The 67254-nt window shown below is 36.0% G+C and overlaps 4 protein-coding genes across 5 annotated transcripts; 1 reads left to right on the forward strand and 3 right to left on the reverse strand.

Moving 5' to 3' along the window:
- Positions 1-11367: 11367 nt before the first annotated feature.
- On the reverse strand, positions 11368-13668 carry LOC108981332 (pentatricopeptide repeat-containing protein At3g48250, chloroplastic-like). Its single transcript, XM_018952447.2, has one exon. It carries the CDS (start codon positions 13582-13584, stop codon positions 11701-11703), a length of 1884 nt encoding a protein of 627 aa, XP_018807992.2. The 5' UTR covers positions 13585-13668; the 3' UTR covers positions 11368-11700.
- A 32859-nt stretch (positions 13669-46527) lies between these two features.
- Positions 46528-50584, forward strand: LOC108984283 (protein DEHYDRATION-INDUCED 19 homolog 6-like). The gene is made up of 5 exons (XM_018956187.2): positions 46528-46717; positions 48035-48177; positions 48452-48529; positions 48624-48838; positions 50034-50584. Exons 1-5 carry the CDS (start codon positions 46648-46650, stop codon positions 50134-50136), a joined length of 609 nt encoding a protein of 202 aa, XP_018811732.1. The 5' UTR covers positions 46528-46647; the 3' UTR covers positions 50137-50584.
- Positions 50585-52658: 2074 nt separating this feature from the next.
- Positions 52659-54571, reverse strand: LOC108984280 (elongation factor Tu, chloroplastic). The gene has a single exon (XM_018956181.2). It carries the CDS (start codon positions 54421-54423, stop codon positions 52954-52956), a length of 1470 nt encoding a protein of 489 aa, XP_018811726.1. The 5' UTR covers positions 54424-54571; the 3' UTR covers positions 52659-52953.
- Positions 54572-56700: 2129 nt separating this feature from the next.
- LOC108984281 (probable serine/threonine-protein kinase WNK3) lies at positions 56701-60631 on the reverse strand. Of its 2 annotated transcripts, none has more exons than XM_035694269.1 (8): positions 60480-60631; positions 60189-60226; positions 59810-60037; positions 59570-59721; positions 59243-59400; positions 58736-58919; positions 58525-58662; positions 56701-58412 (listed from the first exon to the last, which is right to left on the reverse strand). In XM_035694269.1, exons 1-8 carry the CDS (start codon positions 60564-60566, stop codon positions 57565-57567), a joined length of 1833 nt encoding a protein of 610 aa, XP_035550162.1. In that variant the 5' UTR covers positions 60567-60631; the 3' UTR covers positions 56701-57564. The 2 variants fall into 2 exon arrangements, with proteins under 2 accessions (XP_035550162.1, XP_035550161.1); XM_035694268.1 differs by having other exon boundaries at positions 59498-59721.
- Between the last annotated feature and the right edge of the window lie 6623 nt (positions 60632-67254).

Genomic DNA, 67254 nt, shown 5'->3' on the forward strand with positions numbered 1-67254 from the left:
ATCAGTACTACTACTAACAATGAAGAACAGGTACATGACGACAATAATATTGGATCTCGTCCCAAGAATCATGGCCCCAAGAACCAAACTACTCCAGCAGTACGGCTTGTAGAGAAGGTTGAAGTCCCTGAAGTACTTCATGAAGAGACCACTCTTGAGCAGGAAGCTGATGGCTACCTGGAGAAGAAGCACAAGGGCTTTCTTTGCAAGTGGAAATCCTACAAAGATTATTATTAGGGTTGGAAGGAAGTCGTGTTGGCTGTGGTTGATTGGCAGGCAAAACTACTCTAAGTATATAGTGTTACGTACCAACATGCACGCATGCTTTTTAAATAATATGCCTGTCTTTAATGTCACCAAACTTTCTTCTGTTGTTGCCTGATCAGTTGCTTCTTTATAATAAACGAATTAAAGGAAAAAAAATACAAAGGTTATCTATTTTTCTTGGTATTTATGAGCTTGATTATACTCCTTAGAAATTGTTTTGCAAGAGCTGTGGGACAAACACAAACAGTACACATTTGCATTAAACAAACTGCGGTAGCAATAAAAGAGAGCCGAAAAATTAGAAGTTCATGACCCCGCAGCTAGAGAGATGTAGATAAAATAAGCACAGATATGCTTCAGTCATGGCACTCTTCCTACATGTATGGATACATTTTGCATCAATCTGTTCCAAGCTAGAGAGGTATAGGTATTGATCGTGTAGGGCGGCATCTCTTGGCTGCATGCAGATAATTCGGTCAATTCTGTGCATGTTTTTTTTTTTTTTTTTTTTTGAGCTATAGGTATAGTGTTTGTTGATAAACACAGAAGGAAAACAGAGTAGGTTTTGAGAGAAACTTCAATCTACAACATGAAGATTGATTCTAAATGTTCCACTCATTCATTTCTCATTAATTTGATATATATGCTTACATTGAGACTAACAACATCTTTAAATCGGAAAGACAACTTCCAAGATTAGCTAATAATAGTAAAGACTAAACTTAGACTTAATATGAAGAGTTTTCTAGAAAATAACATCACATTAAACCAACTTCAATAGTGTTTTTGTTTGTTTTTTCACCTTGGTTTTTGTTGGGTGGTCTTGAACCTCTCTCAACGTCAAAAACTGGCTTAAAGGATAAGGTTTCCCCTCACACTTAAATGGATTACCAGTCCCTTACACAACTGATGTGAGACAATCCCAACGTCGTGAATCTCCCCCTCACACATCGGGCTTTGGATCGAAGCAGCAACAACCTGTATCTCTCGTAGACTATTGGGTCTGAGACAGTTGTTAAATTTTTCTCTAATACCAATAGTGGGTGGTCTTTAACCTCTCTTAATCCCAAAAGTTAGCTTAAGGGATGAGGTTTTTCCTCACTTATAAACTCATGGCTACAAGCCCCTTACACAACCGATATAGTACAATCCCAACAATTTTGACATTTCTTTCTCGTAATATTACTCTATCAATATAAGTGAGGGTGATCAGCAAATACTGACTGTCCTCTTTCAAATTAAAAAATGAAAAGATTTCGCAACACTATATATATTGCTCGTAAATATGCATTAGGATTTGATGCTACCCGTCAACACAACGATTGAATATCATGAGCTAACTGAATTGCGATTTAGTATATGCATACAACACTAAGACGATATAGGCTATTAGGCAATGCTTGGTGGAGTGAATATTTATATGACACCAAATCAAATTTCATTTGTAAACTACTACTCTTGGATCTTGCTTTTCCCTTATTTTGGGTTTATTTTTCAAAATACAGGCTAGTTTACGTGGAGAGCAAACTGGAACCTATCCTCCATGTTAGTCTCACATGAATAGTGTTGAGTACTGTAGAGTCTATTTCACACCGCTTGAGATGAGTCTTTAGCCGCTCAAGCAAAGACATCACAGAGACTTCGCTCAAGACCTGATCAAAAGTGAGCTCAAGCGAATTTAAGTCAGAGAGTTCGCTCGACACTCGCTCAACATACCGCTAGAGTGGAATAGAAGTTAGAGAGTTTGCTTGTGAGTCGCTCGACATATGGCTCGAGTAATTGCAGGAAACAAGTTCGCTCAATGCGCGCTTGACATGCCGCTCGAGCGAACATCATTATTATTGAAATTTTAGGGTTTTATGTCATTTACACTATATATATAATATGTTTTGTCACTGTGGGTGTACAGTGTGTGCACAGTAGACTCCCAACATTATATTGTGATTTCTTAAGGAATAAAAATCTTCTGCAACTCCCGTGGATGTAGCCAATTTGTCGAATCACGTAAATCTTATGTTGTGTGATTGTTCTTTTCGCATTTACTTTCAATCTTTTGTCATCGTTTTCACAACAATTGGTATCAAGAGCCAATGTTCGAGTTTGAGAAAAAATGATGGCTGGAGAAGAAGTGAAGGTATTTGAGATAGAGAAGTTTGATGGCACAGATTATGGTTATTGGAGGATGTAGATAGAGGACTTCCTCAATGGGAAGAGACTCCATCTTCCATTGTTGGGGAAGAAGCCGGATAGCATGGCAGTTGCTGATTGGAACCTGTTAGATCGATAGGTTCTGGGAGTTATTCGGATAATCCTGTCGAGATCCGTTGCACATAACGTCATCAATGAGAAGACGACTGCGGATCTCATAGCGGCTTTATCAAGTATGTATGAAAAGTCATCAGCAAATAACAAGATACACTTGATGAAAAATTTATTCAATTTGAAGATGGCAGACGGTACGTCTGTTGCATAACATCTAAATGATTTTAATACTATCACAAATCAATTATCATCTGTTGAAATTTAGTTTGATGATGAGAAATGTGCATTGATATTATTGGCCTCACTGTCAAATAGTTGGGAAGGGAATGGCTGTCAGTAATTTTGTTGGGAAAACTAAACTAAAATATGATAATATACGTGATTTGATTTTGGCTGAGGAGGTGGGCAGGAAGGAGTCAGGCGAGACCTCGAGTTCGAGTTCAGTACTGAATGTTGATTCTCGAGAGAGATAGCAAGACAGGAACTCAAACAGGGGCATATCAAAATTAAAGAACATGGGCAAAGCAAGTTAAGGCTTGAGCAGCAGGCAACTTGCTAGAACTGTGGCAAGGCTGGTCACATAAAGAAGAAATGCAGAAATCTGAAGAAGACATAGAATAGTGCTAATGTTGTAACTGAAGAAGTACAGGATGTACTATTGCTTGCAGTTCATAGTCCAGTTGATGACTGGATACTGGATTCAGGGGCATCTTTCCACACATCTTCCCATCGGGAGATAATGGAGAACTATGTTGCTGGTGATTTTGGGAAGGTCTACCTGGCTGATGGAGAGGCATTGAACTTGGTGAAAATGGGAGACATTGATATTGCACTCCCTATCAAGAACAAGTGGACCTTCCAAAAGGTCAGACACATTCCTGAGTTGAAGAAGAACCTCATCTCTATTGGGCAGCTTGATGATTGTGGCCATTTAGTAGTGTTCTTAAATAGCACTTGGAAGGTCAGTAAAGGGGCATTGGTACTGGCTCGGGGTAAGAAAATTGGTGCTCTATATATGACTACTGGTTTGAATAATATTGTTGCTACTACCGTTGCAGAGAGCACAACAGATTTGTAGCCTTGTAGGCTTGGCCATATGAGTCAGAAATGCATGAAAGAACTACTGTCTAAAGGCAGGCTACTAAAACTGAAGTCAGTTGATCTTAGTATGTGTGAGAGTTGTATTTTAGGGAAGCATAAAACGATCAGTTTCTTGATGAGTGGCAGAACACTGAAAAAAGGAAAGCTGGATCTTGTGCACACAGACGTGTGGGGACCTTCTCCAATGGCATCTCTTGAAGGTTCTCGGTACTATGTCACGTTCATTGATGACCATAACAGGAAGGTAAGAGTTTATTTTTTGAAGCATAAATCTGATATATTTAATGTGTTCAAAAATTGGAAAGCCCTGGTTGAGACAGAGACAAACTTAAATTTGAAATGCTTGAGGTTTGACATTGGTGGAGAATATATTGATGGAGGGTTCAAGGAGTATTGCACAGCTCACGGTATCAAAATGGAGAAGATCAATCCTAGGACACCACAACAAAATGGAGTTGCTGAACGTATGAACATAACCATTAATGAGCGTACTAGAAGTATGAGGCTGCATGCTGGATTACCACCTACTTTCTGGGCAGACGCAGTCAGCACTGTCGTCTACCTGATAAACAAAGGGTTATCAGTTCCGTTAGATTGTGAACTATTTGAGAAAGCTTGGAGAGGGAAAGAGGTCAAATTTTCTCACCTTAAAACTTTTGGTTGTCTTCTTTATGTTCTTGTTGATTCTAATGCTCATAGTAAGCTGAAGGCAAAGTCAAAGAAATGCTATTTCATTGGCTATGGAGATGAAGCATTTGGCTATCGTTTCTAGGATGAGCAGGGTCAGAAGATCATAAGGAGCAGGAATGTGATATTCAATGAGAAGATTATGTACAAGGACAAGTCCAGCACAGTTGCTAAAGTAGTTCCTCAGGAGTCTGAGTTTGTGAGACCAGAGGCCTCAATGCAGTGCAGAGATGTGAGTGACGGAGAGAGTGTGTCTAGTGCATCCATTCCTATTATTCCGCAGTAAGATCCAAAGCCGTCCACACCTGCAACTGCAGTTCGCAGGTCAGTTAGGACTATTCGTCCCTCACTACATGTCTCACCTACTTTGAATTATATTTTGTTGACAGTTGGTGGAAAACTGCATAGTTACTAGAAAACTTTGCAAGATGAAAATTCTAGCAAGTGAGAGTTGGCCATGAAAGATGAGATGGATTCCTTGTTGGGGAATTAGACATGGGAGTAGATAGAACTTCCATCAAAGAAGAAGGCATTGCAGAACAAGTGGGTGTACTGGGTGAAGACTGAGCATGATGACAATAAGAGGTATAAGGCTAGACTTGTTGTAAAAGGCGTTCAGCAGAAACAAGGTATTGATTACTCTGAGATCTTTTCTCCTATGGTGAAGATCACAACCATCAAGTTAGTGCTAACTATGATTGCTACTGAAGATTTATTTTTTGAGCAGTTAGATATCAAAACGGTTTTCCTTCATGTAGACGTAGAGGAAGATATCTACATGCATCAACCTAAGGGGTTTGTAGTACAGGAAAAGGAATGATCAGTTTGTAGACTGAATAAGAGCTTGTATGGCCTGAAACAAGCTCCTAGACAGTGGTACAAGAAGTTTGACAGTATGTGCAGTGCATGGTACATCAGATGTTAGGCAGATCACTACTGTTATGTCAGGCATTTTGACAATTCCTACATTATTTTATTGTTGTATGTGGATGACATGCTTATTGCAAGGGCTAGTATTAATGAGATCAATAATCTGAAGAAGCAGATGTCAAAGCACTTTGCAATGAAGGATTTGGGAGCTGCAAAACTAATCTTTGGCATGAGAATTGTCAGAGACAGAGTGAAAGGCACATTGAGATTCTCGTAGGTTGAGTATGTGAAAAAGGTACTCAGCAGGTTCAATATAGACCAGGCCAAACTAGTAGGCACACCCTTGGGTAGTCACTTCAGACTCAGTAAGGATCAATCACCAAAGTCAGGGGAGGAACAAGACTACATGAGTAAGGTTTCTTATGCCTCAGCTATTGGTTAACTTATGTATGTTATGGTTAGCACAAGACCAGATATTGCCCATGTAGTGGGAGTTCTGAGCAGATACATGAGTAACTAAGGAAAACAACATTGGGAAGCTGTGAAATGAAATCTGAGGTACTTAAAAGGCTCATCAGAAACGTGTTTGTGATTCTCAAGAGAGAGCTTAGAGGTGCAAGGCTATGCTGATGCTGGTTTAGCTGGAGATACTAATATTAGAAAGAGTAACACAGGTTTTGTTTACACTTTGGGTGGTACCACCGTGTCATGGGGTTCTAATTTGCAGAAAACAGTTTCTTTGTCTACTACAGAAGCTAAGTATATTACAGTGTCAGAAGCATCAAAAGAAATAACTTGGTTACAAGGCTTCTTGGAGGAATTGGGTAAAAAGAATTAGAAGGACACTCTCTATAGTGATAGTCAGAGTGCTATATTCCTTGCCAAGAATCCAGCATTTCATTTCATGACCAAGCACATTCAGATCAGGTATCACCTTTTACGATCATTACTAGATGATAGACAGTTGTTACTTGAGAAAATTTGTGGAAGTAAGAACCCTGCTGATATGTTGACAAATGGTGTTACACTTGAGAGCAGGGGCAGTGAGTTTTAAAGGTGGAGGATATCATGTTTGAGGTAGGGGTGATACAGTGGGTGTACAAGTAGGAGAATTGTTGAGTACTGTGGAGTCTGGTCCACACTGATCAAGCGGATTCTTTAGCCACTTGAGCGGAGACGTCACAAAGACTTTGCTAAAGACCTAATTGATAGTGAGCTCGAGCGGATGCAAGTCAGAGAGTTTGCTCGACACTCGCTCAACATACCGCTCGAGTGGAATTGAAGTCAGAGAGTTCGCTCGTGAGCCGCTCGACACATGGCTCGAACAATTGCGGGAAATAGGTTCACTCGATGTGCGCTTGACACACCGCTCTAACGAACATCGCTATTATTGAGATTTTAGGGTTTTCCACTGTTTACACTATATATATGATATGTTCTGTTGCACAGTAGTCGCCAAATATTGTATTGTGATTCCTTAAGTAATAAAAATCCTCTGCAGCTCTCGTGAACGTAGGCAATTTGTCGAACCATGTAAATCTTATATCGTGTGATTGTTTAATTGTTCTTTTCGTATTTACTTTCAATCTTTTGCCATCGTTTTCACAACAAATAGTGCAGTGAACGACTGTCGTCGATTGTATTCTTCAGCAATCTCTATGGAATATTCAGCAACAGAGATTGAGCATGATGTCATGTGGGTGCTGTTATCTTTGTCAATCAAATTCAAGAAGGAGATGTTAGTGCAGGGGGATCGATCTTAATTCCAGGAGTCAGGACCATTCTACAAAAGTGATGGAGATGGGAATATTATTTGTACCCTTTTTCCAAAACCCACTGAGACCTCTTTACATGAGAATCCTACGTACAACAATGCAATCCACTAGGAGAAGAATCTTTTCTAGTTGCAAAGATAAATTTGTGAAGTAAATTTAGCAACATCCATCTTAAATTAATTTATTTAAAATCTAAAACTGTATAACAAATTCTCTGAAATAAAATCTCAGATGAATTCATGATATGGTTCTTTTGTCTAAATAACTACACAAGAGATCATGCACTAGTACCATTCTTGCCTTGGCTAGTACAGACTCTAAGCTAAATCCACCCGCATAGATCATTGGACTCGATCGATCTTTAGAGTCATCTGAAAAGTGAGTATTAATATTAATTGAGCAATTCTACATATATATATATATACAACCGTAAATACGTAAATACTGCGTAATCACTTAGAAAAAAAGTTGAGTCCACTATTAAAAAATTAATTCTTTTTCATGTGAGTCTATGTTTTATTCATTTTTTTCAAAATTATTACGTGACGGTTGCACAATTTATAATTGCAAATATCTTTTCTCATATTAATTAGAGCGATTGCAACAATATTTTCTTCTTTAAGAGTTAAAATTTTAAATTTACTTTATAAATCAAATCATGTCATGTCATATCAAAAGTGTAGAATGTGTAACCTCCATATATATTGACTTGCAAATAGAAATTTTCTTAAGAATCAGCAACCAACTCAATAAACGGAGTAATGATAAGCATGGTAGATTTTCCTTTAGGTATTAAAGGGCCGGCACAATAGTTGCCATCTTTACGTGTTATGACAATATTGTGTAGCCCAACAATTAATCTAAAAGAGTAATGTTAGATACAAATTTAAGGCATGCAAGTCTCGTGTATGGTTATTTTGATTAAAAAAAAAAAAAAATTGCAACCCATCATAAAAAGGTAGACTTTTAAGGTTGATTGCACTTAAAAAAAAAAAAAAAAAAACCCTTGCACGAGACTCGCACCCAGCTTTGAAGCTTGCACAAATTATTTTCCTTGGCCAAAATAAACTAAAAGTGAACTATTCTTAAGAATGAATATGCAATCACATAAAAACTCACACAAGATACCACTGTAGCTATTAATCGCAGGTTTTCTACCCGGAAAATTAAACTAAATGTCAAATTTGAATTTGCTCCTGATACGGATCTTTGTCCAACATGATCACAAATCTATCATTTCTGAAGTTGATTCAAAGTTGAAACCATATTACTGCTATCATAATTTTGACAGACATACTGAATATTGACTGATCCTATATTTCAATGAAGGACCAAATAATTAAAGCCCTCTTTTGCACTTCATGCGTACGTGTTGTGTTCTTAATCACTCAATTGGAGATCATACAGAATTTGCACACTAGTCCCGATCGATCCTATATTGCGTGTTTCCTTTATGCTGTGTTATGTGAAGTTGTCAACTTGCATCTGTATTGGGTGTATGTTAATGGTAAAAAGTTGCACAACATGTCGAAACGGGAAAAAAAGTCATTTATGGGCCTTTAAAGCAGTTCAAGACTAGATGAGACTGTTCGGAGTCCACGATAGTGGTCCAGAGCCGTGGTATGGTGCTCGTGTGTACATCCATAACAATTAATAGAAATTAAATACAAGAAATATAAATAGAGATGGTGGGACATAGATTTACATGGTTCAGTACAGAACCTATGTCACGGATCGTATGTAGGGTAAATCTAATATAATATAATTATTTTATAATCTCTCATTTGTTTTTATACAATGAAATCAGATACCTCTTTTCTAGATAAGATCATATTTTGGAGTTCTTGTTCTAAGGTTGAAGGTGACCACTCATGTATTCTCGTTCGTTCCCTTAGCTGTCTAGAAGTCACTATTAAAATATTTAATTTTTTATTTAATTTAATTTTTTTATTTAATAGTTAAAAAAGTCACTATTAATATATTAGTATTTTTTTATTTTTAGAAATATTTAAACATGTTTAAAAAATATTTAAAATAAAAATAAAAAATATATATAATTTACATTAAGGACATACCAAATAGATAAATTAAAAGAGCATAATAGCACTACCCACTTTAGAAAATGCTAATCAAACCGACGGACGGATGCAATATTTCGTGTCGTCTTTTTTTTTTTTTTTTTTTTTTTAATGTTAAAAACAAAAAGGACAAAATGAACTTATCGATGAATGGATACCATAGCACTATCCAACTTTTTCCCTTCCTATCACAGTTTTCTGTACCAATTCATGACAAGTACATGAACCGAATACAATTTTAGAATAAATTTTAGAATAAATATAGATAAAAATTATTATTGAAAACATCCATTTCAAATCTTTTAACTCTTCAGAGAATCCGTTCATCTTTTAATATTTTATCCCATCTTGAAACGGGACGCCAGGTTGTAAATGTTTTACTAAGGCCTCATTTAGATAGTGAGATCATGAGATGAAATGAGATGATTTTATATGAAAATTAAAAATTAAATAAAATATTATTTTTTAATATTATTATTGTTTAGAGATTTGAAAAAATTATATTATTTATTATATTATATATAAGAATTTGAAAAAATTGTAACGATGAGATGAGATGAAATTTAACTTTTTTTGTATCCAAATAAAACCTAAGTGATGGATCAGTTGAAACCATCGCCAAAAAACAATCTTCATTTGTTCGAAAATTTCAAACAATGTGAGGTCAATGTGAGGAGGTATTGATCCTTTTTTTAGTTCTTTCTTCTTATTCTGAAATTAATGTAAGATACATTATTTCATGTAAGCTGTTCTTTTCTCCAATCTAGCTAGGATTGGAGGGAGACTTGGAGTGACATAAACTGTTAATATTCTAATGTTTTTGTCAAGATCGTGTGAGATAATGCTCTAGTAGTTATGAAATGATTGATATGATAATTTGGCTCTGATACCATAATATAATATAATTTAAAGAAAGAGTTTGCTACAAATTAATTTTCATAAGTTAAGGTAAGAGAAAAATTATATTTCCAAACGAACAATATAATTAATGTAGGGTGGGTGCAAGCTGTGACCACCCGCTATTCAATCCTAATTCACATCGACTCGTAAGTAAACAAACTCTTCCTAAAATTATTTATAAAATGCAATTTCAACTTATAATTAGTTAATATGGAATTTAACACAAAGTGGCCCCGTTTGGATAGTGAAATGAGATGATTTCAGATAAAAGTTTAAAGTTGAATAAAATATTGTTAGAATATTATTTTTAATATTATTATTATTTTAAAATTTGAAAATGTTAAATTGCTATTTTATTTTGTGTGAAAATTTAAAAAAATTATAATAATGATATGAGATGAGATCAAACCGTTTCTGTATCTAAATAGGACTCAATTAATGTGAGAGATTTATTTTTCCTTTTCCATGTGGGATTGAGGCATTACATGAAGTGAGATGCTGATAAAAATTTAGCTCATTTTAACCGATGTTAATATTAATTCTTCCCATAACTTGAGGATTAATATCAACTTAGGGCTCGTATGGATTCAGAGACTGTTTCATTTTATCACATCTCATCTAATTTCATTATTACCAATTTTTTCAAATTCTCACACAAAATATAATAAACAATTCAACTTTTTCAAATCTTAATTCTATTTTTTCAAATCTCAAAATAATAATAATATTAAAAAATAATATTCTAATAATATTTTATTCAACTTTCAACTTTTATCTAAAACCATCTAATCGTCCAAACCAGGCCTTAGACTTTTGCATCTCGCCATTAATTTGCTCCCTGGAAAAGGGATATGGTGCTTGTGCGACTCTTTTATTTGCAATTTTTTCTTTTTCTCAATTACCCTATGGTTGATCCAACTTACTCCTATTTTCTCGCATCTGTTTCGCATAATGGATGCCCCATATGTCATGGCTATCAATGATTTTTTCTGCGCTTTGTTATGCCTAAAGTTTTCTGGAGCTCTAGATTACTTCCACACCACCCATAAAAAAAACAATCTGCCATCTTTCCGGAGCTTCCCCTTTGGTTTTCTTTGCAGGCCCTATTGATGTCCTTTTATCACTTCAAAAAATAGCAATGACTCTCTTCAATATAGATTTTTATTTTATTATCTCCAGTCACACTTGTTGATGTGGTACCATTTGAACTGATTGTTCATTTAAGTGGTTAACATATAACCAATTAAAATGTGTCGCAACAGCAAGTGTAATTGAAGATGATAAAATCTAGAATGAAAGAACAACATTTATCTCAACTAAATGTTTTGAAAGTTCACTCAGAGGGAACATGGGGGGGTATGTAGAATGGAACATCTGGATGTTCAAGATACTCAAGATTGCAAAGCACATGCACATGCACACGCATAAGAGAAGGGTTTCAGCCTTTATCCATGGATTTAACATACTAATTTCAAGAGTAAGTGCACAAATGCTTGCTATTTTGGAGGCAAAACAAGAGAAAAAGTACTCAAACCGTACAATTTTACTGGTCATGGTATTAACTTTTATGAACCACCCACCAGAAACTCAGAACTACAAAAAGGAATTTAGTTAAGAACCTAGTCCAGAAAATCTTCATCTAAGAATGATGTCAGTTCTCTTATGCAATGAGTAGGAATAAATAACTCCCTACATTGCGTTGAACAACTTTGATTGTAAGAGAGAACTTACGATTGGGCACACTCCTCATGGTATAAGGGTCATGAAGTCGCATTGCCGTTCCCTGTGGAACCAAAAAGTTCGGTGATTTCACCATGCATTCGAATATGATGAGGGCACTTGAAGAGGAGATCCTTGGCCTCAGAGTGTCTCCCTTCTTGGAAGAATGATTTGAAAACATGAAGGTAAGCAGAAGAGGATGGATATTCCTTCACACTCAATGCCTTAAAATATTCCATGGCATTTTCCACAGTCCCAAACTTTGAGATATATTGGACAAACGGTTCTGGGAAAGGTGAGTAATTTTGCTTCTTCATCAAATGAAGCAGGTTCAGTGCTTCTTCAAGTTTCCTTACACTAAGAAGCTTTTCGATCATATTTTTATATGTAGCTTGCCAAGGTCGTACACGTGACTTATTCACCATCCCCACAAGCCATTTGTATGCGCCATCTATTCTCGTCTGAGTAAGGAAACCATTTAATATGACATCCAACAGATCAGCATCGACATCAATGTTCTTCTCTATCATCTTTGCCAAACACATTAGTGCCTTTTCAACTTCATTGGCTGCACAGAGTCCTTGAATCAAAATGGTCCAAGTCTTAATATCGGGAAGGCATCCTTGTGCTTCCATCTCATCCAGCACCTTACAAGCTTTTTCAAACCTACTTGTCTTACAAAGTCCGAAAACCACCTGGCTGTATGTAATGTTATCAGGTGGATACCCTGCATTTCTCATAACCTTCATAACATTTTCTGCCTCATCAAACCTCCCTGCATTTGTCAACGACCTATGAATCCCATCGTAAACGGCTTTGGAGAGAGTATGCCCCGTTGACTCATAATTCTTCGCAACTCTAAACACCAAGTCCAAATTTGGGTTATCCCCAGCTGATATGCTTCTCAAAAGCATGCCGCAGTCCTGAACGGAGGGCTTAAATGGACCATCCATCATAAACTCGTAAAGCTTCACCGCATCCTCCATCATCTTGTTTTTCTGAAACAGCCTTGAGATCTTTATGTAAGTGTTAAAATCCATGTCATGACCCACATCCTTCATCTCCTCAACAACACTCCAAAACAGCTCAATTGAATCTTCCCTACCAAGAACCCTAGCAATAGCATTATAAGACATTGTGTTGTGTTCATAACCATTACACTGGCCTGCCCAATGAAAAAATTTCAAAGCTTTCGAAGGGTAATTACGAAGTTCCTTCAATATACGTATCATAAAGTTATTGCATAAAAAAATTTTGAGCTCCCCCAATTCAAGTTCAACCTCATCACTCCACTCTGACTCCAAAACAATATGAACCACCTTCTTCACAAAATTCTCCCTGGCATTCTCTACACGCATACTATTATAAAAATGGCTCAAAGCCGCTGCATCACCAGGCATCTTAGCCTTCTTTAACTGCCCCAAAATTCTCAAATAGGTGTCCTTATCGACATAAAACCCGTGCTCTTTCATTTTCCTTAGTGTGATCCAAAACTGCTTCATTGACCGTTTGTTTACCAAAATCCTAAGCATTAAGCTATACACCGAATAACTGGGTCTAAACCCAGTTTTCTCACAGACCCAGTTGAAAAAACCCGCGGCCTTTTCTGGGTCTTTATCGAGTTTTTTCTTCAAAACGTAAATAACTGTTTCGTGTGTCAGCGGTTGATTCAATTTTTCTAACTCGCGTTCGAACTCATCAGACCAATCGTTTGCCAGTAGGTGGTCCACGACCGTATTTGGTTTCGACGAGAAGAACAGCTTTTGATGGGTACAGAGGAAGAGGGAACTATAAAAAGATGGATGGGAAATAGAGCGATAGAAGTGAATCACCTGACTGGCGACAGGCCGAGTTGCGGGAGACCCTATGGAGAGGAGCGAGCTAAGAAGTCTGAGTGATGTAAGGCTTGCCTTTGCTCGGTTCATGGCGGCTCATGTTTCAAGCTTACGTTCTACAGAGAAGAAAAGCTTCGAACGTCGATTGGAGTGATTCCTCCAGTGTTCGAAAGCTCTGGAGTCTGGATACTACGAAAATGTCCGGTTTTAATTGGATAGACCCGGGTCCAAATTTGCAAAACTAGTCTAAAAGAGCATGTTTGGTTACATAATTTCGGAAAATAGTTTTTTATTTTTATTCCCAAACATAATGCATCTACGGTATAAAAATTCTTAGAATACTCAAAAAAAAAAAAAAAACAACAGTCACTTGGATTAGGGCTACCACGGTGATGGATCCTTTTGCTCGATTGCTTCGAGGTAGTCACCCTCCAAGTACAAGATCAAGAATGAGAGAGAGAGATGATTGTACTAAATCCTAAAGTTGGCCTCCATTCCAACTCATGGATGCTTTTATACTGTGTAATCAAAATGTAAGTCAAAATGGTTGCATATCACAATTCATATTTACAGTTCAAGCTTATTTCTTCAAAACGACAACACCCTACCTCTTAACCAAACGATGTTGTTCTACTTATGTACAACACACCCACATAAAATATACTAATAAAACGATAATGTATCACATTTCACTAACTAACTAAACTGCCATCCATGATCTTGACTTCATAAGCTCTGCGACTCTTCTCCACACAACCTCTACTTCTATCATCAACCTCCACCACATAGCATTGCAGCTTAGACACACTTCTTTCAACCCATAACATACCCTCCCCCTTTAGGAGACGTTTGGATTCGAAGATGATTTGAGATGAGCTGAGATGAGCTGAGATGGATTGTGAATAGTAATGAGATGAGTTGTGAATAGTAGTGAGATTTATGAGTTAAAGTTGCTAAATAGTAGTGAGATGAGTTGAGATGAGTTGAGATGAGTTGAGATGAGCTGAGATGAGTTGAGATGAGCTGAGATCACTTACGAATCCAAACGAATCCCTACTTCTGCGCAAGGTGAGGAAACCTGTCACAAAGCTGCCAATAAGACTCCCAAGTAGCATCTTCTACTCCAGCTCCTTTCCACTAAATCAAGACCACCACAACTCTATTATTAAGCTTTCTACTTCTGCGTTGTAAAATACAATTAGGTTCTGGTACTAACTCTCCTTGTAAATTGACTAGTGGCAATGTTGATAAGGGAAGAATGTTGGCCCACTTTTTTCTTCAAACAAGAGACATGGAAGACTGGATGGAGGGAAGAATGTTGAGGCAATTCAAGCTTGTAAGCCACCTAGCCAATCCTCTTTATGATATGGAATGACCCATAGAACCTAGGAGACAATTTCAAGTTTCCCCTAACTACCAAGGACTATTGTTTGTATGGTTGCAACCTGAGAAATACCCAATCAACAACCTCGAACTCCCTTTCAGTTCTACTCTTGTCAGCCTGATGCTTCATTCTTTCCAGAGCAGCACCCAAATTAAGCTTCAATGTAGACAATATCTCCCCCCTGGTCCTTAGCACCTCATATACTGCTTGATTAACAGTTAAACTAGGAATATATGATTGGAGTTTAGTTGGGAATCTGCCATAAACCACTTCATAGGGAGTGAGTTTTGTAAAGGTGTGAAAGGTGGTGTTATACCACCACTCAGCTAAGGTTAACCAGTCAAACCATGAACTTGGCTTGTCTCCTGTAAAACTCCTCATAAAATGTTCCAAACATTTGTTAACTGCCTTGGTTTAACCATCACTCTAAGGATGGTATGCATATGAATAAGAGAGAGTTACTCCTTGTAGCCTGAATAACTCTTTTCCAAATAAATTAGTGAAAGTAGCCCCTCTATCCAAATAAATATTGATACCACTTTTGCTACTGTGAAGGGGTGTTTTAAGGCCATAAAATGTGAATACTTAGACTATCTATCCACAATAACCATAACAACATAATACCCTTTTGAAAGATATTTTGGGGCACAAGTAATGGTTGTAGTAACCAATAGGATGTATGTTCTCTACCTTATTCCTTTGACATACTTCACATTCTTTAATATAATTCTTCACTTCCCGCTTCAAGCCAGGCCAATAAAAATCATGTCTAGCCCTCTGTAGCGACTTGTGAAAGCCAGAATGTCCAACAGATGGACTAGCATGTATGAAATTCAACACTATAAGCTTAAACTCAAGACAGTTTGGTATATAAATCGTCCATTTTCTAAACATAAATCCATGCTTAAGAGAAAAGGAAGAGGTGGAAGGAGAGCCTTCCTTCAATAGTAACAATTGTTGCTGAGCCAACACATCTGCTACATAAGCATGCTTCCATTCTTCTAACCAAACTAGGGTAGCATATGAAATAGCAGACAATGAAGCTGAATCTTCTGGAGAGTCCCTTCGAGACAAAGCATCTACAAACTTGTTCTCAATATCCTTTTTATATTCAATGGAAAATTCATAGTCCAATAGCTTTGAAATCCATTTTTGTTTTACTATTGTACTCACATTTTGCTCCAACAATTACTTTAGACTAAGGTGGTCAGTTCTAATGACAAAAGCAGACCCCAACAAATAAGACCTCCACTTTTTTAAAGCCAACACTATAGTTAATAATTCTTTCTCGTAAGTAGAAAGTAGCAAATTCTTACCCTTGAGAGCTTGGCTAAGAAAAGCCAATGATTTCTGATTCTACTTCAATACATCTCCTATCTCCACTTCACAAGCATCACATTCAATCACAAACTTTTGAGTAAAATCTGGCAAGGCTAGAATTGGAGGACTAATAACAGCCTTCGGCAACTATTCAAATGCTACAATGGTTGCCTCTGACCATTGAAAAACATCCATCTTTAGTAAAGCAGTAAGTAGAGTAGCTATTTGGTCATAGTCACGAATGAACTTTATATAATATCCTGTCAATCCCAAAAAACCCCTCAAAACCTTAAGAGTTTTTGAAACTGGCCAGTTTACCATAGAATTTAACTTCTTGGGTCATCCCTCACACCCTCTTTAGAAATCAAATGACCCAAATACTCTATCTTTTGACATGCAAAGTGACACTTGGACTTTTTGGCAAACACTGATTCTTCTATAAGATCTCCCAAACAGTGGACAAATGTAGCAAATTGGACTTGAGCTCCTTGTTGTAAACGAGAATATCTTCAAAGAACACGATTACAAATTGCCTCAAGAATGGTTTAAAAACATCATTCATAAGAGCTTGAAATGTTGAAGGAGCATTAGTGAGTCCAAATGGCATAAAAATGAACTCATAATGTCCCTCATGTGTTCTAAATGTTGTTTTATGCTCATCCTCGGCCCTCATTCTAATCTGATGATATCCAGATCTCAAATCTAATTTAGAAAAGACAGTAGAGCCAAATAGCTCATCTAGCAGCTCATCAACAACTGGTATAGGATACTTATATTTAATTGTGGCTTCGATAGTCCATACACATTCGAAGAACCATCTGACTTTCTTACTAGCAGAATAGGATAAGAGAATAGTGACTGACTTGGCCTTATGACACTAGACTTCAACAATTCAACAACAATCTTTTCAATCTCTATCTTCTGGTAATAAGGATATCTATATGGTCTTAAACTCACAGGGAGTGCCTCATTCTTCAACACAATCTGATGGTCTCGAGACCTATGAGGAGGAAGGCCTTTAGGCTCATAAAAAATGCCACTAAACTTCTGCAACAGCTCAGTGACTTCACCACAAGGAGTAGGTTGATCCTGAGTGTTTTCCATTGTCATCAATTGTAACCATAACCCTTTAAATCCCACCTTAGAAATGGTAGAGATTTCCTTATCATCAATCAACTCAATGGTAGAAGATATGATAACCTTAAGACATACAACCTTGCCTTCATAACAGAACTCCATTTGAAGTTCAGTAAAATTCCACAATACAGATCCTAGTGACAAGAGCCACTGAATTCCCATCAACACATCACACCCACCCAATGTAAGTGCAAAAAAATCAACAATAAACTTAGTGCCTTGCATTTGTACCTCCACTGAAGTAGCTCTACCCATACTATTCAAATCTTCTCCATTAGCAACCCTAATTTGAATGAGCTGATCTTTCTGCACAACCAAACCACATTTAGTAACAACTAAAGTACCCTCAAAAGTGTGGTTACTACCAGTATCGATTAAAATCATCACTTTTTGTTTTTTAATTTGGCCAACAACCCTCATTGTCACAGGACTTGGAGTGCCAATAATAGCATGCAAAGAGATAGAAGCAACATCCCTATACTCTTCAGATTCTCCATTTAATTCAACTTTATATTGATCCCCCCCCTGGCACGCGATTCATTCCATTTAATTCAACTTTATATTGATCCTTCCCCCCCCCCCCCTCTTCATTAATAGGGACATCCATATTTTCTAACAAATAACAATAGTGCTACAAGTAACCGTCGGGCATAACCGTTGGAGAATCGGTTAAAAAAACAGCCGATATAATTTAAAAAAAAAACAGACGAAATGAGAGGGAAGGAGAGAAGAATTTGGATTTCAATAGTGCAATAGAAAACCAAAAAGGCTACTCTGCGTCATCGTCTTCTCTGGGTCTCTTTGTTCATGAATCATGGTATCTACTCAACCAGTTTGACAAAGAAGAAGGTATTTGAAGTTGCTAAAGCCCCACCCAAGGCTTGCTTTCCTCCTTCCACGTTCGAAAAGTAGTTCTCCATCTCTGTCTCTCTCTCAAGCCCAAATGAGATTCCTTTTTTATTTTTGTTTTCTATTCTCTATTTAAAACCCTGGATAAATTATGTACTTATCCTCTAAAATATTTTTAGGGGAATATTTTTTATGTGTTTGGTTTGCAATCCACTTTAGAGAAAACATTTGTATTGAGGAATGTGATTGTGAAGGATTGTCTATCTCTGCTTTAAAACCAAAACAGAGGAAAATAAAAATGGGTATTAACGAACCCAGAATAATAGCTTTTAAATACAACCAAATTAATTATTTATTTATAAAATTATTATTCATTTGTGTCTTTTCTGCAGTCATTAAGAACTTGAGAGAAACATTTAGAGTATTTGAATCGATAAACACTGGACAAAGTTTAATAATAGCAAATAAATAAATAAATAATGATAGAACTTTTAAAAGAACCTTGACTACTTTCTTTTCAGATTATGAGATATTTCTTTGAAATTTGTGTTTTTTTCAAAGCTTTGGAAGGTAGATTTTTTATGGTGCTTGGGGAAGATGATGGAACTTCTGTGCTTGGGGAGCATTTTTGTTTGAAAGTTAGAAATGAGAAGACTGAAGACCTTGAGAAGAAGATGAAGGAACGTTGAACCGTTTTGGAAAAAAATGAAACGATACCATTTTATTTAATGCCACATGGGACATGGTTATCCAACGGTTTCCCCAGCCAGTTACATCCAGCATTTCCCTTGGCTTAACACACTTGTGGCCTTGATGCCACTTGTCATCACAAAAGTAACACAAGCCATTTTTTCTTTCTTGCATTTGAGCCTCAGACACCTTTTGATAAGGTAACTTAGCAGTCGGCAATGTTTTGGGCGTACCCAATATAGAACCTCCTAAAGATTGACTACTAAAATCCATAGAATTACCCTTTCAGGACCTCCTAGTAGTCCAAATATATTGTTCTTGGATATTTGCTAGACCAAATGCATCATTTAATGTAGTAGGATTCATCATCCTCACTGGCAACCTAACATTATCTTTCAGGCCACTCAAAAAGCAACTCAATTTATTTCTCTCAGATATGCCTTTGATTCTATTAGAAAGTAATTCAAATTCTGATTTATAGGAAGTAACATAACTAACCTGCTTCAAACGTGTCAATGTTTCCATTGGAGCATCGTATGTTGATGAACCAAAACGTACTTGCACAGCCTATGTAAACTCCTCCCAAGAATGAAAAGTACCAGCTTCACTCGCATCTTGAAACCAAATTAAAGCTTCCTTATCCATATGAAATGATGCTAACGATATTCTCTATCCAGGAGGCACCTGATGATATAAGAAATACTGATTAGCTCTGTAAATCTATGCCGAAGGATTCTTTCCCAAAAATCTTGGAAAGTCTAGTTTAATTCCCTTAGCAAATTATATGTCACCCATATCACCATGTCCTTCACCATTTACTTCATGAAAATCACCATTTCTACCAACTTGTTGACTTTCTTGATGATTTCTCACATTCTGTCCATTACCCTCAGACCCATTACAAGAAATTCTCGAAATATGTTGCAAGAGTTCTGAGAACCTCTTATCTTGATTCTCCCTTTCCAGTTTAGCAGCTTCTTGTTGCTAAAGTAGAATTGTAATGGTTTCTTCAATCTGTTTCTGCTGCCTTTCTTGTTGTTGCCTAACGTGATTCACTAAATCCACGATCAATGCATAAGATTGAGTACCTTTCACCATTGCTACGGACTACTGATACCAACTGTGATGGGCCTTTCTGCTACACTACAGGTTGACTGCTTCGAGGTAGTCACCCTCCAAGAACAAGATCAAGAATTAGAGAGACAGAGTTAGTGAGACAGAGAGAGGATTGCGCTAAATTCCAAAGTTGGCCTCCATTCCAACTCGTGGATGCTTTTATACTGTGTAATCAAAATGTAAGCCAAAATGGCTGTGTATCACAATTCATATTTACAGTTCAAGCTTATTTCTTTAAAACGACAACACTCTACCTCTCAACCAAACGATGTCATTCTACATATGTACAACACACCCATATAAAACTAGACTAATAAAATGACAACATATCACATTTCACTAACTAACTAAACTGCCATCTATGATCTCGACTTCGTAAGCTCTGCAACTCTTCTCCACACAACCTCCACTTCTGTCATCAACCTCCACCACATAGTATTGCAGCCCAGACACACTTCTTTCAGCCCATAATAACCACCTAGCTAGCGACTGAGCACTGTATGTTGTTGATCAAACAAAACCAGCTCTTCCCCAAAAGCTTTAAATCAGTATTGCATTGCCTTTGCCATTGGTAGTTGTACACAATTTTTGGCAACCAATAACTAACAGGCTAGGTAATCCACCTCCTAGAGCATGCAGGTTGTCACGAGGCACCCCATCTCAGATCCTTGCTATGTCAGTCGCTTTTAACTCGTTATTGTCTGGCTTCCTAATTAAGTTGATTTATTTTTTTGATTTTTTCTTATATTATTTGTTCAGTGACTTTCAAGTTTCAACTTTATATATGTGCCCAATCACAACCCATCGCCTTACATGTAGGGGTAGAATCGGGCGGTCCGGATCGGAAAAACTGACCAGACCGGACCGGGAGTGGTTCCGGTCCGAAATTCAAAGGACCGAATGAATTCGGTCTGGTCCATGGTCCGGTGGTTTTTCAGACTGGACCGGACTGAATTAAATATATATATATATATAATTTAATAATTTATATATATTAAGTATATAATTTTCATTTGACTAATTAACCTAATCCTATCACTAACTCATCATTAAGTAATTATTAACTAATACTAATATTTATAATTTTATAGTAATACTAATATTTATAATTTTATAGTAATACTAAATTACTAATATTTATACTAATACAAGTCTAATATTAATAGTCTAGACTCTACTTCTAGACTCTAATATGGTATTAAAAAAAATATATACTAATAATATATTAGTAATAGTCTAATATAGACTAAGACTATAGTTAATAGTTATAGTTATAGTAATATAGTTATAACTTATACTAAATCACTATAACTAATATTAGTATATTACTAACATATAGCTATACTATATTACTAATAGTCTAGTACTAATACTATTAATCTATTATATAGTTATAACTTATATTAATCATGATTGATAATAACTAATCACTATAAGTCTATAGTATTAATGTATTATTATATAATATATAGTATTAGTATCACTATATCATTATAATATATATATATATATTATGTACACACACTATAAGTCTATATAGTATTAGTATACTAATAGACTCTAATATGGTATTAAAACAATATATACTAATAGTCTAATACTAATACTATTAATCTATTATATAGTTATAACTTATATTAATCATGATTGATAATAACTAATCACTATAAGTTTATAGTATTAATGTATTATTATATAATATATAGTATTAGTATCACTATATCATTATAATATATATATATATTATATACACACACTATAAGTCTATATAGTATTAGTATACTAATAGACTATAATATGGTATTAAAAATATATATACTAATAGTCTAATACTAATACTATTAATCTATTATATAGTTATAACTTTTTTTTTTTTTAGAACAGTCGGAAATCACATGTCTAATAGTGACCCCGTCCCAATTTTATTAATAAGCCCTCACTTATGGCGGAGGAATACCGTAGTTACAATCAAAGACTAAACCCAACCAACAAACGTAATGCAATGAACAACCAAAAATAATCCTATAAAGGAGTCACAACAAAACAAGACTTTAGAAGAGACCACAAAAAAAAAAAAAAAAACTACCGATATCAAAGAAACTCACCGACATCTTAATGATGGAATACCAGACAAATCCAAATGCAATAAACCTCTAAGGACCCGAGGCAAAATAGAATTATTAGTGAAGGTCAAATCGAAGCCATTTGCACCCTCTTTTGTCAACCAATCCGCCATCTTATTTCCTTCTCGTAACACGTGTTGAAACCGACAAGTAATGACTTGAGCCAAGCTAACAATTTCTTTCCAATAATCCTCCAGGTACCAAATCCCACATCTCCCCATATTCCACCAAGAGATAATCACCAAAGAATCAACCTCTACAATCACATTCAGAATATGGAAAGATCTGCAAAGTCACAAACCAGTTAGGAGCGCTAATAACTCTGCTTTATTATTTGTGCCATGACCAATAGGAGATGCGAAAGCCTGCATAAGCCGACCCTGCTCATTTCGAATAACTCCACCAATACCACTAGCACCCGGGTTCCCAAGACTACTACCATATGTATTCAATTTAACCCACCCTGAAGGTGGTTTATGCCACTTGACTAATTTGCATCGCCTTACCTTTAATGGGACCGGTTGAATCTATAAGGCCTCAAGAATCATGGCATCATAACGGGATAAACTATGAGGATTTTCAACTCTCTGACAAAGAGTACCAATCCAAATACAAATGGATTTAATGACCGCATCTTGAGCTTCCACTTTGCCCTCCATTCGAGCTAGACAACACCTTCTCCAAATTCTCCAAGTAATGATGACAGGTAATAAACCAATAATAATACCTACCTGAGAATTAGTCTGAGCATGCCTGAACCAAGAGGAGACATGCAACTTCCAGTTACTACCAACCGGAAGTCCAAAAAGGTTACCGAAAAAGGACCATATCTGTTTTGGAAAATCTCCCTCAATGAGAACATGATTAATGTCTTCATAATGCCCTGCAATACAACAATCACATTTGGAAACAATAGGAATGCCAACACGACGCAGTCTGTCATCAACACTCAAAGCCCTATGCCAAACCTTCCAAAAATGAATAGACATTTTTAGAGGAACATTTTTATGCCAAATCCAAGAATGCCAATCCAATCTTGAACCTCTGACTCGAATACAATGCCAAGCAGATTTGGTAGAAAACATACCTGTCTCAGATGGAGTCCAAACTAGAACATCTTTTCCCGAATTTTGCCCAGATAAAGAGGCAACAATATCATCCACATTCTCTAATCCGACCAAATTCTCTAGGAGATTAACATCCCAATTATCAGATAACCAACACTCTTTAATTTTTAGCAAAGGGTGACCCACAATCGGCCTTTCATTGCACAAAGGACCATTGTCTCTCCATTTATCATACCAGAAAAAAAATGTCACCATCTTTAACTCTCCATTTAGTATTATTCAAAATCAAAAGAACACAACGAGCAACCATTCTCCAAAATCTGGAGCCTTTATCAACATCAATAAGTAACCATGGTTTCGAATCCACATATTTAGCCTTAAAAAAATTTGCCCAGAGAGAGTTACCTTGAAAAAGATTCCAAGCTAACCTCATATGCAGAGATGTCTGATTGTCCATGAAATGCCTCAACCCCAGCCCGCCTTCCGTCACAGGACTACAAATAGTTTTCCAAGCCACCCATTTTTTTTATCTTTCCCATTAGATTCACCCCAAAAGAAAGAACTCATCAGCTGATGGATCTTATTAATTACTGCTTGAGGGACCTGTAAAACAGCAAAAAGGTGAAGGGTCATACTAGAAATGACATGACGTAATAAAATCAATTTCCCTCCAGAAGATAGCAGCCGCATTTTCCAACCACTTAATTTTTGTCTCACTTTATCGATCATGCATTCAAGGTCTAAAATTTTCAGACGCCCCAAAATAATGGGAACTCCAAGGTATCGAAAAGGGAAATGCCCTTCCACAAAACCTGTACTCCGAAGAAGACGACGCTTGCGAGTAGAAGAGATTTTATTTCGAACAATATAGGGTGGACTTTTGTTTATTAATGGCCTGACCCGACCTTCTTTCATATTGATTCAAGATACTTTGGAGCACCCGGACCGATCTTTGACTTCCATTAGAAAAAATAACCACATTATCAGCATACATTAAATGAGAAATAATAGGCGTACCTCGGGCCTGATGAAAATGCCCAAATCTATTCTCAACCACACTACGGTGGATCAACCTGGAAAGAATTTCCTGCTGAATAATAAACAAATAGGGAGATAAAGGATCACCTTGTCGAAGACCACTGCCACCCGGAAAAAAGCCTTTTGTTGTCCCATTCATCATAACCGAATACCATGGGCTAGATATACAGAAAAAAACCAGATCACAAAATTGGGCCGAGAATCCAAAACTCTTCATAACCCTTATCAAGAAATTCCAATTAACACGATCATATGCTTTTGCCATGTCTACTTTCAACATAATATTGCCACCGTGATTACTTTTGTTGATGGAGTGAACCATTTCCTGCGTAAGACTAACGTTCTCATAGATACTTCGACCCGGGATAAAAGCGCCTTGTTCCAACGAAACCAATTTTGGCAACAGACTAGTCAAACGATTCACAATTATTTTAGAGCAAATTTTATAAAAAACAGAGCAAAGACTAATAGGCCGGAACTTATCAAAACCTGTTGGAGCATCCACCTTTGGAATAAGAACCAAATAAGAAGCCGTAAAAAATTTTGAAAGATACATGGAAACAAAGAACTCTGACATAGCATTCCCCACATCATTTTTAACCACCTCCCAACAGCTTTTATAGAACCCAGAGCCAAAACCATCAGGACTAGGAGCACTATTAATAGAAATAGAAGATAAAGCATCAAATACCTCTTCCAAGGAAGGCGCACGAACCAAAGAGGCATTCTCCTCCCCAGAGATAACCGGATCAATAAGCCCCTCAAGGTTTGGATTCTCAACTGGCGACACCCCCTGAAAGAAGTTTGAAAAATAATCAACCGCCCCTTGATGTATAGACTCTGGAGACGTATAAACCACCTCATTTGAACGCATCTCAAGAACCCTCTTTCGCCTTTTATTAGCTAAACAAGCATGAAAAAATTTTGAATTCCAATCCCCATCCACTTTCCATTTTAGCTTGGCCATTTGAGACAATCTAATTTCTTCCCGATGCCTCCAAATTGCTAAATCCGAAATAGCCCCCTGAAGCTTTTGATCAATATCTTCTTCCCAATGTAATTGAAGCTTTAATTCAAGCTCCTCGACCCTTTCCTCAAAGGTAACAATATGACGCACTGTATGCCCAAAAACCCTTTTGTTCCAAGCACGCAAATCAACTTTAGTCTGTTTAAGCTTCATAATAAGATTTTGAATGGCTAAACCACCCGATCGAGATTCCCAAGCTTGTCGAACACAATCCAGAAAATTTTGATGTTCCACCCACATCTGTTGGAACCTAGAAGGGGCAGGGCCATAGGAAAACAGATATTGCTTGAACTCAATACACATAGGAGAATGATCCGAAGTAGATCTTGACAAATAAGAACAAATAGCATTAGGAAAATCCGAAAGAAAAGATACATCAATCAAAACACAATCCAGCCGTGCCCAAGAGCGAGCAAGACCATGCTGCCCATTACACCAAGAGAAGGCACTTCCCTTTGAAGCCATTTCAATCAAACCCCCCTGCTGAATCCAATTATTAAAATCCTTCATGGCTCCAAGAAGTCTTGGCCTACCCCCACATCTTTCGGAATCATTCCGAATGATGTTGAAGTCCCCCACATACATGCACGATTGTAAGCCCATAGACTGAGCACAAAGTTCATCCCACAATCTGCATCTATCAGCTCTTGTACACTTAGCATATATCACATTTAATAAAAATTTCTCAACACCATCACCCACTCTAAGAGAAATATATTGTTCACCCATACGAAACAAATTTACCGACATTGAGCCATCCCAAAAAATCCATATTTTTCCCCCTTCAACCTCATTAGAAATAAAATTATCAAAATGTAAAGATTGAGCTAATCTCCTAGCAACTTCCAGATTTTGAAAAGGTTCCAAAAGAGCTACTATTTTCGGTTTCAACTTTTCAGTCAATTTTTTTAGTCTATCCTTTGAAGTCCCAACTCCCCTAATGTTCCATACAAAAATTGATTCAATCATTGAGGAAGGTTAGGAACTCGGGCAAGAACCCAAGAAGAACTTCTCATCTTAACAAAACTTTTTTTCTTGTATTTTCTTTTACCTTCAATGGCCTCAGACTCCGTCATATAATCTTTCTCCTGCAAAAATACTTGAGGTTGTAATTCTAACTCTGGCTCAGAAGCAACATCCTCCAAACTCAGACTATCTTCCGCACAGTCTTCTACCAGAACCTCCGCATCCTCCTCCTGGTTTTCACTGCATCCCTCCATAGCAACAAAAACTGATTCTTTTTGGGGGCCCATTTGTCCTGATGTACCTTGTTCTTCATGTCCCGTAGATAGTAGCACCATATTTTCCGTAACAACTATTACATTGTCATTCACCTTTTCAACCTCATTCTCAATCAACACCTTCTCAACCTCAGTTTCAATCAATACCTGCTCTATGATCGACGGATCAGACCCAGCTGCACTTGGGTCCAGCTCTACTGCACTTGGCACCACGTCGACAGTCTTCCCAATCACGACTGCACCCGAAATCTCCCCCTCAGGCTCACCACCATTAATCTCCCCATTCACTGTCTCAGTGCACTTCTGGTCCCCACAGTCAGATATCGGATCATTCTCTACCAACGGAACTGTGACTTGCCCTTCAGTATATGCCCCAAACGCACCCATATCAGACCCTTCTTTCCTGTCGACACGAACCTTGCCCAACTTTCCACCCTTCTCAGCACGGCATGTGGATTTATTGTGTCCTTGCATCCGGCACTTACAGCAGTAGGCAGGGAGCGTCTCATAGACCACTTGCTGTTTCCTACTCGAAGGCAGAAGTGCGATAAAGGCTCTTTAGCCGCGTCAACCTCCACACACAACCTTGTACCATCCGTTCTCGTGGCACACCGAGTCAGATTATCCCGCCGAATAAAGGTCCCAATAGGGGCCATGAGAATGGTAAAAAACGCTTCACTATAAAAGTTTGGGGGAAGGCCTGGGAGAGAAAGCCATACCGGAACACGAGAGGGCTCATCATCCTCTGTGAATTCTGGTGTCCAACGAAACACTCGATAAAAGCTTCCATTGATCTCGCAAACGTCCCTCGACAGTGCTTTCGTGAAATTAGCTTCGTTAGCCATGCGTACAAATACGTTACGCGGCCTGCGCAAGGAAGAGACAACCGGGGTGGTTGAGAGACCCCAGCGATTGTGTATGAAACAGCGGACAACATCCAACGAGGGCCGTTGCTTTAGGAACTTGAGGACCATCGAGAAGCGGAAGGGCTCGGCAGACTTGATAATCTCTTCACGCGAGAACTGGAAGTAAACCTCCCCATCAAGGACTTTCGGAAGGCGAGGCAACAGCATCATCTCTGGAATGGGCTGGGGGACGGCAGCCACCAGTTCAGCGAAGGAGGTTCGACCAGTGGCTCCATCTACGGCTGCCATGTAGCCAGCCATTGAAGGCTACGCAGAAAAATGAGCAGTAACCCTAATCCTCGCTTAGAGAGAACAAGGGCAAAACCGGAATCGTTTCTTCTTAAATGAAAGACCTTTTAATTGTTATAGTTATAACTTATATTAATCATGATTGATAATAACTAATCACTATAAGTCTATAGTATTAATGTATTATTATATAATATATAGTATTAGTATCACTATATCATTATAATATATATATATATATATTATATACACACACTATAAGTCTATATAGTATTAGTATACTAATAGACTCTAATATGATATTAAAAAAATATATACTAGTAGTCTAATACTAATACTATTAATCTATTATATAGTTATAACTTATATTAATCATGATTGATGATAACTAATCGCTATAAGTCTATAGTATTAATGTATTATTATATAGTATATAGTATTAGTATCACTATATCATTATAATATAAATATATATATATATATATATATTATACACACACTATAAGTCTATATAGTATTAGTATACTAATAGACTCTAATATGATATTAAAAAAAAATATACTAACCACTTATATTAATCATAATTGATAATAACTAATCACTATAAGTCTATAGTATTAAATTATTAATGTATTATTAAAATTAATGTATAAGTCTATAGTATTATTAATATTAATGTATTAAATTATTAATGAGGGGGAGATACGGAATCATGGATACCTCATCTGTCAACTGCCAAAAAGCCAAAACGGTGTCGTTTACTATAAAATAGGACCAAAACGGCACCGTTTAAGTCCAGGAGCGGCAGGATTTTGAAACTGAGTTGCGTGAAACAGCGTTGTTTCACGCAACTCAATTTTTTTTAATAAACCGTCTGTTGAAACAGCGCTGTTTGGGTCCAATTTCAATCCAAACGACGCCATTTCAACATTAGTTTCCCTTCCCCCACCCCCCTCAGCGCCCTCACTTTCCCAGTCCGCCCCCACTCTCCCCCGAAAGGCTATTTTGCGATTCGAAAAAACCCTAGCCGTCTCATCCCCCCCTCCTCCAGCCCCTCGGTCGCCTCCCTCCGTCGAGTATTTTGGTACTCTCTCTCTGTCTCTAGTATTTAATCTTCGCGTATTTTGATGGTGTTGAGTCTTGACTCTCATTGGATGTTGATTTTGATTTTTTTCGCCGGACGCCAATTGTCAATTTGTCATGACCCAGTGTAATTCGGTGACTCTTGACTCTTGTTGTGAACTTGTTTCATGTGTGGCAAAAAAGGGATTTACAGAAAACTTACGGGTCATTCGGTTAGGGACTCCGACATTCTTTTTTTTTTTTTGGTTGAAGCACAATTTTTTTTTTTTTTTGTTGGTCGAAGCACAATAGTAGACTGGTAGTATTGTGTGATTTTTGGCACTCTTGCATTTTAGGCATTCTTGGAATGAATATGAGCATATATATGTATGTGTGTGTGTATATATATATATATAATTTGTATATATATATTATATATAGTTGAGAATCTGAGATGCATATAATTTGTAGAAAAATATAACTCATGTATATATATATATATTATATATAGTTGAGAATCTGATATGCATATAATTTTTTGAAAAATATAACTCATATATATATATATATTATATAGTTGAGAATATGAGATGCATTAATTTGTAGACAAATATAACTCATATATATATATATATTATATATAGTTGAGAATCTGAGATGCATTAATTTGTAGAAAAATATAACTCATATATATATATATACATACATATATTTGCTCATATATATTATATAATATATTATATATATATATATATAGTTGAGAATCTGAGATGCATTACTTTGTAGAAAAATATAACTTATATATATATACATACATATATATGCTCATATATATTATATAGTTGAGATGCACGAATTTACAAGGCTTTAACACTATATATTAATGCTTGTTTTCTAATTCTTTTGTTCTTTTGTTCTTTTGTCTTTTTGTCTTGTTTGTCCTAACTCCATTTTATAGATGGAGTCTTCTACAAATGATGTGCAAGAGTTAAGACCAAACATACCTCCACCCCCACCCCCACCCCCACCCCCACCCAATGTAAGTGATCAATCAGTTGGTGGGTCACAAAGAGGTAGAGTTAGGTCTTTTGTTTGGGATCACTTTACAAAAATTCCAAAATGTGATCCAAGTAAACCTAGGGCTGCATGTAATTATTGTGGTGCTTCGTATGCATGTGATACGAAAACCAATGGTATGAAAAACATGAAATATCACATTGAGCACCAATGTAAGAAATGTCCGTTTAAGAAGATGGATAAATCTCAGACGACTCTAGGTTAGAAGGTGGAGGGAGGAAGTGGTAGTGGTAGTGGGGGACTTGTGCCTATTGCATTTAGTGTTAAGGCTTGCCGACAAACCTTAGCAGAGATGATTATTCTTGATGAGTTGCCCTTTAGGCATACTGAAGGGGGGGTTCCAGGAAGTTTATACTTGTGGTTTGCCCTAAGTGGGTAGAGATTTCATCCCGTATGACAGTTGCCAAGGATTACTTTAATTTGTTTTTAAAAGAAAAACAAAAGTTGAGAAATGATCTTCGAGGGCAGCGAGTTTCTCTCACCAAGGACACATGGACATCCGTGCAAAACTTAAACTATATTTGTCTCACAGCACACTTTATTGATGATGGTTGGAAGTTAAACAAGAGGATTCTTTCCTTTTGTTTGGTTGAAAATCACAAGGGTGATACTCTTGGTAAAGGCATAGAGATGTGTTTGCATGATTGGGGGTGACCAAAATACTTGCACTCACACTTGATAATGCAAGTTCTAATAATGGAGCTGTTTCTTATTTGAAAAAAAAAACAAAGTATAGGAAAGACACGATATTGGAACATGAATTCTTTCATGTTCGATGTTGTGCCCACATTTTGAACTTAATTGTTCGTGATGGGTTAAAAGAATATGATGAGTCTATTGCGAAGGTGAGAGGTGTTGTGAAGTATGTTAAATCCTCCCCTCAATTGTGGAGTACATATCAGAAATGTGTGGGGTTGGAAGATATTTAATCTAAAAGTCAAGTTTGCCTAGATGTACCGACTAGGTGAAACTCCACCTATCTTATGTTGGAGAGGGTTTCAAAATTTAAAAGGGCTTTTGATCGGTTGGAAGAAGAAGATCCGTGCTTCCTTAGTAGTATTAGAGATGATGATGACGACGATGTCGATGATGAAAATGTAGACCATGTGGTGAATACGAGAAAGTCAAAGAAGTTAGGGCCTCCCAATGCATCCGATTGGGCGAAGGTACAGTTATTTGTGAGGTTCCTTGCATTATTTTATGATACAACTTTAAAATTCTCGGGGGGTGAATATGTAACTTGTAATATTTTTTTCCCGGAGTTGGTTTTTATTAAAGCTGCCATTAATATAGAGTGTGAAGAACGAAACCCCGTGGTGGGATTGATGGCCACAAATATGAAAAGAAAGTTTGACAAGTATTGGGAGAATTTGGAAAATCAAAATATGTTGCTCTATGTTGGTGTTCTTCTTGATCCTCGCTACAAGATACGATATCTTGATTTTCGGTTGGGAAAAATGTATGTACATGATCATGCAAAAAAACTTGATTTTAGTTGGAATGTGAAAAATGCATTTATCTGCATATATGAAGCATACATGGAAAATGAAGAAGGGCATTCTCCTCAGCGCACAAGTTTCCAACATGAAGATGTAACTCTTTCAGCTGACAATGTGGCTAGTAGAAAGGCAAAAATGATGGCTGAATTTAAGCAACAGTTGCAATCAAAAGATAATTTGGAAAGTAAGTCAGAGGTTGATAGATATCTAGCTGAAAGATGTGAGGATGAAGATGATAGTTTTGACCTTCTAATTTGGTGGAAGGTGAATTCAGTTAGATATCGCGTACTTTCAAAGGTTGCACGTGATGTTCTTGTAATGCCGGTATCTACTGTGGCTTCTGAATCTACATTTAGCACTGCGGGTCGTGTACTTAACCCTTTTCGAAGTAGTTTAAATCCAATGAGTGTTAAGGGTCTCATATGTGCACAAAACTGGCTTTGTTCTTCTTATACTCCAATAAGCCTTAGGACTTTAATGGATGAAGTTGAGGAATTTGAGAAGCAGCTGGATATGGGTATGTAATAAAATTACCTTTGATATCTTTTGCGGTTTATTTTGTTTTATCTTCTACGTTATGTAACTTTATTTAATTTGTTTTGTTTTAAATTTTTATGGATAGAATTTATTGGGGACCTGAACTTTGCTGATTCTGTGGAGGGGTTAAATTCAATGCCTACTTGTCCTATACCCAATGATGATTAAAGACTAAAGATGTGAGAAGATTATAATCTCTAAATTCTATTGACGTTATTGATTATGCTAGTTTGGATGTAGCAGCTAGAATTTTGGTCCCTACTTGATACTTCTTTTTTCTTTTTTTGTCGCAGCCCTACTTGATATACTGCAGCGTCTTAATTTCAGACAGAAATATAGGTCAGTCCTGACTCCTGAGTAACTGAGTTGAAGATTAGTAAGCTGGATGTAGCAGCTAGAATTTTTGTCCCGTTATATATCAAGTGCTTAAGTTGTTAAGTTTTGGATTATAATTTGTAATTTGTAATAACTTTTGTATTATTATTATTATTTTTTTGTTTTTTATATAGATTAGTTTTTTTTGTCATTGTACTTTTCAAAATCAAGTTTTTTTAATAGTTTTAGTTTAAAAAATGTACGAAATTTGAAATGTGCCGAAAAAAATTGAAATTGAGTAAAAAAAAAAAATCAGATGTAGATGGGCTTAATGGCCCATTTTAGGCATGTCCAGACCGACTGGACCTACCCTGGACCGGACCGGACCTATATGTGACTCGGTCCGGTCCAGGGTAGAGAAATCTTGGACCGAATAGGTCCGGTCCGGTCCACAAAATGGCCCAAGATCAGACCGGACCGGACTGAGATCACCCCTACTTACATGCGCTCCACGAGGAGTTTTCTAATGTTCAGCTCCACCTCCCCCACGAAGCATCGCCTCATTTTGACTGGTGATTGCTTTTGGCCACATGCCTCTGCAGAGTTTGCCATCCCTTTTTACCAAGAGCTTCATGCTAGTTTTTCAGAGTTATTTTATTTTTCTATTTTTAAGGATACGAGACTCTAATTTTATTGAAATACTAATTTATGATGGAGGAATACCATGGAAACAACCATCAATCCAATAAATATACATAGAGAAAATATACTTACAACCGTGAATTGCGTAACCGTCGCGTAATCACTTTGAAAAAAATGAATAAAACATAGGATTCACATGAAAAAAATTAATTTTTTAATAGTAAACCTCACTCTTTTTCAAAACGATTACACGGCGGTTATGCACTTCACGATTGTATATAGAATTACTCATATACATATATGAAAATTCAAAGCCTATTACTTACAACGTATCACTAGCAATCCTATCATATCCTGTCGTATATCCCTTGACACCTTCTTTGGTAAGGAAATCAACAACTTGGTTTGTCTCTCTATAAATGTGTTGAACTACTAGGTTCAAGTTCTTTGTAGAATAAACAATTTTCTCTCTGTCCTCTTGCACAACCCAATGTACATCACTCTCTCCCTTCCCCCAGTTAATTACCAACAACTAGGAATTAGTTTCAACCGCAACATTAGACTGCTGTAGCATAATACAAATCCGCAGACCATCAATCAGTGCCTTTGTCTCAGCCATTGTGTTGGTGCAGCCACTTAATTTCCATAATAAGCCATAGATCCACCCAAGAGTCCCCTTATCGAGTCACGAACCACCCCTCCACTACCACATTCACCAGGATTCCCTAAACTATACTCATCAATATTTAACTTGACATGCTGAACCAAATGGTGGGATGGACCATCTCAAAATCTTAGTTTTTAGTGTTTTCAAATCCAATACAGTAAGTCCCATTCTAAACAATATAGCCTCATTAGTTTTGCTTACCTTTTTGCAAGTAGAGTACACTTTCACCATTTTTTGAGATAATATGCTTTTGATCTTAAAACAAACCACATTGATAGGTACTTTTGATTTTCCTTCCATATGAGGTTTACATCTTCGAGTTCATAGATACCAACTTATTATAGATGAAATTAACCATGTAACAATTCCGAGTTGAGAGACAGCTTTGCATTTTCAAGAGTTATTTATATAATTGTATGCTCCATTTATATCTAAAAACGCAGGCCGAAAGGAGATAGTACTTAAAGATCGTCCTATATATGAACAATTGCATGCACATCCTAGTATTTAATGGGTTTTCCTTTGACTGACACAATCGTCTTCATGATGGTTTTTTTCTCGACTTGCAAGTTGAGAAATCACGAGATCTCCCATTTTATTTTTATTTTACTGCATGCTGAAATATTTAATATTTGTTTTGGGTATTTGTTAGTTAATATAATTTTAATTCAAATACTTTTCAATTAGACAAGACGCACTCATGTACTTGTTTATTTTATTAATGCTCATAATTTTTTTTTAAAAAAAAAAGGTATTGCTTGTTGACTTGGGTGCATGTCCGACCACACTGAAGGTAGGAGTAGTAGTAGTACCCCACAACGAACAAGAAAAAGGCAAAGGTGCTGTCTCTTTCATGGGCCGGCAAAGACCTTCTTTACTACTACCTCTTTAGACTTTACTTGCCGATCGATCGGACACCAGAATACAGAGAGACCTTCGACACGACCCCCACTCAAACTCCAAAAGCCTGACCCCACCTTATTCCCTTCATTCTATCTCTTCCACGCCAAGTTTCCTCTATCCATCCCTTGATAAAAAAGTCATCCACCTCCCACCGTTTTTCACGGGCGTGGAGGGCAGCTCTTCTCCACCTTTTCCGGGTGGTCCTCTTGTGGGGACTCACTGATCATAAAGAGTACTACGTACTGCATATACATGATATGCAGAGAGTACTGAATACATGATACACAGAGAGAAGAAAAAAAAAAGAGATTTGAAGGCAATGCTAGCACAATCGTCTTTGATATTATGAACAGTGTATGTGATAATGGTTCCAACGATCAGTTGGATTACAGCTTGTGTGGATTATTCATCTAGCTAGAGTTGAGAGAAAGGATTGTCTCATGCATAAAATTAAAGCCTCTTTTGGTTAAACAATTAACAAAATAGATGTGATGTTTTGTTAAAAATTAAATAAAATATTATTATAATATTTTATTTTTATTTTTTTATTTGAAAAAGTTAAATTATTTATTATATTTTATGTATTAATTTAAAAAAAATGATAATAATTATATGAGACCAGATAATATTTTTAGTTGTGTTTTGGAGGTTTGAAAACTCGTTTTCAGAAGTATATATGTTCTGTAGCAGAAACCGACCAAAACATAACTAAAAAAAAAAGAAAAAAGAGAAGGAGCCGAAACAAATTCAAACACGACTTGGATTACAAAAAGATCTTTTTTGAACGGGTGGCTTCAAAAGAAGGCCTAGTTTCTTAGGGCAACATGTATGCATGGCGCATGCGTTGCCTTCAAAACATTTTAACTGCGCAGTACACTTACAACACGGCCTTCCACTGTCCATTTCATCCCTCCCTTTCCTTTTCATGCGGAACGTGCCGTTCCTGTGCATTAAAGAGAAATTAAAGTATGCATGCGGGAATATAAGGTTAGGGTCCCTAGGCAGTACTGCATGTGTGCGTGCACCACAATACTTCAGCTGCCTGCAATAAATCTTCTGAATCCTACACACACACACACATTTATATATGTATATGCATGTCTATGAGCTTGGGAATGTCTTTCCTTCCCTCTCTCACTAGCAGAGTTACTACGAAAGCAATTTTCCTCTTCCATTATCATCTCGTTAGTCCAAGATGCAGAAGCAGATCATCAGGCTGCTCTTCCATTTCACATCAGATGGATGGTTTTTTGGAGGAGCTGCAGCCATGCCATGAATTCACAGATCCGTCCAAGCCAAGAATGTTGAAATGAAGTTCACGCTAGCGAGGGGAATCAAGCGCTCTCGGTCCGAATTCACCAATTTATCCGTTTTCTTTTCATTAATTTTCTTTGCCTATGAATCTACAAAGTTATCAGGTTGCTGTGTAATGAAAACTAGCTATCATCTTTTAGTGTAGTATCTATATGAATAGTGAGAGTGTTCTTCTTTTATGCTTGGCCATTAATTAGTAGCATATCGATTGAAGCGAATAATGGCAGTACTATTGTTGTATTAGAGAGCAAAAATATGTAAGAAACGCGTGCATGAGATTGATGTGATAATATATATTTTCATGTTATACGCAAATGCTGCATTGCTCAGATTTATTGAGTACTACTCCATCTATTTTCATGATCAGCAACTGATCGATCATCCATTCCGCTGGCAACTGTCTCCTATATATGATCTCTCTGTTAGTCTGTTGAATGAGTTGGGAATCCAACTCAAATAACTGATCAAATGCATGATGATAATAGTGAATGGCTCTATTTTTGCCTTCAATTATTGAAAGGTTTCATGCATAGAGCCACTATGTGGCAATGTGGTTTTAACTGATCTTAATATGAATGGCTACTTAAGTGTTCTTAATTTTCATGCATTCCCCACAAAGCCTAGCTGCATGCACTTTCAGTGCGAAATGAATCTATGATATGATAGAAAAGAGGTGGTCGAGTTGAAATGTCTTACCAAACACGCATATCAAGCAAAACCTCGTAAACTAGTACTGATACTAAAATGTAAAGTGGCGTTCTAAACAGCTGTAAAAGGAAAGCTGGGGTGTTGAGCTTTGCTTTTAAATTATTTGGGACGCCATAGAAACATGAGTAAATTATGCTCTATTTTAGGTGAGAATGGGGAGATAATTCGTATGTGCTCAACCAAAAGCAAATGGAAAATCACTTCAGGGATTATTTTAATTAGGCCCTTTATTTTTAAGTAATTATTTTTAAAAACAGTTTACGTGCAATTGAAGTAATATATTCTTGATCTAGCATGCAGTACTGCTCACCATAGCTATGGCTATGGAGGCAGGCGTATGTGCATACACATGTGTATGTTTAAGATTGACCACATGATGATATCACACACTTCGTTTACACCAAACACTCAAATTGATAGGATTTTAAAGAGAGATTCTAGCTGTGAAGTTTATTATATTCAATTCTAATTAGTATGGAAGTATTCTTTGTTTTTTTCCTCTTGGGTTATGATCTTTAATCGCATGAGAAGTTTAGGTTGACTATATATGGGTAATTAATGTACTTGTCGTGCCTAGCTTATACGGATCCTTAGGTTGATTCCACCTATGAGATTTTGTTATGCTCAAAGCATGGCATAATTTTTCTGGCAATAATAATTCATGATCTCTTTCCTTTTTTCCATTAACTTCATGCTAGCCATTGATTAAGGTGGCAATTTGGGGCACAGGCTCCAAAAAATATGGCTGGGATCGATCTGTCTTTTTGGGTGCATCTCCACAGTAAGATTTATGTATGTGTATATATATATATATATATATATATATATATGGCAGAAAGTCAATGACTGATATATATCCTAGCTAGCTGTTTTGAGTACCTTATCATTGTAATTTGTTAAATGATATCATCACGTTTCCTCCCACATTTCAAGCCTTAGCATATTATATAGTTAATCTAAGCTCGTAAAAGGTGAAATTAAAGCACGATTTGATCTGTCAGTCTGAATGATCTCTTTCTGCTAAAGTACTTTGACTATTGATGCAGAAGAGGGAACAATATTTCCATAGTGGCCGATCGATGGAAAAGGGCTGTGTACTAAAATACTGACATGATCGAGAAACGTCCTAAAGTTCCTGATTTATTTGTTATTTTGAGTGGCTTTTGTCCATCAGTATCTAACAAAAGGATTGCAGTGTTATTTGTAGATTTCATTTACACAGGAAACTGTGCTCACTTTTTTTTCTCTTTTTTGTCTCATCAGCTCTTAAACGGTTTGAAACTGGTTTGATGTTCATGATAATCAAGCTGGTTGTTCTAATAGTACTTACCGTGTTTTGTCTCTTTACAATGCATACAAAGTAATGTGAAAGAACGGCTAAAAGTTACCACGAAGTGTACGTAAACACTCTTTTCCCTTCATTTTTAAGAGAATGCCGGGGTAAGACAGATTGTGGCCAGGATGGTAATCCAAATCCAAACACTTTGAGACTACTGTAGCGAGGCCTACAATTACTGCCTGACCTTGTCTGCGCCATCTTTTAAGCTCTATTCCAAAGGAAATACCTGTAGTACTGCACTGTATGCAGCATGTGCCCGGTCACTGTATGAAACTGGGAAAGTGATAGATCAGGCCCATCTGGCCAGCCTGAACTTAGGTGGAACTTTGTGCTTATGATAGATGTACATGGCACTCATGCACAGTGCTGCATGGACCAAAAATTTAGAAGACTCCGGCTTTAGGGGATTATTTTCGGCAGAAAAATTCCCGATCAAGATATTGGGCTGTGTTTACTATATAGCTCTCCGCGACTGCTAAAAAAAAATATCTTACGAACATCTATATATTGCTAGCAGTAGTACTGTACCGTTTTGAATTCTAATACAAGCCGCCCGTTTGAAATTTGAATTGAACTGAAATCAACTCAGTTCAGTCTAATTTTAAATTGAGTCTAATATCTAAATGTATAACTCTCAAATTACTAAACTCGTCTCAACTCAAAACTATTGAGTACTGTGGAGTCTAATCCATATTGCTCGAGCGGAAGCAAGCCAGAGAGTTAGTTCAAAACTGCTTGACAGTGAGCTCGAGTAGATGCAAGTCAGAGAGTTCGCTCAATACAGCTCAACATACCTCTTGAGCGGAGGAAAGTCAGAGAGTTCGCTTCAAGAGCCGCTCGACACATAGCTGAATCAATAACGAGAAACGAGGTTCCCTCGATGCGAGCTCGACATGTCGCTTAAGCAAATATCGCTATTATTGAAATTTTAGGGTTTCCGCCGCTCGAAGTATAAATACATATTATTTTGACTTGTGGCAGTAGAGTGTGTGAACAGTAGTTGCCCCAAAGTGTATTGTGATTCCTCAAGTAATAAAAATCCTCTGCAGCTCTCGTGGACGTAGGCAATTTATCGAATCACATAAATCTTGTGTCATGTGTGATTTTTTGATTTTTTGATTATTCTTTTCGTGTTTACTTTTATTTAGTGTCATCATTTTTCACAACAATTGGTATCAAGAACCAAGGTTTGAGTTTGAGGAAAAACGATGGCTGAAGAAGAAGTGACGGTATCAGGGATTGAGAAGTTTAATGGCATCGATTATAGATACTGGAGGATGCAAATAGAGGACTACCTCTATGGGAAGAGACTCCATCTTCCATTGTTAGGGAAGAAGCTGACATCATGGCAGTTGCTGATTGGAACCCGTTAGATCGACAAGTTTTGGGGGTTATTCGGCTAACTCTGTCGAGATCCGTTACACACAACGTCATCAAGGAGAAGAAGACTGCAGATCTCATAGCGGATTTGTCAGGTATGTATGAAAAGCCGTCAGAGAATAACAAGGTACACTTGATGAAAAAGTTATTCAATTTGAAAATGGCAGATGGTACGTCTGTTGCACAACATCTAAATGATTTTAATACTATCACAAATCAATTGTCATCTGTTGAAATTGAGTTTGATGATGAGACACGTTCATTGATACTATTGGTCTCACTGCCAAATAGTTAGGAAGCCATGAGAATGGCTGTCAGTAATTATGCTGGTTAATTAAAGTTGAAATATGATGATATTCGTGATTTGATTTTGGCTAAAGAGGTGCGCAGGAGGGATTCAGGCGAGACCTCTAGTTCAAGTTCAGCACTAAATGTTGATTCTTGGAGAGATCACAAGACAAGAACTCAAACAGAGACAAATCAAAATCAAAGAACAAGGGCAAGAGAAAGTCAAGGCCTAGACAACAGGCAACTTGCTGGAATTGTGGCAAAGTTGGTCACATAAAGAAGAATTATAGAAACCCTAAAAAGACGGAGAATGATAGTGCTAATGTGGTAACTAGAGAAGTAGTGGATGCACTATTACTTGCAGTACATAGTCCAATTGATGACTAGATACTGGATTTAGAGGCTTCCTTCCACACATCTTTCCATCAAGAGATAACGCATAACTATGTTGCAGGTGATTTTGAAAAAGTGTACCTGACTGATGGAGAGATTTTGAACATGATGAGAATGAGAGACATTAATATTGCACTCCCTGACAAAAACATATGGACCTTGCAGAAGGTCAGACACATTCCTAAGTTGAAGAAGAACCTCATCTCTGTTGGGCAGCTTGATGATTGTGGTCATTCAGTAGTTTTCTCAGATAACACCTGGAAGGTCACTAAAGGGACATTGATACTGGCTCGGGATAAAAAAATCGGCACTCTCAATATGACTACTGGTTTGAATAATAATATTCCTAATACCGTTGCAGAGAGCACAACAGGTTTGTGGCATTGTAAGCTTAGCCATATGAGTCAGAAGGGCATGAAAGAACTACTATCTAGAGGCAAGTTATCATAACTAAATTCAGTTGATCTCAGTATGTGTGAGAGTTGCATTATGGGGAAAGAAGAGAATGTTAGTTTCTTGAAAAGTGTCAGAACACTAAAGACAAGAAAACTAACATTTTTTATGACCACAACAGGAATGTATGAGTTTATTTTTTAAAGCATAAATCTAATGTATTTAATGTGTTTAAAATTTGGAAGGTCATGGTTGAGATAAAGACAAACTTGAAGCTGAAATGCTTGAGATCTGATAATGATGGTGAGTTCAAGGAGTACTGTGCAAATCTAAGTATCAAAATGGATAAGATCATTCCTGAGACACCACAGCAAAATCGAGTTGCTGAACGTATAAACAGAACCATAAATAATGGTGTTAGAAGCATGAGGCTGCACGCTGGATTACCACTTACTTTCTAGGCAGACGCAGTCAACACTACCGTCTACTTGATAAACAGAGGAGCCGCTCAACACATGGCTTGAGCAGTGACTGGAAACCGCTCGATGCGCTCTCGACACACCGCTTGAGCGAACATTGCTATTATTGAAATTTTAGAGTTTCTGCCGCTTGGAGTATAAATACATATTGTTTTGACTTGTGGCAATAGAGTGCGTGAACAGTAGTCGCCCCAAAATGTATTGTGATTCGTCAAGTAATAAAAATCCTTTACAACTCCCGTGGACGTAGCTAATTTGCCGAACCACGTAAATCTTGCATTGTATATGATTGTTTGATTGTTCTTTTCGTGTTTGCTTTCATTTAGTGTCATTGTTTTTTACAATAAAAACATTTTTACACGTGGGACTCAATCTTTTTCAACTCAACATCTCTTTACACACAGGATACACCTCTTTACACGCAAGATCGACAATCTTTTTCAACTTTTCATAAATATATCTAAATTTATCTTAGGTGTGCCCCACAAAACTCACTATACCATCTCAATTCACTACTATTTATAAAAAAAATCAATTTATTTCAACTCAACTCAACTCAACATCCAACTGCGCGTATACGTACAGAAATGAAACTTGTCCCATTTACTCTTGGAATGAGCTGGCCTGGCTTAAGGGCTCCAGTTTTCTTTCTGACAGTAGTCGTATATTGTCTGTCATGAACTATCATGTAATCCTTCGGATTAATGGTAAATCTTAAGACAGGGTAAGCCCTCTCGTTCAAATGAAGCCCAAGAGGCAAGAACTCACCATATCGATTTCCCCTTAATGGGGTTTTTTGATACAGCCCATTGCCTCTATTGTTCATTTATTTTTCTTTCCATTGTCTTTGCTTCTGCAGCATTCTTCTGTTTTCATTTTCCTTTGTTTATTAGCCAAAATTAAAGTTCATTAATTTGTTTACCACACTAAAACATGTCACATCTTTAATAATAATATATATTTTTTTAGTTACGTCAAGTGGTCTGAACTTTGTAGTCCTGGGTACTATAATTTTCTTACTTCTTTAAAGGGAATGCCCCCACCACAGTCTTGATTCTTTTGCTCTGATGCCACCTTTATATAGGTGTAATGCACCGCCCATCCTTCACATTCCATGGAAATGTCACTCGAGTCTTTACCATCATTGACAATAGATCAACCTTATGTCCAAAGGGCAACCTCATGGCTATGACTCAGCTATGACTGGTTAGGTTGTCTTTATATGAGACTTTTATCACTTTCTATGAGACTTTATTCTTTTTCTTTTTCCTTGTCACTCAAGTAATATATATACTTCCCCAGCAATGACTTGTAGACCAAGAGTCCTTGCAAAAAATTGCCCAAAACATGGGAGATGCTATGAACAGATTGTTTAGAAAGATGATGAAAGTTGCAGAAAGTAAATTTTAGTTCCTGATCTGATTTATTATAGCAGCTTGGAAATGGTGATCAGGGTTTATAAATCAGAAATTGACAATTACTACAAGTTTCAGAAAGTAAATATTAATCCATTCTGCTGTATTTTAGCTTGCAAATTAAGTTTGGTCAGAGTTTAAAAACCTGAATTAATTGAAGGGGATCAGCAAAATGGGTAAAGTTCTGAAGAATCTATTTCAGTTTGGCCTAGTTAGGTATTGATTAATTATATAATTAAGAGAGCATGTGGAGTTGGAATGCCATCCTCATTCCTTAAAGTTGAGACTATTATAATAATCCCATGATGACATGATTTGCTTATAAAAATGAAAGCAAAAGGCTTGTGAGTAAGCACTTGCCTTTACATGTGTGTATGTGTGTGTGTGTGTATATATATATATATACTAGCAGTGTATGTACGTGCGATGCACGTTTGCCCTGTATTAGGTTATTCTAAAATATAAACATCTAGTGTAGAATAAGAGAATTTAATGATAAGGTCTATGAAGATAATATAATTAATTGTTTAAGTAAATTATAATTGTTTAAAGTCTCTGATAATAGATTTAGACAGACTATATGTTTAAGCAAGTCAGGAAAGTGAATATTACATAATTATTTTTTTGGTTACTGAAAGTAGAGTCTAAAACGACTAAATATTACATAATTGTTTCTTTTGCTACTGAAATGATTTTAGTTAATTAAAAATATTATGAGATTTAAATTATATTAAAAACTCTAATTATTTACATGATTTTAATTTTTTAAAATATTTAATAAAATTCTTTCATTTATTTTACTGTTTAGAACTGTTTATTACTGTAATTGTTTATTATTGTTCACGAGTAATGTTCAGTACTGTTTATTATTATATCACATACTATAGCACTGTTAATTACTATTTATACTGGTTAGTAGTATTTATTATAAAAAAATCTTCACTGCTTTCTAACACTCTACACTCCATATTATTTTTAATTTTTATTATTTTTTTATCAAATATTTATTATATGTATAATAAATAGAAAATTTGAAATAATTTAAAAAGAATAAACTCACAAAAAAGTTTTAAAAAAAATATTAAAAATTTAAGAAATTCAAAAAAATATAAAATGTAAAATGTGATAGAAGTTGTGTAGTAAAATTCATTTATTATTGTGGTACTGTTTATTATTGTTGTATATAGCCGAGATAATTTATCATTGAATATTCACAAAATTATTATTTTATTTTATTTTTCAAGCATCTTTTAGAGTATAAGTTTATATACAATATTATTTTTAATAAGTACGTACTCTATTTTATCAAAATATTTAATTTAAATTTCAATTTTTGAAATTTTTAATATTTCAATAATTGATTCTATATAATTATATAGGTAAAACTATAAATATCGATATAAGTATTTACATATAGAAATAGATTTGTTGATAAAGTTTTCCTATATAAAAATTCTATATGTAGCCACTTTTATGTTTTATTTGTACATTTTATTAATGTAATTGACTGTGTTACAATTTTTAATATAATTTTTGCTGTTAGTTATATTATCTTTAACACATAAGATTTAAATTTTAAAATTTTATTTTTAAAATTAAATTATGTCATATAAATAATATATAATGTAAAAAAGAATAAACTCACAAAAAAATTTTAAAAAAAATATTAAAAATTCAAAAAATTCAAAAAAATATAAAATGTAAAATTTGATAGAAGTTGTGTAGTAAAATTCATTTATTATTGTGGTACTGTTGATTATTGTTGTATATAGCCGAGATAATTTATCATTGAATATTCACAAAATTATTATTTTATTTTATTTTTCAAGCATCTTTTAGAGTATAAGTTTATATACAATCTTATTTTTAATAAGTACGTACTTTATTTTATCAAAATCTTTAATTTAAATTTAAATTTTTAAAATTTTTAATATTTCAATAATTGATTCTGTATAATTATATAAGTAAAACTATAAATATTGATATAAGTATTTACATATAGAAATAGATTTGTTGATAAAGTTTTCCTATATAAAAATTCTATATGTAGCCACTTTTATGTTTTATTTGTACATTTTATTAATGTAATTGACTGTGTTACAATTTTTAATATTATTTTTGCTGCTAGTTATATTTTCTTGAATACATAAGATTTAAATTTTAAAAATTTATTTTTTAAATTAAATTATGTCATATAAATAATATATAATGTAAAAACCTTCAAATAATTTTTAAACTAATTCGAAATTATAATTTGAAACAGTTCAAAGTTCATGCAGAATAAATATTGAATAAATGACATTAAATAATTGACTTAAAAAATTCTAAAATCAATGAAGCAAAATAAATTATTTCAGTTATTAATTTACAGTATGAAATTAAGAAGTTAAAGGATCCATACTTTTGATACTTTTATGAGCAGCTTGTTGTTGGGATATCTTGTTTCCACTTTCAACTTCACGGAGTTCAACCTATGTAGAAAATTCAACAATATAATATTACAGTAAAAACAAAAGTATATTTGTAAAGGAAAGAAAAAAAAAATTATTATTATTGAACATTAAATTGTAGGACATATAAATACTTAATAAACGTATTCATCACAATTATTTTTTCTTAAACTCTCTCTCTCTCGTAGGCGATTCCGCAGCACGGTGGTTCTCCTCCAGCGCTGCCCGGCGCCGCCGAGTCCCGGCTATCGTCACGGCCAACGTCGGCGTGTTCTCCTCACGCCGGCGAGCATCCCTGGCAGTTTCAATCTTCCCCACGCGCAGCCATGGTCTCCTCCGTGGAAGGAGAACCGAAATGGGTCTCTTTGATTTTTTTGAGTTTCCGCCGCCGTACGTCGACACCGACGGTCACGACCACGACGGAGGAGTCCCCCTCAAGGCGGCGACCATCCCAGCCGCCTTCGAAGTGGGCCACGCGCAGCCCTCCGTCTCCCCCACGGAGACCGAACGGAAATGGGTTTCACCCATTTGTTTCACGTTACGCCGCCGTACGTGGCCACCGAACCTCACGACCACCACCGACGAGTCCCCTTCAAGGCGCCGACCATGGCACCCACCTTCGGAATCCCCCACGCGCAGCCTCCGTGTCCCTCACCGAAACCCACACGGAGAAAGAAGAAAAAAATATGCGAGAATTGTTCTGTAAATTTGAAGTGTTCTGTAAATTTGAGATGAAAGTGTGGAGATCAGATATCTCATCTCTTATATGTAAAGATTAGATATTTATTTTATGTTTATCTGTATGTAACGATTAAAATCGGAACTGAGGGACTGAACGAAGAAGATTAGATATGTATGTAACGTTTATCTGGAAATTGGAACTGAACGAAGAAGAAAAACAAGACTAAAATCGGAACTGAGAAAAGTAACTGAGAAAAAGGCTGCTACTATTCATTACTGTTCATGTTTTATACACGCTTTTAAGATATAGGGTGATATATATATGTGTATGTGTGTATAGATGTTTTTGTTTTTTTTTTTACTTTCAATATTTGGGAATTAACTAGAAATGCACTTGAGTTTAAATTAAAATCCAAAAAGAAGGTAGAATATATGAAAGGAATAATTATAATTTTATTTTGTGCTATACTTGCATTTGTTGTTTGCTTGCCATCAAAATTATATTGTAGAAAATTTCAGATTTTTCTATCAGTAGTCTTCTTTTTTTTTTTTTTTAATCTGTAATACCCAATAATTCAGATTTTTCTGAAATTAGAAGACATGATCAATGTGTGAATCTTTCTTTATTTTAGTTTGAATCCCTTTTAGGTTTTTCTTTATTATCTTCTACTTTCTATTCATTTTCATGTTAAAGATCAGGTAAAACCCTTCTTCTGGTATTTTGTTGTATATTAAAAATAGATAAATATGTATTATATTTAGAAAACTACTTTAGTCACAAAAGAATTTCATAAATTAACAAACTAATATAATTTGATGTGGTACGTTATATTATAAATATATTTTTATTGTAAAGTAGATCTGGCATATCCTATTAAGCTATGTCAATTTGTAGATTTATTTTATGAGATCTTCTCGTGATTACAACACTTTTCATATATTTAATATATTGATAAAAAATCTCTCCATGAAATTTTTTTTTATAATACATATATATATGTATGTATAATAGTGATATATAGTGATATACGTATATAGTGATATATATAATTTTATTTGTATTATACATAAAATTATATTTATAATTTTTTATTCTTTGTTTGGGAACATAGTCATCTAATTGAACCCTTCTCATGAGTTATTCCCAATTAATAAGCAAATTCTTTTTTGGTAAAGAAATATTAAATAGCAGAAAGAAATCATATTTTTAGTATAATTATAGATTTTTCTTCCACCATGTATTATTTTATACCTATCCACGTGTCAACCATCGGTCAACTTTCTTTTTTGTGTGTCACGCAGAGAGAGAGAGAGAGAGAGAAAGAGAGGCTATATGATGCAAACACCACTCGAGGTCCGCAGCCACCAAACTGACGAGGACTGTAACAAGGGAAGAAAGGGAAAAGCTCTCTCTGTTCCACCGAGGTCTCTAACTGATACTTCTTACCGGTAAACGGTGAACGCCATGGACGTTGACTTCAGGGGTTTCTCTGTCAAGCATTTTTCTACTGTCCAAGCTGCGCGCATTGACACTGGTTTATTTCTTTCTTCTATCACTTTTAATGATTTTGCGTATGTTGTGCTTGAAAAAGTTTTCGACCTTTGTGTGTTCTGTTTTCTTTTTTCTTGGAGGTGAAAGGTCTTTCTAAGTTTTTGGGTTCAATCTTGTCTGTTGGGTTGCAGAATTTTGTGGATGTTAGCAAAGTTGTACTTTTTACCAAAGCAGTGGCCTACGTGAGAGACTGAGAGTTGTCAGGGACTGAGCTTAGAATATTTTGGATAATTTAACGAGTAAAAATATATATCTTTAGGTTTTGGGTCATGATTTAGTGGAAAAAAGAGAGGAAAATAACGGTTTTCTGCAGATGCCAATTTTTTTTTCCCTGAAATCCTTCCCGTAAAGAAAGAATCCGATCATATTCTTATGTTATTAACTTCAAATATGATTCTAATGAAGAGGTTATGGTTGATTTATCCATCGGTGACCGTTATATGTTTGTGCTTGTAAGGCTACAAGGCTAAATGCATGAGATATTGTTCTCAGATACTAAGGCTAGAAGAATCTCAATACTTTCTGTTTATACGTTGTTACAACTTATTTTGTTGGTTTTGCCGAGTGACTATATAGGACCTTGACTCAGAGGCTTTGATTAATTACGGTGGATGAAAGTTATATTAGGTTGGAGGCTAGTTATTCCCTTTAATTGAGTAGTATTCAAATTTCCTTGAGGATGAACGCAGTGGAAAGGATCCAAAGTGAAAAGCACGAATGGAGGATCTGAACATGGATTTTTCAATACTTCATGGGTTCGTGGATCAACTGAGAATGACAGTGCTGATGTCGAAGAGCCAAGAAAATCATTCATCTAATCCTAGTATTCTGGTTCCAACATATTTGATATGAGAGCAAAACTCTATATGTTTTGGAGACAAATAGATTTTATAAGCACAGGGGAGTGAATTGTAGAAGGATAGATGGTTGCTTCTTTACCCCCGCAGGATAGAGTAATAATGTTTAGAGATACTAAGCACATGCAAGGTTTTCCTTGCGATATTAATCAGTTATCAGGAGGGAGATAAGTTGTGCCTACCCCAAGAAAGTCTAGATCATGAAGAATAAGCCAACAGTGTCCGTTCTCGCTATCTCTGTTTTTTTCCTCCATATTCATTTTCTGTTGATTTGTTTATGTTACTCTTGCACCCATTCCTCAACTTATGATTATGATTTTGTGGAATCATGGGCCTTTTTTTCTTTAGATATATTTCTGTAGTTCTCACCACAATGGACATTGGTGCTAGATGGGTTAATATTGTGTCTGACAAATCCTTTTCTTGTCCCCCATCCCAAACAGATAGTCACTTATTATTCGACGATTCAGATGTGGAGGATGATGCAAGAGCTTGTTTTCCATGTCCCTTTTGTTATGTAGACATTGAGTTATCTGTGCTCTGTAGCCATTTGCAAGAAGATCACTGCTTTGACTTGAAAAATGCAGTAAGTGCTTTTCTTTATCATTATTTTATTATATGTGCACTCAGTCCAATACCTGGTTCAGCCTCCAATTAATGAAGTTGAAAATTGCTATAGTTCCTTGATTCAATGCATGTTATGGTTCATCCTGCTTTTTTTTTTTTTAAAAAAAAAAAAGGAAGTAAAGCTGTTCAGCAAAAACAACAACGGGAAGAGTAAACTACGGAAAAAATGTTTCTGGATATAACAAAATTGTGTGGTTTCATTTAATTTTGTTTTAAATGATTGAGTATCTCAGGTTTGTCCTCTGTGTGCGGCAAATCTTGGGAAAGATGTGATTGGGCATTTTATAGTGCAGCATGCAAGCTCACTAATGGTATGAAATGTCATGTTATTGTTTTAGCATACAATCTCTTTAAAGCATATATCATGCTTTGTATTTACCAGAATATATTTCCTTTGCTTCGCAGCGGAGGAGAAAATCTGAGAAATCTGGCTTCTGGACTGGTAATGCAGCAGTTCTTGGCAAAATTCTTCCGACTGGTGGTCTGGGAGACAAACATGATTCTGCACCTGATCCAGTCCTTGCATTGTTTATCAACAGTAGGCCTTTGTTCGACCCTCAAAGTATCCAGCAAGATGAATGTCTCAGAGATGAAGCCTCTGATGCTTCTGATTTGAAAAGGTACATTTGCATTAGAACCAAAAATTCTATAAAAGAGAATAAAAATCACACAGTAAATTTAGTGCTTGTAGTTATTTAAGAGATGTTAGATGTGATAGGAAATCTTTTTCAAATGAATAACAAGATGGGAAGCTTATCTCGGTGCACTTCCTGGCTTGGAAGGCCGAAATTATAATGGATCTTAAAGCTATTTACAATATATTATGGAACTTTTGTTCTGCTAAGAAATGTGTGAGACATTTCCGCAGTGCTAGCTATGTTGCAAAGACTGTGATGTGTATATCGGTTTCATCAATCAGTATGCTTGCTTGCACATGATAACTTCTTGAACTGCCACAACAAGTGGCTTCTCTTGTGAAAGACTTTTAACAGTATCCTGTGTAAACTTTTTCTTTTCAGGTAAAGACCAGGTTCTGTCATAATTACATAATTTCCAAATTAATTTCAGGGTTACAAATTTGTATCTATTGCGATGGCTATGACCAAGTAGTTTTAGAAACTAGGGTGGGGACGGGGAAGCTAAGGGGAGGGGTGGGGTATCTGAGTCTTGACTGCTAATTATTGAGGACCTCTTGGTAACTCTTTTTTTTTTCTTTTTTGGCTTAAATTACCCACTTAACAGAGCTTGGTTTTTAAATAGAGGACTTTGTGCCTGTTTCTTCCTCTGGTGGTAAGCCTTGTTTTAGTAGTTGAAGTTGAACCGTGATTGACAAGTTAGCTTGCTTCAGCAGCTCATATTCACAATCCTTCCTTTTCAATCGTTTCGTTTCTCTGTTTGGTACTTGAATTTCCTGTGTTCAGGAAGTAGCGTCTCTATCACTTTTGTTGCTTGGAAAATGCAATTTAGTGCCCTTCACTTGATTGAAGGGTGCAATTGTCCACTTGTTTAAAAGAAGTTGTTTTATTGTCCAATCTTCTGCTTCAAGAAGTGGAAAATTAAGGATCTATATTCACGCCTTATTTAACCTTTTCTGTTCTTTCCTGATGTTAATGCGGTAGAGTGAACACATTCTTTTAATTAAAATCTCTTTGTTGAGCAATACATGTGAATAAAACATGCATATCTTGCAGTTTCATTCATATGCTTTTAGGATACAACTTCCAATAACTACTCTGGAAGTATATACTTATGATTAGTCAAGTATGAGAATACAACCAGATGCTAGGAATTTGCTTATGCTTCTTGCTTTTGCAGCACCGGGCCATCTTCGCTAGATGAAGGTTGTGAACAGGATATTGAAGAGAGAAGGCAGAAAGCAGCTTTTGTTCAACAGCTGATCATGTCCACCATTTTCTAAGACCTACCCCATTGTTCTGTGATGCTCATAAGTCGAAGATGCAAATGGGTTGTTCCGTTCATCAATCGCTAACAACTCATTCTCAATTGGCACTGGGCTTTCATCCGGTGCATGATTTTAGGATGCGAAAATAGTTTCTATATTACTAGTATAGAAAATTGGTCTGAAATGGCCAACTAATATTGCACTACTACATCTTTCATCTAAGGCAGTGTGATGGTAAAGCTTGGTCTGAAGTATCAATCTGTCTATGTACTAAAGGGTAGAAGCAAATGTTTCCAGTTATAAAGCTGATGAATTGTAAATGCCAGGCCAAAATTTCGCAAACAATGGGATTTTATTTGCTGTACAAAATGATTAGCTATATACTTTGCCAAAGGATTAGGAGAGGAACGCTAGTGGTTAAACATTCGATGTAATGTAATGACTTGTTAGAGATTTGTGGTTATATATGTTGTTTGATTGTGACAAAAGTCTGCACTTTAGGCATTGCCTCTACCTATAAGAGCATTAGCATTGGTTCTATCATAGTCATCTTCAAAATTTTAGGGAAAATGTGTTTTTTATAAATCTAAAACCTCTTTAACCATATTAGATTAGTCAAAATAATGATATAATATTATTTTTTTAATAATAATATTTTTATTGTTTTTTCATATTTTGTAATTATACTATTAATATGTTAATTAATAATAATATTTTTTTCTTCACATGTTTCAAAATTGAACACCAAAATAAAAGTAAAAGGGCGTTCGGTGAAAGTGAAAATTGCAGAAAATAAAAACTGAAAAGCAAAACAGTTCAAATGATTTTTATAATAAAATATTACTTTTGAAGATGAACGGCACATCTTTAAATTTAAAGTTATACTTAAAATTACTGTAGCTTATAGTTCAAATTTTTACTTTATGAATAAGTCAATGTAGATTTTAATGTATTTCAAGCTTTTTCTTCAAATTTTAAAGATGCATTGGCTTTTGAAATGCCAGTGCTCTAAAGATTCCAAAACGTTGACATGCTTATTTCTTGCAAATATGAGGCACTCCTGGAGTATTTTTTGCACTAATCTTTAGAAAGAGCATGGGATTTTTAGACCAGCTAAAACCTTGAGATAAATTGAAGACTTCTAAATGCCACTTAGGGCAAGTTTGGGACCTCAAACAAAACACAAAATTCTCATCTCATCTCATCTCATAATTACACCTTTTTCAAATCTCCATACAAAATATAATAAACAATTCAACTTTTTAAAATCCCAATACACCTTTTTAAAATCCCAAAATAATAATAATATTAAAACTTAATATTTTAAACTTCAAAACAAAACACAAAATTCTCATCTCACCCCTCAAACCTACCCTTAGACTTTCTTTACATTAGAAAAAATTTTAGTGCAATATTAAACTACGTCCATAAGGCCTGCAGCTTGTATTTCATTCCAAAGCCCACATTGGTAGAATCTTAATTGTAATAGAACGACTCGTTTACATGGGTGAATATGGTGTGTGGAAATCATGAAGGTAAAATCATGGCTGCTTTGATTCGTCGTCAATTTTCTGCCATTGCTGAAGCTAGAGCTGCCCAGGTAAGTATTGCAAGAAGCCCAAATTCTGGATCTGGATAAGATATGTAGTATTTATAAATGGCTGGCGAGAATTAAAAGTAGTAATAGTTGGGACATAGTTCACGATGAAAGTTTCAGCACCGTAATCCCTCTGGCTTCTACAAATGGGATGGCTCACTCTCACACTTAAAATGGTCTGCACAAACTCTTTGGTTGGAGCTTGACCAGACAACCATCTCAGGTGTGGCCCATCAGGTTACTTCCCTCATATGACCATCTTTCCTAATAATTCATTTCACTATTACTTGAAAGTAAAATTTTCCATAATAACTCTTGTATATGTCTTGTCTTATGTACCTGGAAAATTGCAGAGCCTTAAAGAGAGGCTTCTTTTCTGTAGGGGGCTCAATGGAAAAGTACAAGTTCTATTATTTTCAATCAATATCAAAAGGTAGCAACAGCAACAAGTCATTTTGCGTCCCCTTGATCAAGGTTGGAAATCAACCTCAAGAGTCAAGAGAAGATTGGCACTAAGCATCCTGACTATCAAAAAGCAAATTCTGAAAATTATGCTACAGATTTGTTGTATTTGCCTCCCTCCCAGTTCAATACAAATGCAGGTAAAATAAACTATACTGGAGCATCTAACCGATGAAGATTCAACTCTCAAATGGAGACATCATTATACAACAAGCTACATATCATTTGGTACATCCAAGCTGCAATTTGAGCTCCCATTTACCTTATGCATTTGATAGTTCAGATAGTACAGCAAGAACTAGTATGATCCAGCAAGGCAGCAACATGACATATACATTATTAGGGGAGCCTTTAAACTGTCATGTTTTGTTTCATAAGCATAGAAATTTTTTTTGATAATTTATCTTATATCTTCTATTCTTTTTTTATAAGCATAGAAAATACGGAAAAAAACAAAACAGCTTGCTCAGGGGAGAAATGCCAAAACATCTCATATTTCCACAGAAGCAATTGTATAAAATTCACCTTCAATAGTTCACAAGATGAAGAAGAAGAAGAGAAAAAGTAACATTAAAATCATCACAAAAATATTACGAAACTAGCTAGGCATCAATCAAAAGAAGTACAAACCTACAAATATATGACATTGGATAGATCAAAGTTATGTAAAACAGCAAAACTAATTGCATGAATTTGAGGATAGGATGTCATTCTGGCACCACTCAAAAAATGCAAATAGAATTTCCTATCAAGAATGCCAAAGCTTATTAGTATCACTCAATGATGGACTGAATAACACCAGCACCAACAGTCTTTCCTCCTTCTCTGATAGCAAACCTCATTCCTTGTTCACAAGCCACAGGCATAATGAGTTCCACAACCATCTTCACACGATCGCCAGGCATAACCATCTTAGACTCCTCATCCTTATCATTCATAATCGAAGTCACCTTGCCAGTCACATCCGTAGTTCTCATGTAAAACTGTGGCCTATAACCAGCAAAAAAGGGCGAATGCCTACCACCCTCTTCCTTCTTCAACACATACACAATGGCAAGAAACTTAGTATGTGGGGTAATGGAGCCGGGCTTAGCCAAAACCATCCCTCTCTGTATATCAGCCTTCTGAACACCTCTAAGCAACAACCCCACATTATCCCCAGCCAAAGCCTCATCAAGAATCTTCTGAAACATTTCCACACCAGTTACAGTAGTATTCCTTGTGTCCCTCAAACCCACAATATCCACAGTTTCTCCAACCTTAACCGTACCCCTCTCGACACGGCCGGTGGCCACAGTTCCACGACCGGTAATCGAAAACACATCTTCAACAGCAAGCAAAAACGGTAGATCCGTTTGCCTTTGTGGGATTGGTATGTAACTATCCACCGAATCCATAAGTTCATAAATCTTATCAACCCATTCGTTGTCGCCGCGTTTAAGACTAGGATTGGCCATTAAAGCCTCCAAAGCTAACAAAGCAGAACCAGAAATAATAGGCACATCATCACCGGGGAATTCATAAGAGGAAAGCAACTCACGCACCTCCAATTCCACGAGCTGCAAGAGCTCCTCATCGTCGACCTGGTCCTGTTTGTTCAAGAACACGACCATGTTCGGTACACCCACTTGCTTGGCCAACAGTATGTGCTCCTTGGTCTGTGGCATTGGACCGTCGGCGCCGGAAACAACGAGAATTGCGCCGTCCATCTGGGCGGCACCGGTGATCATGTTCTTGACGTAATCGGCGTGGCCGGGGCAGTCCACGTGGGCGTAGTGGCGGTTCTCGGTCTCGTACTCGACGGTGGCAGTGTTGATAGTGATTCCACGAGCCCGTTCTTCTGGTGCGGCGTCAATCTCGTCGTACTTCTTGGGTGCGCTGCCACCGAGGGAGGCCAAAGCCATGGTGAGCGCCGCGGTGAGAGTGGTCTTGCCGTGGTCGACGTGGCCAATGGTTCCGATGTTGACGTGGGGCTTCTTGCGCTCGAATTTACCCCGGGCGGCTCGGACGGTGAAAGTGCGGCGGTGATGTGTGGCGGTGGAGGAAGGAGTCAGGTGGAGGATGGTAGAGGGGTTGAGGAAAGAGGAGGAAAGTTGGGAAACGGTGGTGGGTTTGCTTAGTTTGGAAGTGGATTTGGGGTAGAATGTAAGGGAAGAAGTGGTCGGGGTGGGCGGTGTGGCACATGGGTATGTGAGTTTCGAGGCAGCGGAGGCTGCTGCGGCTGTTGCAGAGGAAATAGCCATGGCGGATACGGGCAACAGGATGGGAGGAGGAAGAGAGGAATTAGAGAGCGAAGAAGAATGGGAGTGAAGGAGAGTTATCTATTGGAAGACAAAACGAGAGCCTCATATCATACAAAGCCGAGGGTGGGGGAAGGGGTTTATCCAGTTCTGGCCTGGCTTTGAGGGGTGGGTCACTTGCTGTAATATGAATTTTCTGTGCCATATGTGTTAGATGCTGCCACGCGTATCTCTAAGAGGAGAGGGTGAAATTATGAGAAAAAATATTGGTAATAATGAATCGTATAACTGTTACGTAATCATTTTGAAAAAAATAAATAAAATATAATATCTATATGAAAAAAAAGATTTAATTTTTTGATAATAAATCACACTATTTTTTAAAATGATTACATAAAATTTACGCACTTCACAATTATATGTAGAATTAATTTAAAATTATTAGACATGACAAAGAAAGATTTTAATAAGAGAAATGATTCTACTATGAAAAAGTGTAAAAAAAATTTATTTTTTTATGTTAGATCTGCATTATTATAAAATACTTATACAAAATTTATCTATTTAAAACTTATATCTAATATAAAGAGTATAATAATCTATATCTATTAGATCTAAAACATGGAATATGAATGCCTGAGCATGGCAAGTGTTCATAGTAACCGCAACTGTATGTTGTCCATGCAAATAATGGTCAATAGACACTTGGGGCTCGTATTCAATTTCAAAGGGTTTGTGGTCCAAAGGGCAAGGGTCAAATGGTTGTTTGTGATTCATAAAAAATGGATTTGTGGATCGTAGGAATTGAATTGAGCGAGATGATTATGTCCCAGGGTAGCACACGAAGAGAGTCTATGCTCCACATCTTTTGACTCAGCTACTCAGATTGCTTTAAGAAAGAGGAGGTTTCCAACTCCACCTTAGAATAAATTCATGAGTACTCTAAACACACATCCATAGATATCTCATCCATCTAGATGTAATTACTAATTGTTTCCACATAATATAAACTTTTCCAATGTAATTTCAAATAATCACAGTTGCTAATCTCTTACAAACCTTTTTTTAATGATGAGGAACTTTGAAAATCATAAAAATGCATCATAAATTTAAGAGGAATGCTATACATCAGCTACTATTCATTCTCACATCCCAAGATGTAGGGTGTAAGGCGGTAAATAGTAGCTAATGAATTTTTTTTTTCTAAATTTAATAATTCAGTAACACACCCACGAATCATATAAATCAACTTTTCGTCGATAAGGAGTGAACTCTAGAAATTATTTGCACCTAAGAATTTGAATGTTAGACTGGAAAGCACACCTCCAAGACCAAAATTGAGTCAATCCTTCGGGGATTGCCTTTGCAAACATTTCCTTTTAGGTAAACAAAAAAATATTAGCTTTGTTTTCATATTTCCAGGGTAAAGAGTAGAACTTTCTTACAAAAGTGACCTTCCGTGCCAATTGCGAGTCTCAAATATACGAGGTCAAAATCTTATGACGTTGGGCTCCTTTAATGGGCAGTACATGGGGCTCACATGCTACTTTGAATGCCATTAGGCGTGCACGCCCCTCAAATTTTGTCAGCACTTCCTTGTTTTTAGATTAGGGATCTAAGATTCTAATGGTGTGGCCAAATGTTTCTCAGAGATGTCGAAAAGCTGTAGATCGATGATTTTCACCATGGGAGGTCAAAAAAGAGGAGAATTCTACGAAAATGGCTTTTAAGCCTTGGGCAGAGGAGGAGGAGGAGGAGGAAGGGAGAGGAGTGGAGTGGAGTGGAGGGAGCAGCCAAAGCTCCTTCATCCCCTAAGATCAGCATCTTATGTGAGGGGCTTGCCCCAACTGTACAAGCCGTAAGCCTTTTGTAAACAAGTAGACCCTATCAAGAAAAAGAAGTTTTTCACACTTTTATGGTGGGATCCATTTTTTTTATAAAAAAAACCTGCGAGACTTGTACATTTGAGACTTGTATATATCATTATTCTTTTCTTTTTGATAAGTAAAGGGGTAGGATGTATTATTCTAAGACCAGTTGTATTTATAATGCTATAAATAGGAGACAAACCATTTTTCAGCTTTCTCTGCTTTGTAGTACATATTTCACAATTTCTAGGACCATTTTGCAGATGAGAAACTAATATATGAAAAAAAAAAGGGTCAATATGTTTGGTTGACAATCAATCGATTGCTGATATCTGAAGGAGTGAAAAGGAAACTAAAACCATATTTGTCTCCGTAATTCCACTAAACCTCAATTTAAATCCTTAGAATTTTGTGGAAAGAGAAGAAGTTATTCTGAATACAAACTCATCTCAATTTTGAACACCATGAATCCATGATTTAGCCATCCCACAATACTGGGATACATACAAGCACGCCAAACACTGACATGAACTCTTGTCATAAGAAAGATACATTCACAATTGATAAGCAAATAAGGGGCCACACATTCCCATAACCTTACTTTGACACTGCAATGAATCATGAACAAGAATCCCAAAACGTTTGTATGACTAAATGCCTAAACAGACGGCATTCTGAAATCTGAAGCAATCAGACTAATAAAATCGAAACAAAATGAATCGTATATGCAAGTATAAAACCTATAAATTACTGATTAGTCGTATCAAACTAAAGGTAGAATGAATGATGAGTAGATTTCTTTAAGCATATGCAGACTTATAGTATACAGATATAGGGCTTATCTGAGCTGCTCACCTCAGCAGGATCACCTAATGTGAGTGAAAAGGAAATTGTGCTGGATCAATCCCTTGAGCTCAGCCCATCCTGAGTCACTCTAGAAAGTATAATTCTTCAACATGCTTGACTATCATACAGCACCAGCACCCATATTTCTGTTTGGCATTCTCCTTAAATACAGGCAAAATCTCTGTTAAAGATGCATACAGTAGCATGATTTACATCTCTGTAGTCATGCTCCCCCACCTTAATCGTGTGAAAAGTCTTTGAGCTTCACAGAATATAGCATAAGCATGCGAAACATAATTGAGCTTTACAGACTATATTCAGCCCTTCCAAGATGAGTAGATAAGTTTCCCTTTCTGGGAAAAATTAGTGGATTAGAAAAATTACCAACCTATGGGAAGTTGGAGAAGTGAGGCAACACCACTTCCAATTTTTATAGGGCCTCAATGTGCATTTTATGGTCAGAACTGTTCTGCTTACAGTTACTTAATACCTTTTGATAGATATCTGGAGGAAGTCCCTTTAAAAGTTCTGCTATGGCGAGTTCATGCTTCCTCTTTAATTCATTTAGCTCATCTTGCTGCTGCTTTAGCAGATTCTCAAGTTTCCCGGAAAGTATCTTGACAGCTTCTGATTCAAAATAGTTTTCTTCAAAAGGATAGCCTCCATTGCTAGAATGCGAATCTGCATCTTCACTGTTTTTCTCACCAAATTGCACGTCAACAAGTAAATTAGGTGTGTTCTCTTCGCTATTACCATCATCATCAGAAACAAACTCATTCTCAGGTTGTTCAAGTATAACACCAAAATAAGGATTATCCTGGTCTTCATCATGACCAGGAGATTTTTCATTATCTCCAGTCAAGCTAGCCCAACCAGCAACTGAATCAACCTGAGAAGGCAAGTTTAAAGGGCTAGACTGTACCGGTGAGGTTCCACCAGGTGCCTTGGGCGAATCAGACCAATACTTATGACCCGAAGGCAATCTTTCCAGTGCAAAACCACTAGAAGGGGTAGTAGGCTCATTCATGAGAGGAGAAGCATCATCCTTGGCTTCAGAGGTACAGCTATCAGGACTTGCACCTTCTCCATCATAACTATCTCCAAAGAGTGCTCTTGCTGTCCAATCTGGAATGTGTGACCGGATTTCTGAGTCAATCATTTCAGCGATTGCTGAAACATCTTGATCCGTTAGGTCCAACTCCTCGACCATTTCACTAGCAACAGAAATTGCAGTGTCTGCCTCAATATCAAATGGGAAGTGGATATTGCGATAAAGACCTAGTCCAATGAGGAAAATTTCCAATTTAACCCAGTAAATGTTAACGTAAATATCTGTCTTTTGATTAAAATATGAAAAATTAAAAGAGAAACAAAGAGAAGGATAGACAACCTGAGGAGTCTGCTATTCGTAGTTTCAGAAATATCGTGTTACCATCTTTCCGTTGACCTTGAACTGTGAAATCTCTACTTGTCTCAACAGATGGATCCTTAGCACTTTTACCAATATCGAGGAGATCATGACTGCCTTCTGTCTTCATCATGTCAAATGTGAGGACACAAGCATAAGGGTTCTGATCTCTGTACAAACTACTGAAACTTACCTGAATGATGGGTTTTGGGACGCAGAGAACAACCTAAACTTCCATGATCCTCATCTGATTGCAGAAAAGGATCCATTAAAAGTTCCTCAGCAGACAAGCGTTCAGATACTTTTGCAATACATTTTTCTATAAATGCTTTAACTGCAGGGTCTTTGACTTTTGCCAATGATGCCGGCTTTATTCCCTACAAAGGAAAAGAAATTATATGAAAATCTAGACACCAAAGGTGAAGTTAACGGCTTTTCTTGCAAAGGAGTTCGACAACCAGGAACCAGGATTTAGAATTAAAGGTAAAGCTTAGAGGTTTTCTTGCTATTAAGACCTTTTACAAGTCTTCGATTACAAAATTTCACAAGCATTTTCGGGCAAAAGAAAAAAGAATCCAAATTTCAGAATGCACTGAGAATATTTTATATGACAACCCTGATGGCAACCTTTTCTTGTATATTTGAAAGAAATTACAAGGGGAAAATAATTGAAATGAGCCAAAGATTGTTAAGGCTGTACCGATGTCACTTTCTTATATATTTGAGCCGCATTAGCACATTCAACATATGGGTACTCAAAGGTCACTAATTCAATCAAGCACATGCCAAAGGCATAAATGTCTACAAGCTCATTGTATCCCTCCTCATAAAGCTCCGGTGCCATGAACTCTGGGGTACCTGAAGTCACAATAACAATAACATTGGCCCCAGCAACAAAGTTCACATTATAAATCTAATCCCAAGAGGGAAAGATTAAAGATAATACTAGCCTCACCAATGACACTATGAGCTGAACGAGCCTGGCGAAGAATTGCAGCCAGGCCTAAGTCACCAATTTTCACCTCACCTTGATTCCCATTGACAAATATGTTATCACACTTCAAATCTCGATGAATAACAGGTGGGTCATGACTATGAAGATAAAGAAGGCCCTCTAGGATCTGCCGGGACCATTTCTTCAATGCTCTTAAATCAACATGTTTATGTTTCTTCCTGTATCTACATAAAATCCATTGACAAAACCTTTCACAAAAGCAAAATAAAAATGAAACCAGATGGTAATTACCGAGCAAATATAGAAACTTACTGCCGTAATGTTCCAGAGGTGAAAATCTCTGTAATGAAGTTAATACTCTCATTTTTTGTGTCGATCCAGGAATTGTAAAACTTAATTATGTTCTTGTGCTTTAAAGTCTTGAGTAAATGAACTTCCGAATATAGTCGCTCCAAGTCTTCGGAGTTTTGTAATAGGTCTGCCACCTTAACCTGATTCCAAGCTACCTCAATTCCCTCCAACTCATCAAATGCTCGATATCTGAAGTTCCCTCAGTTTGATCAAGGACAAACAGATATTGCACCTATCGTTCCAGTCTCAAAAGCATATTATTTACAGTGCACCTAATTGCATTTTTTTTTCTTTAATAGTTGAAATTCTGATTAACATAGCAGATGCAACAAAAGGATACACTTTCTTGAAAGCACCTTTTCCTAACACCTCTTTATACTGCAAAGCCACCATTAAATTTAAACAAAACAAAACCCATCAATAAACATAGCAATATATATCAACCCAAGCTTCATTTGTGATCAAACAATCACCACAGAAAAAAAGAAGCAGCATTGACTAATTTTCCTAACCCAGAAAAAGAGGAACGAAGCAGCTATAATCAGAATTTGAAAAAGTTGCATAACAACCAAATTATAAGCAAAACTGAAAATTTTGGATAGAAAGTAGATAATTTTGACGTTAAACTGACCCGACCGTATCGACCAGTGGGATCAACCTCAATGAACTCGGTGTCGGAATTGTCCAGGTCTAGTTCGGACGACAAGTCCTGTGGCATTTCTCGTTTCCAATCGAAGCACAAAAGAAACCGAGTTCCCTGCAATATCTCAGTCACTCAGATCAAATTAAAACAAAAAAACAAAAACAAAAAACGAAAAAAGAAACCTCAAAACAAAATTCCAAACCAGCGTAAGGGAAACGGAATGGGAGATCCGAATAATACCCAGAAACCAACAAAGGCTCGCCAAGGGTCCTGAAAATAAAACCGAAGAAGAAGAGGCTCGAGAGAGAGAAAAATTTGGTTAAAGCGAATCGGCTTTAATGGCTGGCCGAATCAGCCATCTCCATGTGAGCATATCTCACTATTATTACCGTCTTTGTTTGGTTCTTTGATTAATGTTTACGTTGGAGTGCTGCTTTTTCTGCGACATATCACACACGTATAGAACCCATCCCATTTTGTCGGTGCCCTGTTTTTAAAAAACTTATTTCCAAAATCTCTTTTTATGTGAAGATTATAAAAATAAAAATAAAAAATTACTACAAATCAATAACTGCTGACATCTCATATTTATAATTTTTTTATTTTTATAAGATATGAAGTATGAGATAATAAATAGTGACTGATTATAAAAATTTTTAAAAAAATAATTCTTAACTAAAAAAATAATTCTTAGCTAAAAAAATAATTATTATGATTTTTAAGGATTTTGTAACAACATTATTTCTAAAGGTACATGAATTAAATTTTGGAGGAATTAAGGAACTCATCCAATCTCCTAAAATTAGATTTCTAGTTAAGTTTTGGTAAAAATTATTGTAACAGTCACCCACATAAGCCTCACCCAAATCTATTTAAGGTGTTTTTTATTTTATTTAAATAGTTGGTTTGACAGCTCAATTAAATGAATTTTATCTTCTTTTTGTTTTTTAATGTTCTATTTGTAATGCATGTAATTTTTAAAGTGAAATTAATTTTTGATACGAATTTAGCACACACTCAATATTAAATTAATGTTTGTGTGCAGGCTTTACGCATTCTCTTTAAAAAAAATAAAATTGACTATTAAAAAAATAATTTTTTTATATCAGTTCTAAATTTACCATTTTTTTCAAAAAAATTATACAAAATTTACACGTTCTAAATTCTAGGGAATGAGATTAATTGTGTTTTTGAAGAGTTCTTTGATTTGCAAATCGATGTAGAGAACACATCATTCACAAGATAATTGAATTTTAAATCTCTTGCAAATTAAATTGTAGAATAACATTTTAAGCTTTTATATATCCCAATGAAAAAAGAAAAAGAAAAAAAAAAAGCTTGGATTAAAAAGATTGTTCGAAGTCTCACCTCAACATTTTAGAAAGATGTTCAACTTAACCCGACAGGAAAGATAGATAAGCAAAATGACAGAGAGAACTAAAGATTACCAAAGCAAGCCACTATCTGTATCAAACTGCTATTGCTTTTTATATGCCTTCATTTCCTTGGTTTCTTCTTTGTCTATACAACATCCTTTTTATCCTGTCTGTTGGGTGAAGACATCCAACCACCACATTCATGTGACAACTTCACCAAGAAAGGGACATAAACCAGCTATTTATACAAAAAAAAAAAATCTAAAAAAAATCTATGATCATTTTAATCTTCTCAACATTTTTTGACATGATATCAAATGATTGATTCGTAAATATAATATAATAAATAATTTCCAATCATTAAATGTTACATCGTGAAATTGTGAGATGATTATAAAAATAATAGTGGGTAGCATTATTTTTCTATGAGTACTACTATTGAGCCGTCTGAAACTTAGCACTCAAATTGCCTTTAGGACGTGACATCACCCCGTATTGCTACGTGGTTTATTAAAAAAATGATATATTTAAACCAAAATGGCATCCTAAAATACAAAAAATAAAAAATAAAATAAAGACTGAAATTTTAGATTCCCTCTACCCCTTATGTATTTGTGTTTTTAATTTTTTTTAATAAACCAGGTGGTATCACATGATAGTACTACGTCAAGAAGATCATATGAGCGATAAATTTCAGATGGTCAAATATCATTATTCTTCTTTTATATATATATTGCTGAGCTAACATTTTTAATATTTGTTAGTATTTAATTAAAGCCTCAGCATCTGGGCTAAGGTTCTTTAATTTTCAATCTACTACTGATTCTATGAAGATCAGAGCATGAGAGCCAATATATAGTAAATTTTTAATTTTATAAGAATCTAATTAATATAATTTGCTTTCATCTTTTGATTTATAGAGGAAGCGTTAATGAATCCATTTCCTACTGTATGTTGCAACATAAGTTCATTTAGGAAATGATCCGAGCATCAGGGCCATCAACTATTTATTTTTGTCGAATGTTCTTTGATAATATTGTTATTATTATAGAGATATCATTTAGCCACCAAGAGATCCACGAAAATAAAATCATAAACCAATATGATTTGATGTAACTAGACGCAAGATCATCATAGGAGTACGTACGTCATTATAAGAAAAATAGATTTTTGTGATTAATTTATTGCAACTAAAAGATTATTCGCAACTAATTTTAATTACAAATAATCATTTCACTAGAATTAACTAGACGTAAATAAATAATTTTCTTGTATATTTACTAGATAAAAGTTTAAGGTACGTAAATCCTGTGCAGATTTTTTGAACAAATATATTTGTTCATCATAAGGGGGCAACATTGAGAAATAAGAAATGATATTTGCAGTAATACAATACATAAGCGCCACACATTTATTTTAAAAAAAATAAATAAATAGTGGGACTGACATGAAAAAAAAAAATTAACAATGGATCCCCTTTTAATGTGTCATATTTTACATAATAAGATGAGAGTATGATGTATATTATTACTCAACACATTCTTAAAATGGGTTATTTGGTTTTGAAAGGTTAATTTCTATTCTTTATTATTATTATTATTATTATTATTATTTTGGTTTCAAAATTTCAAACAAATGGTTCGGGTCAATCACGATCTGGATGGATAGCGGGCTACGTTAGTACGTAGCTGACTCAACGTAACACATGACATTTCATGTGTACAAATCAATGTGTTTAGAAAAACACAAAAATAAAATATATATATATATATATATAAATCTTAAAAATCCAAATAATATGAAAGAAATCCATAAAATATGAAGCAATCACTAACTTTGTTCCACGTTAGCTATCCATTAGAAATAAAAAAATTCAAAAATTTATTTTAAAAAAGCCACATTAATTAATTAAAAAAAATATTGATTCATGTGTGTTGAAAAATAATCTTATATTGTATGTGGATAAGGTATTGAATATGTTTATAAAGAATGAGTAATTTTTTCTTGAAGAACTGATTTGATGAGATGAGTTAAGCTCATAAATTTTTTCATAGTATCAGAGCTTGTTACAGGTTGAATGGGGCCCACATTACTTATCCCTTGACAAGAATAAAAAAAAATACTGATCTGCACGTGAGACAGAGTGTTGAAGAATAATTTCACATTATCTGTGAATAATATCTTAGACATATTTATAAGAAATGAGTAGTCTTCTTTTAAAATATTAATTTTATAATATGAGTTAATGCCATGAATTTCTCTAACGTGTTATCATGGATCCAAGACTTATATTTTGTAGAAATCTATCCCTCAAATCTGGTGAAATACTTGATTCTCTGCTTTTAACCATCCATGGAAGCAAAACCACCTCGGGTTTCCAAAATCAGTGTTCGTAGAAGAATATCATAATAATAGAAATAATAGAAATGGTCAGAAATTTAAGTAAAATAAATAGGAGTTTGGGCAGAGGTTGCAGTGCAGATAATTGAATACAAAAAGGGGCTGTTCTTCACTCACTCTCACACTCACTGCCAATCCATATGCCAGTTTGGAAATATTATTCTGATGCCATTAATGCTGCAAAAAAACACCTCTGGCAGCATCTGTGGCGCATTCATCTTGTGACTAAGATCTCTCATACATACTTTGTATGTTAAAAGATTTCTCATTCATTACTCAGCTTTCTTTCTTTGATTCATTCGAACTCATCTTCTTGGCTACATCTACCTGCCCAAACTGGGCATTGCCCATTAAGTATTTCATTAAAATCTATCTTTTTTCACCAACCATGCAAGACCCTACTGGAATTCCTGCTTGCTTCTCCTCTGGCAATAAGCTTTCCGATGACCGCGTAGCTGTAACCAGGTCAGGGTAGAGTGTTTTCGTGTCTGTATACCGGACAAAGATTGCCGATCAGTGCCGCTTAATCTCGATTACATGGTGCAAGAATTTGTTGCTGCATGGCTTATCTGTATCAGTGGAGGGTCCGGATGGAGAAAGCCGTTACACCTGCAAAGTTCAGCTGAAGCCCTGGTATTTTTGGAGAAAACAAGGTTCGAAGCGGTTTAGAGTGGAAGGTAAAGCTGTTGATATCTTGTGGGATCTTAAGGCTGCAAAGTTTAATCGGAAAATGCAGCCAAACTCAGGGTACAATGTTGCGGTTGTCTACGATGAAGAGGTTGTGCTTCTTCTTGGGGATCTGAAGAAAGATGCCTATAAGAAGACAGGTTGTAGGCCGGCTCTCATTGATCCCATATTGGTTTCAAAGACTGAAAGAAGGAACACGTATTTGGTAAGAAATTGTTTTTTACAAGAGTCAAATTCCATGAGAAAGGTAGCTTTCATGAAATCTCAATTGAGTGCAAGAATAGTATTGTTACTGGGAACATCGGCAATGGGAACTCTTCGAATGAGGTTGAGCCAGAGATGGAGATTAGAATTGATGGGTTTTGGGTCATTCATGTCAAACACCTTCAATGGAAATTTAGAGGTAATGAGTCTATGCATGTCAACAATATGAGAGTAGAGGTATATTGGGATGTCCATGACTGGCTCTTTAGTCCTGGTTTAAGGCATGCATTGTTTATTTTCAAGCCAATTTTGACATCTATATCTAAATCATCTTCATCATTACCACCACTATCTTCAATGACATCAACACCATTGTCGTGCCAGACAGAGAGTTCTGGGTCATTAGAAGGGTTCAACGCAAGTGGGCGATCTGAGTTCTGTTTGTTACTTTATACTTGGAAGACTGAATGAGAGAATACAGCAGTAGCTTTCTTGGTTATATCCTCACCAAAACCGGAAGAATAAGGTTGGAAAAGGAAATGTGTTTTCATGGTATGGATTAGCATCGAGATGCAAGGATATAGATTGGGTTGTGAGAGGGAGGGGATTGGATTGAGAAAATGGAGTGGGGCCTAGAAAAGAGGTTGAAAGTTAACTCGCAGCTGGGTTTGAACTAGTGGGGATAATTGGACAAGACAAATTGTATCACATTCATGACTCTAATAACTCATTCCCCATCTAGAGGCATCCCCATCTCTTTTTTATACAAATATTCTCTATCCTCTTTCCTTGATCTGTTCTTGATAAGTGAGCAATGTTCCTTTCAAATTTCATCTACCAAAATGTTGCTCTATACCTAAATGTTGACAACATATTCATATCGATACTGAATGTCTGTATATGGCCACTATTGGAGAAAGGGTTCCTTTTGATGATGTAGTCACTAACAATTTTGTTACTTCTCTGATCTCTGTAACTTAGCTTTTGTAACGCCCCAAACCCGGGTGGCTTGGAGAATTACTACTTGTCACTCAAAAACATGTCTCCCAACACATCCAAAGAAAAATTCTCCAAAAACTTTATAAATGAAATCAATCTAAAATCTTCTCAATAATCTCATTACAAACTCCACACAAACTTTAATGCAATAATAATAAATCAAAGGGGTCCATAACCTCCCAGTAATAGTAACATACCAAACTGAAAACACCATAGGTCCTACTAAACCCAAACATATAATTAAAACTCAAAGGCATTAAAAACTAAGAACATCAAGAGTCCTTATTCCAACTACATCTCCTCAGCTTAATCCATGTTCACCAATCTAATCCAAGTCCTCATTTGGACTCTCCACATCATCTGAAAAATATTATCATGATAGGGGGTGAGTTATCACAACTCAGTAAGCAGAAATCATATGCTAGCGTGCAAACATGAGCATTTATAAAGTAGAGTATGCAGAATAAAATATTTTCCAGAGTTATCATGCAGAACAGAACATATTTTCAAAATAACAGAGCGATGGTTTTAAAACAAATAAAACCCATGGTACTTTGGCATAACATAAACTGAGTATCATCATCAGATCAAAACAGAGCATCAAACAGAGCAGAGACCATGTTTCACCCCCGTGGTAGGGTTGTGCTAACCCCGGTGGCCAAACCAGGCAGAGACAGAGGTGAAATCTTTCCTTTATTCTTCTCGGAGCCCCGAGTGTGCACACAGGAAAGACCACAATAAAACCACTTTGTTTCCAAAGTGGGTGCACTCAGAGACAGAGAAGTTGGTACCAACCCAAACAGAGCAGAGCATAACAGAGCAGAGCAGAGCAAAGTAGAGACAGAGTCAGATACAAAAACCAGTACACCATGCCAAAGGTTTTCAGATGTTATATCAAAATAATACAGAGTACCAAAACAGAACCAGACAGTTTACTCACGTTGAACACAAAAACCAGAACATCTTTCTAAATAAATGCACAACTTTTCATATTCTCAATATCGCTCTTTTTCCAGATTTCAAAAACCACATGACAAAATTTAGCTCATGTCTACACAATGCATGTCAGAACATATTTTTCTCTTTTCCACACAGAT

Source organism: Juglans regia, chromosome 9 (assembly GCF_001411555.2).
Source record: "Juglans regia cultivar Chandler chromosome 9, Walnut 2.0, whole genome shotgun sequence".
In the NCBI taxonomy this organism is placed as follows: Eukaryota; Viridiplantae; Streptophyta; class Magnoliopsida; order Fagales; family Juglandaceae; genus Juglans; species Juglans regia.

Coding starts and splice junctions, on each gene's coding strand:
- LOC108981332 (XM_018952447.2), bottom strand. CDS start 13,584: ATGAACCGAGCAAAGGCAAGCCTTACATCACTCAGACTTCTTAGCTCG.
- LOC108984283 (XM_018956187.2), top strand. CDS start 46,648: ATGGACGTTGACTTCAGGGGTTTCTCTGTCAAGCATTTTTCTACTGTC. Junction 46,718..48,034: donor AGCTGCGCGCATTGACACTG/GTTTATTTCTTT, acceptor CATCCCAAACAG/ATAGTCACTTATTATTCGAC. Junction 48,530..48,623: donor AGCATGCAAGCTCACTAATG/GTATGAAATGTC, acceptor TTTGCTTCGCAG/CGGAGGAGAAAATCTGAGAA.
- LOC108984280 (XM_018956181.2), bottom strand. CDS start 54,423: ATGGCTATTTCCTCTGCAACAGCCGCAGCAGCCTCCGCTGCCTCGAAA.
- LOC108984281 (XM_035694268.1), bottom strand. CDS start 60,566: ATGCCACAGGACTTGTCGTCCGAACTAGACCTGGACAATTCCGACACC. Junction 58,920..59,242: donor TATATAAGAAAGTGACATCG/GTACAGCCTTAA, acceptor TTTCCTTTGTAG/GGAATAAAGCCGGCATCATT. Junction 58,413..58,524: donor ACGAATAGCAGACTCCTCAG/GTTGTCTATCCT, acceptor TCATTGGACTAG/GTCTTTATCGCAATATCCAC.